The sequence below is a fragment of the Polyergus mexicanus genome, unplaced genomic scaffold (assembly GCF_030449975.1).
Source record: "Polyergus mexicanus isolate NDT 795.1 unplaced genomic scaffold, iyPolMexi1.0 SCAF_16, whole genome shotgun sequence".
Taxonomy (NCBI): Eukaryota; Metazoa; Arthropoda; class Insecta; order Hymenoptera; family Formicidae; genus Polyergus; species Polyergus mexicanus.
The window spans coordinates 4,881,132-4,933,093 of NW_027223336.1; the positions used below are offsets into that span (position 1 = coordinate 4,881,132).

At 42.4% G+C, this 51,962-nt stretch overlaps 3 protein-coding genes across 3 annotated transcripts; 1 reads left to right on the forward strand and 2 right to left on the reverse strand.

Moving 5' to 3' along the window:
* Positions 1 to 31,475: 31,475 nt before the first annotated feature.
* Positions 31,476 to 32,885, reverse strand: LOC138940345 (stromelysin-1-like). Its single transcript, XM_070309171.1, has one exon. It carries the CDS (start codon positions 32,883 to 32,885, stop codon positions 31,476 to 31,478), a length of 1,410 nt encoding a protein of 469 aa, XP_070165272.1.
* Positions 32,886 to 35,644: 2,759 nt separating this feature from the next.
* LOC138940346 (uncharacterized) lies at positions 35,645 to 36,777 on the reverse strand. Its single transcript, XM_070309173.1, has 2 exons — positions 36,157 to 36,777; positions 35,645 to 36,052 (listed from the first exon to the last, which is right to left on the reverse strand). Exons 1-2 carry the CDS (start codon positions 36,775 to 36,777, stop codon positions 35,645 to 35,647), a joined length of 1,029 nt encoding a protein of 342 aa, XP_070165274.1.
* A 2,221-nt stretch (positions 36,778 to 38,998) lies between these two features.
* LOC138940347 (tropomyosin-like) lies at positions 38,999 to 39,802 on the forward strand. Its single transcript, XM_070309174.1, has one exon. It carries the CDS (start codon positions 38,999 to 39,001, stop codon positions 39,800 to 39,802), a length of 804 nt encoding a protein of 267 aa, XP_070165275.1.
* Positions 39,803 to 51,962: the final 12,160 nt, after the last annotated feature.

The window sequence follows — 51,962 nt, forward strand, 5'->3', positions numbered from 1 at the left end:
ATCACGCCTATCGTGTTCTTGTCAGTAGCGACCTGTATTATAGTTTCGCTACGTGGTTTCAGCGTCATTTTTAGATAGGGGTAGAGCTTTAAGATATGCTGTCCTACCTTTAATTGTTTTGTTTTATAATTGCAAGTGGCTTGATGCTTTCGTAGGAAATCAACTCCTAGTATTCCGTCATATTCTATCGGAAAATAATCCTTAACAACGTACATAGTGTGGTTAATTCGGCGCTCTCTCAGAGTTATTGTCGCCTTAAATTTCCCAAGTGTACATATCTTATGTCCCGTTACGCCGGTGAGCGTTATTTTTTCTTCTTCTATTAACGTTTCGCCTTTTAAATGTTTCACTTTAATTAATGATATTGCGGCTCCTGTATCGAATAGTAAATTTATTTTTTCGCGTTTCGCTTCTCGCATTGGTAATGTGACGAGGTCCAATCCTGTCTGTATATGCGGCGTATTTTTGAAGTGTGATACTTGATATTCCATTGCAGGTCGGTGCGATTTTCTTTCGTTCCTTTCCTCCTCATCGCTATTTTGCGTGGAGTTAAATTTCTTTTTTCCTTGCTCGCTATTCTTGCGGTTTTTATTTTCCGGTCGCGAATTATATTGTTTGATTCGGCTCGATTGATCTCTATTGGGTCGTCCGTGTAATAACCAACATTCCTCGCGATCATGTCCGGATTTCTTGCAATAGTGGCAATATTTATTGACCGTGTTTACGCGGGGTTGTCTATCGGGTTTCGGCAATGAGAATCGATTTGTATATCGGCTAGTTCGACAATCTCGGCCGTAATGCCCAATTTTTCCGCATTTTTGACATTGCACGTTTATTTTATTTTCTTGTTTATAGGTCGGTGTGAAATTTATTTTGCTTCGCGTACCGGTCGCGGGTGGTCCTTTAACCTTTTCTTCCGCGCTGGCCGCTGCTATTGCTTCTTGCAACGTAGCATATCCTCGCGATCGAACAATTGTTTTAATTTCGTCCTGCAATCCTATCTGGAAATTCTCTAAGGCTTGTTGTTGTATTATTTCCATTATTGCGCGTTTATTATCTACTGTATGATGTCGTCCTTCCATCATTGATTCGTATAGCTCCATGGCTAATTTGTCTGCTCTCAGTCCGTAAGTTCGTGCGCTTTCTCCGTTTTTCTGTTTTAGCGTATTGAATTCGATTTGTAGATGTGTCGTACTCTTTTTACTTGCATAGCAGACCTCTAATTCATTTTTTAATTGTGCGAAGTCTCGAATTTTTCGCGTTTGGAAATCTAGCATCGCTCTGCCTTTTAATTTCGTGCATAATACTGCTCCTAATAGCGTTACTTCATCTAACGGGTCGATGTGTTCTACTGCATATGTAGTCGCGCTAAAAAATTCTTGTAATTTATTGGGTGATCCGTCGAATTCCGGAATCATTCCACGAGCCTCTTTTAATGATAAAAATCCGCGTCCTCTTCGATGTCGTACATCCTCGGGTGTGAACTCGTATACGGTCTCGGTTCTTTCTCTCGGCGGAGTTCTATGCCCGTTGTTTTGTCGGGGTTGCGGTCCTCTAATTTTCAAATCGTATATCTCGGCATGCATACTTCTAATTTCTCGTCTAATTTCCTCTCTCATTTCCCGCAATATTTCCCTAAAGTCGTCGGCTGCTTCGTCCGTTTTTTTCTGCGGTTTGTGTTGAGCTTGCGCGTTTGATTGTGTCGCGTTTCTAATTGCTTCTTCTTGTAATCGCTTAATTCCCTCATCGATATCTTCCGATGTGATGGGTTGCGATGCGGAAGCGTTTGAGTTATACATGTCTCGAATGCGATAGATTTCGTCGGGATCGAAGATACTTGAATCGTATGATGTTAGTGAGAATTCGCGGCGGTGTGTTAGTCTACTAGACGCGCTTATTGATAATTCGACCTCAACATCTAGTTCTATATTGTTCGCTATTAAACTGTTATCTAATTTGCCAAATGGAAATTCGCGTTCGATTACAACGTTTGCTTCGAGTTCTGGTTCGGACAAATTCTCGCTTGAATTTAATGCGCTTAGATTTCTTCGTACGTTATCGCGTATATCCCGGAGTGCTTCTACTGCTACTCTTATAGGGTTTACTGCGCTATTTCTAATGGCTCTATTCGCTGGTTCGCTAAATAGCCACGATTTATTCGCTACGCTTTCCTGTGGTGCGTTTCGGTTTTCCGACATTCACGCGTTTACAAATTTTGATTTCTCGACTTACAATAATACGATGAGCAGCATTCTCTCGTTCGATGTCGGCCGTCGGGCGTTGATCGTCGCGTGCCGTTGAGATAGGTCGGTGCGCCTTCTCAGGTTGCGCTTCTCGTTGTCGCCTCAATATACCGGGTGTCTCGAAGTTCCTGCTAGACTTCCTTTTCCCTCGGTTGTAGGTGTCGACTGTCTGACGGAGTTATCCTCGCTGTCTCTCGTTCTGTCGATTCCACGGAATTTTCTGCTTCGTGGTTATGGACCTTTACCGGTGTTGATCTTGTTAGAGCTGGCGTATCCCACCCGCTGCCACCAATTAATGTTGTGCCTCTAGCCGCTAAGGAAGAGGTCTTTTGGGATTTGTACGCCCAAAGGATTAGGATCTACGCTCGAAATAAGACACTCCCGGACGTTAGGTATAATTTAGTATATTTTGCAAGATTTAATACACTTTCACTTATTCGCGATTATAATAGTCGGGCGCGATACGTACGGTACTTCGATAATATTGAGCGAGCGAGTAGTCTGCGAGTCGTCTCTCGCGAGTCGTCTCTTTTTCTTCCGCTCGCGAGGTGCATCTCGCGCTTATTATATCTCTTAATTAATTAGGTCGTTGATTGGGGAGGAGTGTGGTGTCCCTGACCGGAGCATGTCTCGTGCTCCGCTTGTCAGTCTGTCTCGTCAGCTGCTTACTCAGCTTCCGAGAACTTGACCGTGACTTCCTTCTCTTTAGTCACGTATCTTACTTTTATTTTATTAATATCCTTTTATTTTTTACTTTGCTCTTTCTTAATTATCTTTCCTTGATCTCTTTTCTAATTTTAATGCTTTGCTTTACTCAGCTCTTTCTTACACTTTTCTGTTTAACTTTATTGTTTTATTCTTTAATATATTAAGAAATTGGTCGGGTTACGACAATATATAATCTATAAATTTAAGTTTTATATATAATGTATCGAGTCAATTATATAATCTATAAATTTAAGTATAATGTGTGTATCGAGTCAATTATATAATCTATAAATTTAATTATATATTTTAAGCTTTATATATAATGTATCGAGTCAATTATATAATCTATAAATTTAATCATGAATGTATTAGTTATACTGTCACAAAATATACGCTATACGAACGAACCGCGATTTTTCTTTATCGCGGTCGCGTATCCTTCCTCGCGATAATAGCCTATTTTAAAACGCTTATACCGATGTTCGTCAGAAAGTGTTAGACTATTCGCGAAGCAGTATTAATAAAAGCGTATAAAAATGCCATCGTCAATTGAATTAGTTTTAGATCGACAACCTTATAACGCGTTGTGGTAGGGACGTGATTTAGCGATGGGATTATTGAAAGTTCTCTTAAATTTGGTAGTTTTTCAAAGAATGAGTAATATTTATTTTATATTAAAATTATGTTTTATATTATGATTCAATTTAATCTATAGTACGAATATACGAAAGATATCCGGATTTCCGGATTCGTAAATATTAAACATCGATAATTTGTACGAGCGGTGCGGCGACACGAGCGCGAGTTCCGCGAGGACGTCTGGGAGGACAATGGCCCCGACGGTCTCCATCTAGATCTAAGACGTCTTGTCGGGTTCGAGCCTTACGAGGAAGACGCGGCGGAAAAACCGTGGAACGTGTCCTACGAGGAAGACGCGACGGAAGAACAGCGGGACGAGCCTTCGAGCAAGAGGCTGAAAAATTAATCGCGAGTATCTTTTTAAAATTCGTGATATATTAAATATTAAATATTAAATTAGTATACTAATAAAATTTCTTTTCTGTTTCAGAAGGAGCAAATATTTTATTATACATATTACATATTTTATTATACATATTTTATTATACATATTACATATTTTATTATACATATTTTATTATACATATTTTATTATACATATTTTATTATACATATTTTATTATACATATTTTATTATACATATTTTATTATACATATTTTATTATACATATTGTATTATACATATTTTATATTAAACGTATTTTTCTAAAATGGCTTTATCTCTACATATTAAACGAACGCTATTTTTATCGCGAACGCGCATTCTTCCGCGATGAGAGAGTGCCGACGTTTACTACGAGAGGCGCGAAAGAAAGATAGCGCCGACGCTTACTACGAGAAGCGCGAGCGAGAGGATGCTAGAGAAGGAAAGAGAAGCATAAAGAATCGACGCTTCGTTTAACGTATAGCGTTTATTCATAAGAATCATATCTTACAAATGCGCGCGCATGCGATACACGAAATATGTATTAAGTATAGATAAAAATCATATTTCATTAACGCGTAAAATTACTACACGTCGAACGGTTACGACTCGGGCTCGTAACCCGCCAATCGTACACTCGCCCGAGATTCACCCTCGTCGACCGTCGTCGGTTCGACCTCGTCCTCCATCGGCGGCGATTCGGGCTCCTCGTCGATCGGCGATACTCGCCTAACCTCGGGAACGGCGAAGTCGCGCTCGCTCTCGCGAAGCAGGCCGATTAACTCGGGGATGGCGAAGTCGCGCTCGCGCTCGTGAAGCCGACCGATTAAGTCGAACCGTTCGGGGGTCGGGGGTTCGCGCGACGTCGCGTCGGCGAGCGTCGCGCAACGCGCTATGAACGCTTTGCGCCTGTGCGAGCATAGTCCTCGTCCTAGTTATTAAATTGTAGAGCGATTCTCGCGCCGTTCTTATACAGCTCTCTATTTCTTGTCTAAAATACAAAAGTAAAAAAGTTATTAAAAGAGTTATTAAAAGGTTATTAAAACATTATAATTTATTATAAAAAATATTATAAAAAATCCCGATCGAATACTTACATTAAACGCGCGATATCTATATCTCCATCCAACTGAAAGGTGAGTCTAAACGAATCCGGACTATTCTCGATACCTTGCGCCTCCATGCGCAGATCCGTGGCGAGGTCTCCCAGAACGTAGGACTTTACCGCGATTAAATCTCCGTTTACATTAATATAATCGGCCGCGTTAATTATCTGTTCGATTCGTTCCATATCGAACAGTTCGCGACCGATTTTAACTCTCGCTACTGCGCATTCCGCCGTTTCGCGCTTCGTCGTTTCGTCGCTTCGCTATCTCGCGAGCGAGAATACTTTGACGCTTCTCGAAACGATCTCGCGTTTATAAGAATCGACGCGCGGATGCCGCGGTACGATTTATCGCGCCGCGTCTTCCTTCCGCGACCGCTCCTCTAATCGCTCGACTCGAGCGGAGACGAACAAGTAATAAAGATAGATTATAAAGGAAAATAACAAAAATAGATTTTAGAGGAAAATAATAAAAAATAACGTTATAAGAGGAACTCGAACGTCCGCTAGATAACGCGCATCCCGGATACTCAGCGAACGTTTATCGTCGCCGGAAGGGGTACGTTTCTCTAATCGCTCGTCGAGTGTCCTTCTTAGGGGTCAAACGAATAATAAAAATAGAAATAACAAAAAGCGAAACCGCGAGAGGAACTCGAGCGTCCGTTAGATAACGCGCATCCCGGATACTCAGCGAACGTTTATCGTCGCCGGAAGGGGTACGTTTCTCTAATCGCTCGTCGAGTGTCCTTTTTAGGGGTCAAACGAATAATAAAAATAGAAATAACAAAAAGCGAAACCGCGAGAGTAACTCGAGCGTCCGCTAGATAACGCGCATTCCGAACGCTCGACGTCGAAAGAGGCGCGTTTCTCTAATCGAGGCGGGTCGCGACTCTCCCTCGAACGAATCGTCGACGCATTTCCCCCTCCCCCACCCGCATCAAATTCGTCGACGATAAAAATAGGCGTCTCGCGGAACGCGCGAATCAATTGCGCCCGGCGTCTCGATAGTTTCCCGCGTCTTTTCTCGCTCCGCGCGATGACTAACGCGAAGACGGCTCTTCTCGTTCTAGCGACGACGCTCGTCGCCGCGACGGCCGCCGCGCCCTTCGACTCGAAGAAGATCGAGGCGCTCTGTTTCCTACGCGCGTACGGTTTTCTGAAGGACGACGGGAGATCGCTGTCGTCCGATAACGCGACGTCTCTGCGTCGCGCGCTGTCGCTGTTTCAAGAATACTATCAATTGTCGGGAAACGGTGCGTTAGACGCCGTTACGCTTCACCTTATGCGCAAACTGCGATGCGGTCTCGCGGACATTCCCGATCGCGCGTATATCCCTGTTGTGCCTCCGGAGAGGCACGGTAGTTGGGATCGTTTGCCGGAAGGAATTTAGGAATTCGGGCTCCGCCCGAGAACTTCACTGTCTTTATTTGCTTAGAAATGGCACCTTTGCATTTAAATAAATATATTAATATCTATTTTATTCGTGACTTGGCTTGATTACAATGTTCCCGCACTTTCGCTCGCATCGCGTATCGCGATAACGGATATCTTGAAGTGCGCGTGTCTAGAGTCGAGTTTCAGTCTCGAGACTCGCTTCTCGCTTCTTCGTGTATATTTCTGTAGACTGCGTAGCTATTTAATAGTATAATAATTATTGATACTCGTTTTGACACTCGCGGCTGTTAGAAATATTGCTCGCGTAAAGGAATAAAGATTGCCCGTTTGGTAATTATTGTCACTACTATTAATTAATGATCAAGATTGTCCGCGTAATATTAATGATAAAGACTGCCCGCCGTTCGTTAGCGGTGGGCCTTTTTCCCTTGGCTTTCCGGGAGGGGGTCGTTTAGCGACAAGGCTGTGTGTCGTGTCGCTTGATTTTGGCAATATCCGGATGCAAGCTAAGAAGTTCTAAGTAGGACTTCTTTGCTTGCACTTTCGCAATTTCTTTATTCCTTTTTATATCGCCTTTAAGTAGGTCTTCTACGTTGCATTTTCGCAATGTCCTTCTTCCGCTTGCCCTAATTTCCGCGTTTTCGCAATGAAATGATTGCACGATCGCTCGGGCTTAGCGCGTGGTTTGCGTTGTCAGCGCTTTGTTCGGTCAATGCTCGTAACGTGATCTGTATTCGCGTTACACGTTGAGCAATCATATAAAATAATATGTATTTAGAATAATATATTTAATAATTCGTGTATAGCCTGTTCGGGCTATAACATCCCTCCCCCGTAAGAAAAAGAAAAACGGAGGTGTAAAAGTGACGTTTTTCGCAAAACAAAATTTCTTCTTATTCTAATATACAATATTTTTCCCGTATATAATATGAATATAATCGTTTCTTATTTTAATTTTCTATAAATTGTTTCAATTTATTTGTATGCATGCGCATCGCTTTTCTTTCTTTCTTAATTGTATAATTCACGTCCGAATTTTTCTCGATTATTACGTACGGTCCGGTCCATAGGGATTCAAGTTTCTTAGATCGTCCGCGTCGGAGCGTCTCGTTGTGTACTAATACCTTGTCGCCGACTTTAAATTTTATTTCTCTAGTACCTTTGTCGTACTGTTTTTTGGCTTTAATTTTTTCTTCTTTAATATGCTCTTTTGCGAGCTGACTCGTTGCCCTTAATCTTTCTTTCAATTCTTGCGCGTAATCGTCGTAATTGTATGTCGGTTTAGGCAGTTTCGTCAGTGACGTAGGTAGATCCGCTTGGTGCCCGTACACTAATTCGAAGGATGTATGCCCCGTAGCTATATGTGGTGTCGTGTTATACGTAAACATTGCGAACGGTATCCATTCGTCCCAGTCTGTCTGGTCTTCGTTTATGTAGTGTCTTAAATATTCAGCTAATGTTCGATGCGATCGTTCTAACGCGCAATTACTTTCTGGGTGATAGGCAGTTGTCTGTATTTTATTTAATTTTAGTAATTTACATGTATTTTTAAATATTTCGCTGAGAAAATTTGTGCCTTGATCCGTTAAAATTTTTTCCGGTATTCCGTGTTCAAGTACAATTTTAGTAACAAATTCTTTGCTGACCGTGTTCGCTTCTTGGTTTGGAATCGGTATCGCTTTGCTGAATTTCGTTAAATTGTCTTGGAATGTTAAGAGATATTTATCTCCGTTTGTTGTAACTGTTAACGATCCTACAATATCTAACGCGCATTTTTCGAAAGGTTTAGTAGGCGTATCCGTGATTATTAACGGTACTTTATTTTTTCGCGATAATTTATTTTTCTGGCACAATTCGCATTTTGCGATGTATTTTTTACATCTTTTGTTATTCCTGGCCAATTATAATTTAGGCGGATTCTTATTATCGTGCGTTCAACTCCTTGATGTCCTCCTGTGGGTGCATCATGATATTCATATAATATCTGTTTCTTGTCTTCCTCTGTGTATATTTTTTCTTCGTCGGAGTTTGTTTCTTCTTCTATTGCGAGGATTTCTCGTTCTTCCTCTTCTGTTTTATGCGCTTCTCTTGTTACATTGCGGCTCAGTGCATCGGCGTTCGCGTTCGCTCATCCGGCCTTATGAATGATTTCATAATCATATTCTTCGAGTTTTGATCTCCATCGGATTAATCTTGATCCGGGATCATTCACATTAAATAACCAGATTAATGGTTTGTGGTCGGTTACGATCTTAAATTTCGTACCGTATATGTATGGCCTAAAATGTTTTACAGCCCATACAATTGCTAGTAATTCTTTCTCGGTTGTATTGTAATTCTGCTCCGCTCGCGATAAAACTCTGCTGGCGTAAGCAATTGGTCGGTCATTACCACTTTTCCTTGTGACAATACTGCTCCGATTGCATAGTCGGAAGCATCGGTGGTCACTATGAATTCTTGATTGAAACCTGGATACGTTAGCACTGGCGCAGTCATTAATTTTTCTTTTAATATTTCAAAAGCATTTTGCTGTTTTATTGTCCACTCGAATTTTTCCGTTTTCTTTGTTAATTTCGTTAGTGGCTTGGCTATTTTTGAAAAATCTTTTATGAATTTTCTGTAGTATCCGGCTAGTCCTATGAAAGATTATATATCTTTTACTTTCTTCGGCGTCGGAAATTCTTTTATTGTTGTTAACTTTGACGGGTCCGGAGATATTCCATTCTCCGAAATAATGTGACCTAAATAAATTACTTCTTTGCGCAAAAACTCGCATTTATCTGGTTGCAATTTTAGATTATTTTCTCGGAGTCTCTGTAGTACTTCCTTGAATCTTCTATTGTGGTCCTCTAGGTTCGATCCGTATGACGATGTCGTCTAAATATAAACTAGACATTTAAGTCCTTGCATTCCTGTTAGAATTGAATTCATCAGTCTCTGGAATGTTGCTGGCGCATTTTTCAATTCAAACGGCATTCTATTAAATTCATAGTGTCCGTAGGGCGTTGAAAAAGCTGTCTTTTGTTTATCTTGCTCAGCCATCGGTATCTGGTGATATCCTGACGCTAAGTCTAGTGTAGTAAAAAATTTAGCGTTTCCTAGCTGGTCCAGTATATCGGTGATATTGGGTAGTGGAAATGAATCGCCTATTGTTAAATTGTTTAGCTTCCGAAAATCTAATACTACTCGGAGCTTAGGTTTTCCGGATGCGTCGGCTTTTTTTAGTACCACCAATAAGGGTGCGTTCCATTGACTCGCGCTTGTTCGGATTATGCCATTTTTTAGAATTTCTTGCACTTGTTTATTTACTTCCGTCTAGTGCTTCTCGGGAAGACGATACGGTCTCGTGTTCACCGGCGAGGTGTCGGCGCGCGTATTTATCTCGTACTCTACCGTCGCGGTGCACGTCAGTGGTTCTCCGTCCAACTGAAATGTATCGTAATATTCTTCGCATATCCGTAGGAGTGCCTGTTTTTCTTCCGTATTTAAATGTTGCGTGCGTAGTAATTGTCAGATTTGTCCGTGTCTCGAGTTAGTATACTTAAAATTTTTTCTTGTTTCCACCGTATGTATTTTAGATTCGATCTCGCATTCTATGTCTTCGAGGGTGACGTTTGGCGTCTGTATCTCGACTTCCATATCGGTTGTATTTATATAAGACAATTATCCTTTTATAGATCGTTCGCTGATAATAACAGACACAATATGTTTCTCTGTAAACAAAGTTGAAATTTATTCGCGATTTACAACTATTTACAATATTTACACTCTTACCTGTAAACAAAGAAACGACAATTAAAGCCTATTATTATCCCTTCTTTATTTACGCTAGCTTAATCTTTAGTCTTGTACACTATATCGGTTGATTACTGCAGAATTTTATCTTTCTCTCCCGATTCTTCCTCGTGTACATGTGCTCGATTCGTTTAGTCTATCTTTTCCTCTCATCACTGTCTTCTTGTCTGTCGGTAATTAATTAATGTGATTCTCGTACTGCTCGTTCCATCTAGCGGGGTCCGTTCAAATGGTGCGCGGAGCACGAGGAGTGTGACCAGTTTAAATTGAAGAAAATATGTTTTCTTTACATTTATAATATTAACGGGACACGTGTAATCTTTAGGTTATACGCAGTTTCCAAGGTAGATTCCTGGAGCTGTTTTCTCGGCTTGTACTATTCCTATTCGATTTTGATTTGTTGTCGCTTTTACGATGGTCTCGCTGCGCGGTTTTAGAATCGTTTTGTTAAGCGAATGGAACTTTAGTACGGCGTTTCCTATTTTTAATTGATTATAATCGCAGGACACTGAATGTTGTCGAAGGAAATCAATTCCGAGTATTCCTTTATATTCGATCGGAATGTCGTCCTTTACCACTTAAAATGCATGTTTTACCTTATGGTTTTCTATCTTGATTGTGGCGTACATTTTTCTGATGGTGTGTATTTTCTGTCCGGTTATGCCTGTGAGCGCGATTTTATCTTCATGTATCAATGCGTCGTCCTTTAAATGTTTCAATTTTATTAGTGAGATGGTTGATCCTGAATCGTACATCTGTATTTTTTCGTTTTTCGCTTGTCGCATTGGTAATGTTATTAGCAATAAGTCCGTCTTTTTCTTTGCGCGTGGCATATCTTTAATATGCGTAACGCGATATTCAGATGCAGATCGCGGTTGTCTCTTTCTCGCTTCCTCTTGCTCGTCTTCGCTGCTGCTACTTGCGCTATCGGCGTTTCTTTTTTGTTGTCGCGATTTCTTTCGATCGCGTATATTTTCGTCGCGCGTTTTTTGCTGCTTTCCGACTTTTAGTTTATTTGTACTATTTTTCGGTTTCCCTTTTAGACTCCAGCATTCGTCGCGGCTGTGTCCTGTTCTTTTGCAATGCGAGCAGTATTTACTTATCGCGTTTATTCGCGAGGGTTTTTCCGGCTTCGGGAGCGCGTATCGGCTGCTACGGCAATCGCGTCCGAAATGTCCGTTTTTTCCGCATTTAAAGCATTGCGGTGTCGGATTTCGACTATTTCGCGAGTAACTTAATTTGGTTTTATTTTTATTAACAAAACCACTTGTTCTCGCTGTTCCCGGTCTGAGTTTTTCCTCGGCGCTCGCGCCCGTTATCGCTTCTTGGAGCGTCGTATATCGTTGCGCGCGTACGAGCACTTGTAATTCGTCGTGTAATCCGATTTGGAAATTTATTAACGCCTGCTCTTGGATTGTTTGTTGAATCGTGCGTTTTGAGATTGCGGAATGCTCCTTTCCTTCGATCATCGAATCATATAATTTTATCGCTAGTAAATCAACACGTTGTCCGAAAGCGTGCGCAGTTTCATTCGGCTTTTGTTTTAAGGAATTGAACTCGATTTGTAAGTGCGTAGTACTTTGTTTAGACTGGCAAAAAGTTTCGAGTTGTTGTTTTAATTCGGCGAACGTCTGAATATTTCGTGCCTCGAAATCCTGCATGGCTTTTCCTTTCAGTTTTGTAAATAATATTGCTCGGATTAATGATTCTTCATCCGCGGGATGTATGTCTTGAACGGCGTACGTGCATACATTTAAAAATTCTAATAACTTATGTCGCGATGTTCCGTCAAATTCGGGAATCATTGCTCTTGCTTCTTTTAACGGTAAGTAATTCGGAGCGGTGCTTCGTCGACTTCTGAGGTCGCGTGCGGTTCGTCCGTATGTTCCATTAAACGCGTCGTTACCGTCTTCTGAGCGGTTATATCCGTGACGTGGTAATTCCATAATCGCGTCTTCTACTCGCGTTACTCGCCTTTAATGATTTTACTTTCGTGCGTATTTCATTTAATATTTCGAGAAGGTGCGCGTCGCCTCTTCCTTCGCGGTTTCTCTCGTGCGGTGTGTGATCAGCCTCCACTATATTTCGGTCCATTTGGTGAATGGATCGTCGCATTCTTTCTATTTCCTCGTCTACCGCGCTTTGTGGCGGGTTCGCGGGAGTGTTTTCTTGCGGATTTCGCGATTCGGCCATATTACTTTCTTGTTGGCTATAAATTTCTTCTGGATCGAATAGATCGCTCTCGTAGGAAGTTAATGAAAATTCGCGCCGTAGGGATACTCTACTTGGAGTTCTACTAATATACGGTCGCGTAGGTCTAGTCTCGTGTTGAGTGTCGTCAGTGGGGTCAGTCGTATTACGCGGGAGTAGGCTTTCGTCAAAATTGTTAAACGGAAATTCGCGTTCTGTGACTACGTTATCCGGTAACTCGGTCTCGTTTTCGCTCGAGTATTATTTTTCTAAGTTTCTTCGCGTTTCATCAAAATTTTCTCGCGGTGTTAAACTTACGCTTATCGCTCGTAGGGCTGGTTCGTTCAGTAACCACGATCGGTTCGCTATCGGTTTCGGTATATTAAAACCTTCCGACATTCACGCAGTTATATTTATTAAGTTTTTCGGACTTACAATAGTATAACGGCTCGCATGATCGCTCGCTGTGTCAGTAGGTTGCTGACGCTGCAGTTCTTCGCTCGGCGGCTGATACGGCTGACGATGCTCGTCGTACGGCGGTTGTTGTCCGGCGTCGGTGTGTTGTCTGTAGAGTTATCGTAGGTCGCGATGCTTGGCGGCTCACGTTTCTGCTACAGCTGTTGTGGTGATGTTCGTTCTGTTGTCCGTGCGGTGTCTTCCGTTGATTGTGGTTTCCGTCAGCTTACGTTTTACGTGCGCTGGCGTGCCTGTCCTGTTTACACTCTGGATGCTTTGCAGGTCTTAGGGAAAGCTTAGCTGCTGCTTCCGTCCGTCAACTTTAATTGAATTGATTGTTGGCTTGCCCGCTTTTTAACACAACCGTGTCTTTTGCAGGTCTTGCGTGAGTTCTGGCGATGCCCCGGCAGATCTCACCGCTGCCACCAAATAATGTTGTGCCTCCGCAGAGGCACGGTAGTTGGGATCGTTTGCCGGAAGGAATTTAGGAATGCGGGCTCCGCCCGAGAACTTCACTGTCTTTATTTGATTAGAAATGACACCTTTGCATGTAAATAAATATATTAATATCTATTTTATTCGTGACTTGGCTTGATTACAATGTTCCCGCACTTTCGCTCGCGTCGCGTATCGCGATAACGGATATCTTGAAGTGCGCGTGTGTAGAGTCGAATTTCGGTCTCGAGACTCGCTTTTCGCTTCTTCGTGTATATTTCTACCGACTGCGTGGCTATTTAATATTATAATAATTATTGATACTCGTTTTGACACTCGCGGCTGTTAGAGATATTGCTCGCGTAAAGGAATAAAGATTGCCCATTTGGTAGTTATTGTGACTACTATTAATTAATGATCAAGATTGTCCACGTAATATTAATGGTAAAGACTGCCCGCCGTTCGTTAGCGGTGGGCCTTTTTATTAACTCCCCTTGGCTTCCCGGGAGGGGGTCGTTTAGCGACAAGGCTGTGTGTCGTGTCGCTTGATTTTGGCAATATCCTGATGCAAGCTAAGAAGTTCTAAGTAGGACTTCTTTGCTTGCACTTTCGCAATTTCTTTATTCCTTTTTATTTCGCCTTTAAGTAGGTCTTCTACGTTGCATTTTCGCTATGTCCTTCTTCCGCTTATCCTGATTTCCGCGTTTTCGCAATGAAATGATTGCACGGTCGCTCGGGCTTAGCGCGTGGCTCGCGTTGTCAGCGCTTTGTTCGGTCAACGCTCGTAACGTGATCTGTATTCGCGTTACACGTTGAGCAATTATATAAAATAATATGTATTTAGAATAATATATTTAATAATTCGTGTATAGCCTGTTTGGGCTATAACAGCCCGATCGCGCGAAAATGACCGAAAACGCGTCTTACATAGAATTTTCAGGTGGCTAGCGAAGAAATCTCGCGAACGGTCGAAGCGGCGTTCGCGTTATGGGCAGCGAATTCGTCGCTAACCTTCGCGCGCGACCCGCTACGCCCCGATATACTGATATCGTATCGAACGGGCGCGCACACTTACGCGAATCGTCAAAATGTCGGCATTTGCCCGGCGACCTTCGACGGTCCGGGAGGAGCCCTAGCTCACGCGTTCTTTCCCTCTGGAGCGACCGATTTCACGTCGACGATTCGGAACCGTGGCACGTGTATCTAAACAAGAATCCTCCCGATCACGCATTGGGTCTACAGCACAGCATGCGCAATGACTCTATAATGTTCCCGTATATACCCGACATCGAGAATCAATTTCCAGTTAAGCTGAGCATAGAAGACATTCTCGCTATACAGAATCTGTACGGATCTCACGACGATAGAAACTATCCGACGGCGACTCCCGCGACCACCGCAGCGCCCGCGACGACGAGCGTCGCGCCGACCGACCCAGCGCGCGCGGATCTCTGCGCATTGCGGCGCGTGGACGCTGCGCTGATAATGAATCACCGATTGTATATAGCTAATCGCCGCAATGTATGGTCGGTCGACATGACCGAGAAACGCTACGGTAGACCCATGACGCTCATGGATGACGCGACGTTTCTACCGGCGAATTTCGCGCGCCTATCCGCCGCGTATCGAAGACCCTCGGGCGATCTCGCGCTATTCGCGGACGATTCGATCTACCTCGCTGAATATCTCAGCCTTAAGCTAAAATCGGGTTGGCCGAGATATCTCCACGATATCGGACTTCCCCGAAACGTTAAAATCAACGCAGCGATAAATACGAATACGGGACGAACCTACGCTATCTACGACGATGATAAGGTTGCGGAAATCGACGAGTGTCACATGATAATCATTAAACACGCCCCGTTAAAAGATATATTTCCCGGAATTTTGTCCGCGATAACGTCGGCCTTCCGATACATCGATGGTAATCTATATTTCTTCGCCAAACGTCAGTTCTACGCCTTCAACGAATTCACGAATATCGTAACCTCGGCGGGTCCTTTCGATCTACACGTGCTCGGCATCGAGTGCCCTACGGATGGACTGCTAAGGTAATTGCGCGATCTCCTTATTCGCGTCTATCGTCTCGGCGACGCGACCGAGAGAGAGAAGATCGACGATGAGAACGACTAGAGCGACTCTACCGTCATTTTTTAAAAATAGCATATATAAGTGAAAGCGCGCGAAAGGGGAAGAAGCGATCTCTACTCGAGTATATAAAGACCGTCTATCCGTTAAGCGCCTCATTATTGACGGAAAACGCCGAAGCTAACGCGCGAGAAAGAACAAACGAGAAAGAACGAGCGACGATGTACGCGACAATGGGGGGGGCAACCGCAGCAGCAACACTCATTCGACGATCGATCGAGGCTAACCGAGCGAGACCGAGAAGATAGCGCGGAATACGCTAAAAAAGCTAAAAAGGACAATGGGTAAGACTATCAAACGTTTATTCGAATTAATAATTCACTAGCGCCGTTTCTCTCATCGCTCGCATCTATTTTTAGACGAGATCGCGATCGGACGCCAAGACGCGACACAGACGTCTCGGTCGCGCGACCGCTCAGAATCTTAGGAAGACGCTATCCATTGACCAAAACAGCGTATAAACATCTGGAAGTCAGCGTTAACATCAACCGACCCTCTTTCGTCGAAATCGTCCTCGGAGATTGTCACGGCAAGGAGATCTCGCTAACGCCGGATACTGGAAGGAACTGCTCGATCTACGATCCACGCTTCTGTCGCACTTTCGCTCCGACGAGCGCGACGAGGCGCGCCCTCCGGCGCCGATATACATCGGACAGTTGACGCTACGATTCGGCAAACTCAACAATCTCCGAATACTCCGTCTCGAAACGCCCAAGGTTCGTCTGGCCGTTTCAAAAAGCACCGTCGTAACTATATTAAATCTGGAAATTTGCGTCAACTGCATCGTTGCATCTTTAAGCGATTTAACCACGCGTGTGGACAACAAGCTGACTCGTTTCCTCGACATCGCAGCAGGCGCTCGCGATACGGCGCTTATTCCCGCGATGATACGCGAGAGCGATAACTTCGACCGCAACGATCTAATCGATTGCGAGCTGCAGGCTCTGCTCTTCGGGGAATCGTGATACGCTTACCCGCGTACTCGTATTATCGTATTATCGTATTATTAATATATTAGAAATATTGTAAAAGAAAAACAATAAAAACACTTCTCCTCTTTCGCTAGAACGACAATGTCTCTTTATTCCACGACCTTTCGAAGATCTGCCGTCTCGCTAGAGCGATAAGCGCGCTCGTATCGCCGCTAACGCGCGCCGCGAGAAGAGGAGAGCGATGAGGGACGCCCCTCTATTCGCTCGACCGCCCTCCGACGATCCCCCGTCCCCCTCGACGCCGGGCGCCCGGCGTCCGCTCGCGGATCGCGCGCTAGAAGCGTCGCGCGCGTCCCTAAAGAATCGCGATAGCGGATCGCGCGCTAGAAGCGGCGTGCGTCCCTGAAGAACGAGTCGCGTCAAGGTCGAATCGGGCAGGAACCGCGACCTCCCGATCGACCCGAGCGCCATCTCTCGAGCACTCTCGGCGACTCGTACCCCGCTTCCCCCCTCGCCCAACGTACCCCCCCGCCCCTCCGACCCGAGCTTCCCCCCCGCGGGCGCCGGCAAACTGCTCGGACACATATCTCTGTCTCTCTCTCTCTCTCCAACGGTACCTCTCTCTCGCACTCATCGCAAAAGTGAGCTAGAAGCAATCTTACTATCCTACTTAGAAAAAAAAAGAAAATTGTTTTTAAGAAAATTATTCACAATGTATTTTTTTAAACAATTATTTGTTTTTTTTTGGCACTAATTAATTTGTCTTATTATTCTGTACATAGAAGTATTAATACGGTAAAATTATCGAAAACTGAATATTTTACGAAATATTTTATTTTTTATATCAAAATATGTCAGATTAAAATATAAAATAACTCAAAAAGTACTTAATGAAAAAATACTTTATTATAGTGTTTTGGAAAGCTCTCGATGTCAGCTACAAGAATACTAAATAAAAAATGGGGGTTTCCATTTAAGATTTTAAAGTTGACCTTCACATGACCTTACGCTTGCTCGCTCGTTCGGTAGTTGCTCTCCTGGTCCGCTCTCTGCCGTAGGTCGGCCCCTGGTGATCGAGGCGGCAGCGGTCGTGAAGGCGAACCTGTCGGAGTGCTGTCTGCCAGTTTTCAGCCGCTCTAGGCCGATGTCAAAAGAGTCGTGCTCACGTATCTAATGCTTGCGCTCTCGAAAGCGTGAGCAGACCAGCAGACTGCCTGCCTTGTCGTTTCGCTACCTTATATACCGTTGTTGATGGTATTCTAATAGTGAGATTTCGGTCTTCTCAAGTCGCCGCCTTGCGGTTAGGTATTTGATTACCTGAGCTGTTGTGCACGTGCTTATCGCGTGTTCTTCTTCCTGCGCGTGGCACGTGATTAGCGCGTGGTCCTTCGTCCTGCGCGCGACTCGTGCTTAGCGCGTGGTCCTTGTGCGCGCGGCACGTGATTAGAGCGTGGACCTTTATGTCTCGTGAGTATTTCGCGCGCCTTATAAGGCATGCGCTTATACTCGGTCGTGGATTATCCGCCACAATATATATATATATATATATATATATATATATATATATATATATATATATTGTGGCGGATAATCCACCACCGAGGAGCATGATATATATCATGCTCCTCATATTCGTTTACACGTTCATTCACGCTGCTCTCTCTCTCCCATCCCCTCCCGCCCCCCTTTTTCTTCCTCTTTCCCTCTTTCCCTGCCTCCCTCCCTCTGTTGTGCTTCCAGAGAAGCACGGTAGTTGGGATTGTTTGCCGGAAGTAATTTAGAAATTCGGGCTCTGCCCGAGAACTGTATTGGCTTTATTTAAATAATTCTGACACCCCTTTGAATTTAAATAAATATATAAATATCTGTTAGTAGTATATCTAGGCCGATTCTAACTCAGGTCCTCTGAGGGGGGGTGAGGGACGAGAGGAAACCGGCGCGGGGGGGGGTATGACGTCACTGGGGATATGACGTTACTAGGGATATGACGTCACGGGGGGGGTTATGACGTCACGCGGGGGATCGCGGCAGAACGGTAGGCGCGGGGGCCGCGGCGGAACGGTTGGCGCGGGGTCCGCGGTGAAGAGGAAACGCGAAGGTACGATGCCGCGAGTAGGTGTGACAGAGATAGCGCTAGGCGTCCGCAATGCGTAAGAGAGGGATAGCGCGAGGCGGTGCGAGACAGAGAGCATACGCGAGGCGGTGCGAGAAGGATAGCGCGAGGCGATCACAGACACGAGGGAGAAGGATAGCGTCCGCATTGGTGTTGGAAAAGGATGACGTTCGCGGGAGAAAGAGATAAAGAGAGAGAGATAGCGCGAGGCATGCATGCATGCGTAGGAAAAGGAAAGAAGAAAGCACATAAATAATCGACATATTTATTTAATATAATAATAATATTTATTCAATGTATTTATTTAATAATTGTGTGTATAATACAATGTGTGTGTGTGTGTGTTAAAATAATAATAATAATAATAAAAATAATAATAATAATAATAATAATAAAAATAATAAAATAAAAATATAAAAATAATAAAATAAAATTATAATAATAGAAATATAAAAATATAAAATATGTATAATAGGGCGGCGCTCCTTCTGAAACAGAAAAACTGTGAATAGGTGCGAGAGGGATAGCGTGAGGAGTTCGTATGAGCGTGGGAGAGGGATAACGTTCGCATGGATGTGGCAAAAGGATAGCGTTCGTAAGATGGTGGGTATGAGGGAAATAGTGCGAGGCGACCGCATGCACGCATGTGGGAGAAGGACAGCGCAAGGCGTTCGCATGGATGTGGGTAAAGGATAGCACGATACGCCCCATGTGAGCGTAAAAAAAGGATAGTGGACGAATATGAGAGAGAGAAAGAGAGAAAGAGAGATAGCGCGGGGCATGCATGAGTAGGAAGAGGAAAAGAGAAGGCGCTGAAATAATCCGATATATTTTAAAATATAATTTTATTTAAAAAAATGTGTATATTTATATATATATATACAAATGCGTGCGCGTGTGTGCGCTCGCGTGTATGTATGTGTGTGTGTGAGTGTGTGTTTAAAAAAATAATAAAAAGTAATTAAAATGATAATAAAAATAAAAATACAAAAATATAAAAATATAAAAAATATATATATATGACGATATTCCTGATGAAACAAAAAAATTAAAGTCTTATTAATAAATCTATTTGTTAATATTATAAAATTTTTAAAAATGGATACTTACATTATCCCCCTGGAGCCGCAAGCTCTTCCTCCCAATCCTCCTCCCATTCTTCCTCCTCCTCCTCCTCCTAATTTTCATTCACCTCCTCCAACATTTCTTCTTCCGGCTCCCAATTCTCCTCTTTTTTATATGATTCGAGGCCGAAAAAAGGTCGCAAAAAAATGTCCTCGAACTGCGATGGGTGCACACATGCACACTCGCTAGCTTCGCGAGTATCGCCCCACAAATTGGCGTGCGCCCACCGCATTTCTCCGCGGATCCATCGCATGTACTGCCGATGGATAATGTCAATTTGTACGAACTGAAATATATTATTGATTAACAAATATCACACATAATGTCGCACACACATGTCAAAACACTGAACACTACTTACCAGATTAAGGCGAAACATTTTCATTCACTCTTCCGGAAGATATAACCTAACCCAAACCTATTTCTTATTTAAAACAAAAATTTGGTGTGGATTACGTCGTATAACTTAAATCAAATTTTGGTGTCCAAATGAACGGTGTCCAAACGAACGGTGGGCAAATAACGATGTCCAAACGAACGGTGTCCAAATGAACGGTGCGCGTCTTTCTGTGTCCAAACGAACGGTGTTCAAATGAACAGTGTCCAAGTGAGCGGTGTCCAAGTAAACGATGCGTATTTTCTTACGTGTCCAGAAGCTACTGTATCCAAATGCGCTGTGTCCAATTGAACCGTGTGCACAATCTCGTGTCCATTTGTAACGTGTCCATTTGCACCGTGTCCAATTGTACTGTGTCCAAGTGAAGGCCACTCGACGCTGCTATCTAACATCACGAACTGAAATTTAATACTCGCCTACTGGGATAAGAAAGAAGAAAAGGAAGAATAAAAGAGAACAAAAATATATTTTAGCAATAGTTTTTTCTAAATAATATTTGCATGAATCTTTAATAATTCGTCCACCAATTGAATATTTTAAATTTGTAGAGCACAATTTTTTTAAAATGTTTTTTATAGCGCTCAGTATTAGTAACATCCACACGCGGGAGAACTGCGACACAACCGGTAAGCGAGGGGTCTGCAGAAGGGGAGGGGAACCGTAGTGAAATCGGTAAGCGAAGGGTCCGCGAGATTGTGTGAGAAGGATATCATTCATAAATCGGTGCGACAAGGATAGCGTTCGTAAGACGGTGGGTAATTAATACGTCCGCGCGATATTAGCAACTTTCTCAAACTATCTAATAACATTTTCTTCTTCTTTTCCTGAAAAAAGTGGGAATAAATTTCTGGATACATTTATACTTTGCCAAATGTTGAAAAAGCCGTTGCCGTTTCTCAATGTTTTATGCATATCATATGCATTTTGACAGAGCATGTTTGCAGTTGACAATAGAAACAGAGAATAGAAAAAGGATAGCGCGAAGTACGGGTATGGGAGAAGGATAGCGCGATGTATCGCGTTCGTATAGGAGAAGGATAGCGCGAGGTATGGCATTCATGAGTTGGAAAAGATAGGCAGCAATCGTAGCAGCATAGGAGACCGCGGAAAGGGTGAGCGGATGAAGGAAGGACTTATGAAATAAATAATATATCTAACAATAATAATAATAAATACAATTTTTATCCATTTATTGTGTGTGTCTGTGTGTGTGTGTGTGTGCGCGCGCGCGTTCGTGCGTGCGTGCGTGCGTGTTTGTGTAAAGTAAAAGATAATCTCTGTCGTTACTGAATATGTCGTCACAGAAGTTTAATCATGATAAATTATCAAAAACGGCATTTGCTAAATATAATGCAAACGGTTTTGTGACGAAAAATTATTGTATCATACGATATCGAACGTGAATTCTTGGAATAATAAATTTTATTTTGATAACGACGATAAGGAAATTACGATCCCTCAGTATTTAATATTCTTGAGTGAAATATTAAATTATATAATTGAAAGAAATACACTAAATTTTTCTGATTTAATAAATTTTCTTAAATTAAATTAACCATACCTGACTTTTCTTCGATAAAATTTTATAATATTCTTCAAAAGAAAATATTTACAGGTAAGAGAATCTATGAATCTATGTAAAGTAAGAAACAATGTATTGAACGGCTTTGAACGGCTATCGAACGGTTATCGAACGGTTATTGAACGACTATCGAACGGCTATCGAACGATTATCGAACGGTTATTGAACGACTATCGAACGGCTTTGAACGGCTTTTGAACGGCTTTGAACAACTATCGAACGGCTTTGAACGACTATTGAACAGCTATCAAACGGCTTTGAACGACTATCGAACGACTTTGAACAGCTATGGAACGGCCATTGAACGGCTTTGAACGGCTATCGAATGACTATTGAACGGCTTTGAACGGCTATCAAACGGCCATTGAACGGCTATCGAACAACTATTGAACGACAAAACAATTATTTATACACCATTCAAATATTTAAAGTCTATGTCCATGTACTGAAATGTAACATCTATATTTTAATTAACTAGCTGACGCCGCTATCTAACGTCACGTACAGAAATTTAATACTCGCGTACTGGGATAAGAAAGAGGAAAAGGGAAGAATAAAAGAGAATGAAATATATTTAATAGTTTATTCTAAATAATGTTTGGATGAATCTTTATGATGATTCGTCCACAGAAGAAAGATATATAAAGAATATACGTGGAGAAATTATCTCATTATTGCAAATTATGTCTCGATCAAATATGTCGCAAAAGACCTCTGAAAAACAGCTGCTCGTGGAAGAATTGCATGCTCCAGCGAGAAAAAATTTCCCACGTAGACGTTTTATAGTACGCGGATCCGACGATCTGTGGCAGGCGAACGTGGTCGAGATGCGTCCATATGCATTATTTAACAAAGGCTACAACTACATACTCACAGTTATCGATGTGTTGAGCAAGTATGCGTGGGCTGTACCGCTCAAGAGTAAGAGTGGAAACGAGACGGCTGATGCTATCGCAAAGATAATTCGAGACGATGGAAGATGTCCGAAAAATTTTCAAACCGACAGAGGAAAAGAATTTTACAACGCAAATGTACAGAAACTCGTGAAGAAACACAGCATTAATCATTATTCAACGTACTCTATCATGAAAGCCTCGGTCGTGGAACAATTCAACCGAACGTTAAAAAGCAATATGTGGAAAATGTTTACGTTTAATGGAAATTACAAGTGGATCGACGCGTTGTCCCGGCTCGTTAGAGAGTACAATGCGCGAAAACATCGCACTATCGGCATGAGACCTATCGATGTTACCCCCGCGATCGCCAATAAACTTTTAAATACGGTATACAGCAATGTAAAGATTGCGGCATCGGCAAGATTCAAAGTAAGCGATCCGGTACGCGTGAGTAAATTCAAGACCATTTTTGACAAAGGTTATACGCCAAATTGGTCGACCGAAGTGTTTAAGATCGTTAAAGTGCAGAAAACTAATTCCGTGACCTATGTACTCAAAGATTCGCGCGGAAATCCCGTCGCCGGCAGATTTTACGAATACGAGTTACAACGCGTTGCTAATCCCGACATACATCTCGTGGAAAAGGTAATACGCAAAAAGGGCGACGAGGTTTATGTGAAATGGCTGGGATTTGATGCAACGCACAATTCTTGGATACATAAAAATAATATATTATAAATATATTAACAATAATACATAATATTCAAGATATTTTACAAATATAAACAAAATTGTAAACTTTATAAAATATACATATATAATTTTAATTTACAATAAATATACGTAATTTTTTATTTACAATAAATATACATGATTTTTATTTACAACGATATTTTGTAATGTCCCCACGGTAGCGTGTCGGTGGTTTCGGGTACGATATACCGCTTGTCGTCGTACGGACTTAGAGCAATTTTTGTCTCGCGAATAGTGTATACTTCGTGTAATTTAGATCTTATACAAGACTGCTGACCAGTGATGCCAGAAACAGGTCCCGCGGCTCACGGCTCAGCAATGGAGGGGATAACGCACACAAGCGCGAACCGCATACATGTGCGCTCTGCGGTTCGGCTAGCTTCGGAGAGTAGAAAAGAATAGACATATGTTTTCCGTCTTCTTCTCACTTTCTACCGAGCTGGCAACGAAGGCAATGTTGATCGCTTGGCTTATTACATACGACAGCGTTAAATGCTTTTCCGAGTCGTGAACTTTTTATTATGTATACAGGGTGTCCCATTTTAATCTCTTCAGGCAAATATCTCAAAAACCAAGCTCGGAAGAGAAAAATGTTTCAGACAAAAGTTGTTTGATTTCGAGGGGGCCATAAGATGGTGACAATGATTTGACCTTGGAAAATCATTTGAAGGTCATGTTAAAGTCAACTTTAAAATCTTAAACCGAAATCCCTATTTTTTATTTATTCTTGTAGCTGACATCGAAAGCTTTCCAAAACATTATAATAAAGTATTTTTTTATTAAGTACTTTTTGAGTTATTTTATATAAAAAATAAAATATCTCGTAACATATTTAGTTTTTGATAATCTCACTGTAATACTTCTATGTACAGAATAATGAGACAAATCAATTAGTATAAAAAAAATTGTTTTTAAGAAAATTATGTATAATGTATTTTTTTAAACAATTATTTGTTTTTTTGGCACTAATTAATTTGTGTTATTATTCTGAACATAGAAGTATTACGATAAAATGATCGAAAACTGAATATTTTACGAAATATTTTATTTTTTATATCAAAATATGTCAGAATAAAATATAAAATAACTCAAAAAGTACTTAATGAAAAAATACTTTATTATAGTGTTTTGGAAAGCTCTCGATGTCAGCTACAAGAATACTAAATAAAAAATAGGGGTTTCCATTTAAGATTTTAAAGTTGACCTTCACATGACTTTCACATGATTTTCCAAGGTCAAACCAATGGTACCATCTTATGGCCCCCTCGAAACCAAACAACTTTTGTCTGAAACATTTTTCAGAAATGAATTTCAGAAATTCATTTTGTGTTCTTCCAATGACCTGGCGTATATAACGATATCGTCGAGGTAGACGAAAAGTTCATTTCCCATAATCCTGTGAGCACGTTATCCATTAAACGTTGGAAAGTCGCAGGTGCGTTTTTAAGTCCGAAAGGCATTCGTTGGTATTCGTAATGTCCATATGGAGTAGAGAAAGCTGTTTTCGCTTGATCTTCAGCAGCCATGGGTATCTGATGAAATCCTTGGGCGAGATTAAAAATAGAAAAATATTTCGCGCTTCCCAACTGGTCTAATATTTCCGAAATATTAGGCAGTGGGTATGCATCTCCGATCGTTTTTTCATTCAGTTTCCTGAAGTCAATTACCATTCGCCACTTTTTCTGTCCGTCGGCCGCGGACTTCTTCGGAACGATCCATAAGGGAGCGTTGTATGGTGAAGTTGATGGTACAATAATTTCATCAGTTAACAATTTAGTTACTTGCCTATCTATTTCCTCCTTATGGATAGGTGGATACCTGTACTGTTTTACATGTATAGATATATTGTCTGTAGTAGGTATAAAATGTTGGACAAAGGTAGTGAACTTAAGATTTTCTCCTGGGAGATGAAAACAGTCAGCATGCTCTCTGAGTATATTTTTTACTTGTTCTGCTTCCTCTTCATTTAAATGCTCTGTATTTATGAGAGCTTGAAGCCGTTGTACGCGGCTAGAGATTACATCTGAATTTTCAGAAGGGACCCTTGGGTCTGGAGATATAATAAATGTGTCAGTTGTTAAAGACGTGTTTGAAGATTTCCCTGTATTGGTGAGCTCCTCATGGCTTATAGATTTAGAAAAGGTTGAAGATTTCCCATAGTTGGTGAGCTCTCCTTGGCTCTTGGAGTTAGAAGGCGAAGATTTCCCATAGTCGGAGAGCCCTTCGTTGCTCATAGGAGACTCTGTCAGATTCCCGGTAGCGAGAAGTTGATCGTTGGTTGAAGCACAAAACTCCTCGGAGTTCAAAGAAGAAAGTGAAGATTTCCCAGTGTTGGTGAGCTCTCCTTGGCTCTTAGATTTAGTAGATGAAGATTTCCCATTGTTGGCGAGCTCTTCATTGCTCATAAAATCAGGAGTACCCTGATGGTATTCTTCAGAATCACCTAGTATGATATAATCTTCCAAGGGCATTGGGTACACCTCGATCGTGTAATTATACTCTGTCAAATTATAGGCTTTGATTTGCCCTTTCCCTCGGGAATTTTTGACGAGAGCTTCCCCCAAAAATAAGCCTTTTACTGGCTCATTACGAGGAACGTATCCTTCCCTCTTCTCTGGATTTGTGATATTGAAAGTGATATCAACCACCGATCGCGCGAGTATTGTAATATCTTTGTTTTTGAAGAAAGGGACTTGAATATCTTCGAATGCCAAGCATCCTCGTTTATAATCGACAATGGCATTATTATATTTTAAGAAATTAGTACCTATTATGCCATCTGCGGGTATGCCAAAATCGTCCTTAACGATGTAGAATTTAATTTTCTTCCCCATAATATTTCGATAGTGGTTGAGCCCAGTGTTTTTATCGGTTTCTTCGCGATACCTTTTAATTGGAGTGTATCTTTATTATTTATATGGACGTTCTTTAATATTCCCAGTTTTATTAAATTCACGGAAGATCCCGAGTCTACCATGAAGAAACAGTACCTTTTAAATTTTTCAGAAGTAATTGCTACTTTAGGTTGGTACGTTTCTTGGCCCAGATTCGCTATCCCTATACTAACTTCTTTACTTTCAAAGTTGTTAGTTGATTCGACGGCCGGCGCTGGGTCGTTATAAAATTTTGATGAATTTTCTAAAGAGGACGAGCCCTGATTCTCATTTCTTATGTTCAGGTCTGGCTCGTCGAGGGTTTTGGTTGTATTGTGATGGAGCGCGCGGTTGCTTGGGCCGGTTCCCTGGTCGCGCTTACCGTCGGGCGGCCCTCCGCGTTTCCCGATGGTTGAACTGCGTTTCTGAATGCTAGTTTCCGACATTCGGAAACTCTATGCCCTGGGGCCTTGCAGTAATTGCATACGGTTGGTGAATTTGGTCCGGGTTGTCCGGATATTAAAGGTCTAATTCAACCCAATAAACAAGACGGTATATTATACGTTTAAATTAAGTATTTACGAGGTATCTAAATATAATAGATTCAACTTATATCAATTCCGTATAATTTTAGTTGTGATGTCCGGTTAATATACGTTGTCATAAACTACATTTATTCGTATTTTTAATGCTTATTCTCCAACCAATTAAAATCGTATTTGATAAACGGATAAATTATGTTTTACGAATACATAATTTTTACGAATAACGAGTATATATATATATAAACGTATTGCAATGACTGTTTAAAATACGTTGTCTTTATTATCCTTTCAAGCAATTTTTATTTTTAAATGAATATATTATATACGATTATATAGCTACAACACAATAATAATAAATAATAAGATTTTAGTGCAAAGAAGATAATATATATCACTTGAATATAAAATAAAATAGTAACAAATAAAAATCGTAATTTATTTTCTTTTATTTTTTTAGAATATGCGTTACATAATTAATAAAAAGATTAGTATTTATAATAATAAAACAGAATATATTTATTTATTATATAATAGAGTTATTTCAAGTTATTGTTAGTAATCATAATAATAAGAAAATTAGTTTCCTGCTCTTCAGTTTTTCCTTGCGTTTGCATTGTACATGTGACGACTTTTGGCCAACTTTAGCCACGATTGTATGGCATCTTTAATGCACTGATTAAAAGAATTGTTTTTCTTAAATTGTATTTGAGCAGCATATGTAAAAAATAAAAATTTGTATATACTAAAAATATGTATTTTAAATAGTAATAAACAAAGATTACATTAAAAAACAAATTTTGATCAACTTTGTATTTCTCAACAAATAATGGGTGTTTCTTGTAGGGCTTTTCTTACACTAAACAAAAATATGCTTTTCAAAAAATTCCATAATCCTTCAATTTTCATGAACTCCGCTTTGAATTTTTTTATGTAATAACACAAATTCGTAATATATGTAATAATTATAAGAAATTTAAATATTTTTTTATAATATATAAAAATTATTGTAAAATGTCAAAAAACTAGTATTGCAATTTTGTAAAAAGTTATTGTGACAGAAGAAAGAAAGAATATAGCAATTGATTTATAAAAGATAAATAGTTTGTAACAGTGTTATTATATGAACTTGTTTCAATGTCCAATCTGATGTCCAATTGAAAAGATTGTATTATATATACCTGTGATAACTTCACGTAATTTTGTGGTTTTGAAACTTCTTTTCTTCTGCCCTTTCCAGTTGTAGGTCATCGCTAATTCGTTTGTGATTACGAATTTTAGCATATTCATTACGCTGGCTCTTTGGTCAGTTCCGCCAATCGTGGAAAGACGTCCTTTCTATGAAAAATCATGATTGCCACATTAGTCAAGTTTAAATGTTTTCAAATTACAGAAGTAGATGTGATTATCAACACGGTAGTGTCTCGCGCCAAGTCACATAAAGCAAAGATCGCGTGCAGCAACGGCGAGACGCATCGTGTATCTATACGCGACTCAGTCAATTGAGAGTATCTGAGATTATCATAATTTTAAACCGTACCAGATAGGTGTAAGCAGGGACGGGTATTTCATGATCCCCAGCATCTACTGTTTTTTTAAATAGCAGTTCTTTCAATTTTTTGAAATCATCATCGCTTTTCAGCGGTAACTCCGGCAATCCGTCCGGTTTCGATGTTGGATTTAAAAATGTCGACATAGTTTGTAATAATCGACTTATACAGGCATTGTTCTGCTCAGATAAAATCGTTATCTTTTCCATTCGCTCTACCACATATTTTTGAAATTGTTGTTGAGACATTGTCCTTGCACCTACTTCCAGTCTTGACGATGTATGCTGTTAAATTCAACGTCAATGTTTTGTGTATTCTTTGATGACGAACCTATAAAATAATATCAGATCGTAATTTAGAATAAATATTTTATCTGTAATGAAATATATATTTTATATATACCTAACTCTATCTACATAATCGAAAGTGATATCCTTTACTATTGGTTTTATTGTTTCTACAGAAAAATAAAAAAGAAAGATAAAGACTTAATTATTATGATTTCTATTATACAATATCAATTTCTACATTTATTAAAATAATGATATTCTGATACGTTTTTTATAAAAAAATATTGCTAGCCTACGCAAGTTATTCGTAAAATTGATTGGATTTATTATAAATGTATGCGTTATAAGACCATTATCATGATAATTTTCATCATTCTCAGCACTAGAAATATCACTGTCGTCAGTGTATAACATATATGCATCATCCATGTTATTCGAGTTTAATTCTGTGAGCATTAATGTGGAAGGGGATTCATTAGTGGCATTTACTGTATCTACATCGGTAATACCTTCATTATTTCCAATTGCATATATGTATAGCGTATAGGTGATAAATTTTGCGTATTTGTAGAAGTAAAATTAGAGTCATTTGCTTGTGTACACGAGGACAATAATATGTTTTGTACTGCATTATTTATCCTTCGACGTAACTGTCGATTACTCAGAAGCTTTGTATTCTCACACATTTTTTAAATGATTTATGTAACGATTGAAAACATTGAACAACAATAATATAATATTGAATATAAAATTTGATATTTTTTTTATATAACATTCACATGTCTATTGTAACGTAAACAATTCTTAAAATACCTGTAACAAAATACATAAAATGTAAATATTTTCTATATATTTCTTATATAAAATGTTAAAAATATCTATACATAAATCTGATTAACACATAATAATAAATATATGTATAATAACATATAAATGAATTTTTTAAATACACGGTGTATTTGAGAAAACAGAAATATAAAAATATAAAATTTATCCGAGATATACTGAGAGAGTCTGTTCTATTTGTTTAAATTTGAAATTTCCTGTGTAATTGATTGAATTGTTAATATTAAATTAATTAAATAATAAGTTGAAAATTAGCCACAATGAAAAGCGCTATGAGTAGGATAGTAAGGCCGGTTTTGGCTCAGTTTGTTGTGAGTGTGAGAGTGTGAGAGTGTGAGAGAGAGGGTACCGTTGGGGAGGAAGAGAGAGAGATAGTTTTGGAGCAGTTTGTAGGCGCCCGAGGGATGGAGATCGGGCTGGGCGGGTGTATGGGGGGGTAAGTAGGGTGAGAGGGGAAGCGCGGCCGGGGGGAGCGGTGGGTACGAGTCGCCGAGAGCGCTCGAGAGATGGCGTTCGGGGGGTGGCGGTTCCTCCCGATTCGACCTTGACGCGACTCGTTCTTTAGAGGGGCGCGCCGCTTCTAGCGCGCGATCCGCTGTCGCCATTCTTTAGGGGCGCGCGCCGCTTCTAGCGCGCGATCCGCTGTCGCGATTCTTTAGGGACGCGCGCGACGCTTCTAGCGCGCGATCCGCGAGCGGACGGCGGGCGCTCGGCGTCGAGGGGGCGGGGGATCGTCGGTGGGCGGTCGAGCGGACGGAGGGGCGTCCCTCGTCGCTCTCCTCTTCTCGAGGCGCGCGTTAGCGGCGATACGAGCGCGCTTGCCGCTTTAGCGAGATGGCGAATCTTCGAAAGGTCGTGAAATAAAGAGACATCGTCGTTCTAACGAAAGAGGAGAAGTGTCTTTATTGTTTTCTTTTACAATATTTTTAATATATTAATAATACGATAATACGAGTAAGCGTATCATGATTCCCCGAAGAGCAGAGCCTGCAGCTCGCAATCGATTAGATCGTTGCGGTCGAAGTTATCGCTCTCGCATATCATCGCGGGAATAAGCGCTTTATCGCGAGCGCCTGCCGCGATGTCGAGGAAACGAGTCAGCTTGTTGTCCACGCGCACGGTTAAACCGCTTAAAGATGCAACGATGCGGTTGACGCAAAGTTCCAGATTTAATATAGTTACGACAATGTTCTTCAATACGGCTAGACGAATTTTAGGCGATTCGAGACGAAGTATTCGGAGATTGTTGAGTTTGCCGAATCGTAGCGTCAACTGTCCGATGTGTATCGGCGTCGGGCGCGCCTCGTCGCGCTCGTCGGAGCGAAAGTGCGACAGAAGCGTGGGTCGTAGATCGAGCAGTTCCGTCCACGTATCCGGCGCTAGCGAGATCTCTTTGCCGTGACAATCTCCAAGGACGATTTCGACGAAAGAGGGTCGGCTGACGTTAATGCTGATTTCCAGATGTTTATATGCGGTTTTGGTCAATGGATAGCGTCTTCCTAAGATTCTGAGCGGTCGCGCGACCGAGACGTCTGTGTCGCGTCTTGGCGTCCGATCGCGATCTCGTCTAAAAATAGATGCGAGCGATGAGAGAAACGGTGCTAGCGAATTATTAGTTCAAATAAATGTTTGATAGTCTTACCCCATTGTCCATTTTAGCTTTTTTAGCGTATTCCGCGCTATCTTCGCGGTCTCGCTCGGTTATCCTCGATCGATCGTCGAATGAGTGTTGCTGCTGCGTTTGTCCCACCATTGTCGCGTACATCGTCTTGTTTGTTTTTTCTCGTTCTTTCTCGTTTGTTCTTTCTCGCGCGTTAGCTTCGGTGTTCTCCGTCAATAATGAAGCGCTTAACGGATGGACGGTCTTTATGTACTCGCGTAGAGATCGCTTCTTCCCCTTTCGCGCGTTTTCTCTTATATATTCTATTTTTAAAAATAAAGGTAGGGTCGCTCTAGTCGTTCTCATCGTCAATCCTCTCTCTCTCGGTCGCGTCGCCGAGGCGATAAACGCGACTAAGGAGATCGCGCAATTGCCTTAACAGTCCATCCGTAGGACACTCGATGCCGAGCGCGCGTAGATCGAAAGGACCCGCCGAGGTTACGAATGCGAATTTGTGAATTCGTTGAAGGCGTAGAACTGACGTTTGGCGAAGAAATATAGATTACCATCGATGTATCGGAAAGCCGACGTTATCGCGGACGGAATTCCGGGAAATATATATTTTAATGGAGCGTGTCTAACGACTATCATGTGACACTCGTCGATTTCCGCGACTTTATCATCGTCGTATATAGCATAGGTTCGTCCCGTGTGCGTATTTATCGCTGCGTTGATTTTAATGTTTCGGGGAAGTCCGATATCGTGGAGATATCTCGGCCAACCCGATTTTAGTTTAAGACTGGGATATTCCGCGAGGTAGATCGAATCGTTCGCGAATAGCGCGAGATCGCCCGAGGGTCTTCGATACGCGGCGGATAGACGCGTGAAATTCGCCGGTAGAAACGTCGCGTAATCCGTGAGCGTCATGGGTCTACCGTAACGTTTCTCGGTCATGTCAACCGACCATACGTTGCGGCGATTAGCTATATATAATCGATGATTCATTATCAGCGCGGCGTCCACGCGCCGCAATGCGCAAAGATCCGCGCGCGCTGGGTCGGTCGACGCGACGTTCGTCGTCGCGGGCGCCGCGGTGGTCGCGGGAGTCGCCGTCGGATAATTTCCATCATCGTGAGATCCGTACAGATTCTGTATAGCGAGAATGTCTTCTATGCTCAGCTTAACTGGAAATTGATTCTCGATGTCGGGTATATACGGGAACATTATAGAGTCATTGCGCATGCTGTGCTGTAGACCCAATGCGTGGCCGATCTCGTGCGTTAGCGTTTGTAGCAGGTGATGCGTGTCGGGAGGATTCTTGTTTAGATACACGTGCCACGGTTCGGAATCGTCGACGTGTATCTCCGATGTGAAGTCGGTCGTTCCAGAGGGAAAGAACGCGTGAGCTAGGGCTCCTCCCGGACCGTCGAAGGCCGCCGGGCAAATACCGACGTTCCGACGATTCGCGTAAGTGTGCGCGCCCGTTCGATACGATATCAATATATCGGGACGTAACGGGTCGCGCGTGAAAGTTAGCGACGAGTTCGCCGCCCATAACGCGAACGCCGTTTCGGCCGTTCGCGAGATTTCTTCGCTAGCCACCTGAAAATTCCACGCGAGATGCGTCTTCGGCCATTTTCGCGCGATCGGGCTATACGCGCGATCGGGAATGTCCGCGAGACCGGATCGCGGTTTGCGCATAAGGTGAAGCGTAACGGCGTCTAACGCGCCGTTTCCCGATAATTGATAGTATTCTTGAAACAGCGATAGCGCGCGACGCAGAGACGTCGCGTTATCGGACGACAGCGATCCTCCATCGTCATTTAGAAAACCGTACGCGCGCAGGAAACGGAGCGCCTCGATCCTCTCCGAGTCGAAGGGCGCGGCGACCGTCGCGGCGACGAGCATCGTCGCTAGGGCGAGAAGAGAGCCGTCTTCGCGTTAGTCATCGCGCGAAGCGTGGAAGACGCGGTAAACTATCGAGAGACGTCGAGCGCGATTGATTCGCGCGTTCCGCGAGACGTCTATTTTTATCGTCGACGAATAACGTGGGTGGGGGAGAGGGAAACGCGCTTCTTTCGACATCGAGCGTTCGGAATGCGCGTTATCTAGCGGACGCTCGAGTTCCTCTTTTGTTATTTCTATTTTTATTATTCGTTTGTCCTCTAAGAAGGACACTCGATGAGCGATTAAAGATATCCCTTCCAACGATGCGCGTTATCTAACGGATGTTTTTTGTTATTTCTATTTTATTATTCGTTTGTCCTCTAAGAAGGACACTCGATGAGCGAGTAGAGATACCCCCTTCCGGCGACGGAGCGGTCGCAGAAGGAAGATGCGGCGCGATCGATAAATCGTACCGCGACATCCGCGCGTCGATTTTTATAAAACGCGAGATCGTTTCGAGAAGCGTCAAAGTATTCTCGCTCGCGAGATAACGAAGCGCGAAACGGTGGAGCGCGAAGTGGCGAGAGTTAAAATCGGTCGCGAACTGTTCGATATGGAACGAATCGAACAGATAATTAACGCGGCCGATTATATTAATGTAAACGGAGATTTAATCGCGATAAAGTCCTATGTTCTGGGAGACCTCGCCACGGATTTGCGCGCGGAGGCGCAAGGTGTTATCGAGAGTAGTACGGATTCGTTTAGACTCGCCTTTCAGTTGAACGAAGACGTAGATATTGCGCGTTTAATGTAAGTATTCGATCGGAATTATAATAAATTATAATGTTTTAATAACGTTTTACTTTTACTAACTTTTACTTTTACTAACTTTTACTTTTGTATTTTAGACAAGAAATAGAGGGCTGTATAAGAACGGCGCGAGAATCGCTCTACGATTTAATAACTAGAACGAGGACTATGTTCGCACAAGCGCAAAGCGTTCATAGCGCATTGCGCGACGCTCGCCGACGCGACGTCGCGCGAGCTACCGAACGGTTTAACTTAATCAGTCGGCTTCACGAGCGCGAGCGCGACTTCGCCATCTCCGAGTTAATCGGTCCGCTTCGCGAGAGCGAGCGCGACTTCGCCGTTCCCGAGGTTAGGCGAGTCGTCGCATCGCCGATCGACAAGGAGTCCGAATCGCGACCGATCGGCGAGGAGCCCGAATCGCGGTTGATGGAGGACGAGGCCGAACCGGCAACGATCAACGAGGGTGAATCGCGGGCGGGTGTACGATTGGCGAACTACGAGCCCGAATCGCAACCGTTCGACACGGAGTAATTTTACGCGTTAATGAAGCGCATTTGTAAGATATGATTTTTACGAATAAACGCTATACGTTAAGCGAAGCGTCGATTCTTTACACTTCTCTTTCCTTCTCCCGCATCCTCTCGTTCTCGCGCTTCTCGTAGTAATCATCTGTGTCCACATTAAGTTTGTATTTTGGTGACAAAACTTACTGACATAACCTGACAGCAAATTGACGGCAAGAACCGAGCAAAGCTTGATATAACTTGACGTCAAATTGATGGCAAAAATCGAGCAAAATCTGCGCAAGACAATCTGACAACAGAGTGTCAGCAAAAATCAAACAAATTCTGCAGGTTTTGGCCATTCATATAAAATAGTATATTTAAATAGATTTAAAGTCTCTATAATTAAGTTTGTTACGCGACCGCGATAAAGGACGCGACCGCGATAAAGAAAAAACGCGGTTCGTTCGTATAACGTGTATTTTGCGTATTTTGCAACAGTATAACTAATACATTCATGATTAAATTTATAGATTATATAATTGACTCGATACATTATATATAAATTTTAAAATATAATTAATTTGATATATTATATATAAATTTTAAAATATAATTAATTTGATACATTATATATAAAACTTAAATTTATAGATTAAATATACAATAATATAATATACAATAATGTAATATACAATAATGTAATATACAATAATGTAATATAATTTATAATATAATTTATAATATAAAATCAATCGCGCATATCGCGCATATCGCGCAAACGATCGCGCCGCTCGAACCACCAATCGTGCAGTTTGCACGCGTTCTCTAACGCGCAATTTTTCGCGTGATATCCGCAGCGAAAGGCTCGCGAAGCGTTCAGAGTCTCCAGACGTTCGATGTCTTCGTAATCGATAGTCTCGACGGAGACGGCTATGTCGCGATCGTCGGCGACGTTTCCTAAAATCTCGATTAGCCACTTCTTCTTCTCGTGACCTTTGACATAGATCTGCACCGTCGAATCGGGGCTAGATCCTCGACATACGGCGTCTCGAACGAGTCTTTTCATCGATCCGTAATTCGTGTGTCCATCGTTCCACTTTAGCTGGTGATGATTTGATATCAGCCAACACGCTCGCGATTTTTCCGCTCTCGTGAGCAGATCCCACGACATCGGTGGGCGAAAGATGTGATGCGTCAATTCCACGCCATTTCTTAACACGGCTATTTCTTTCGCGACGAATTTTTCGTTAACTACGAAATCTTGAAGATCGACGAAGATCGGCGCGTCCATCGTGGTTGTTAGCGATACTTGAAGTGTTTCCTTTTAGATTTTTTTCTAAGCGCTTTATTCTTTCTCCGTACTTTTTCGAGTATCGTCGCGCTTACACGATTCTGCGCACAACGTTAGTGAGCGGATTGTACTCTACCACTCGATCGTGAATGATAAGACAGTAGGCTGTGGTGTTAGAGGGGATGTTCTCCTTGCAGTCGAACTCTATGCGAACGTCCACAGTGGCGCTCTTGATCGTTCTGTCGAAAACAGTCGATGACTACGAGCGGGCCGTGAGTTAAAAATTTATTTAAATTTAAGAGCGCTTCGTCGTTGTCGCATCCGTAGTACGTTTTTCGAAATTTCGAATACATATCGTATAACACGGCGACTTTATGCTTATCGAAATCTAGATTCATGTCATCGTAAGGATAAAAATCGGAATTAAGATACAGTTTGACATTAGTTAGTTTGCAATCGTCGAATAAAGAAGGCTCCTCGGACAGAACGTTCTTCTTTCCAGATTGTAGCGCGAAGATAACGTATCGCGGTTTCTCGAGTTGCGTCGCCGCTTTGACAGTCCACGAATGTTTGGTCGTGCTCTGTAAAAGCGGAAACTCGTAGAGATCCCACGAACGAAAAGCGACGTTTAGGTATCGTCCGCTATCGTGCGCAATAATCTTAATTTGTTAACATCATTCAATACTATATGAGGCATTCGCCATTGTATCTTTAACAAAACGATTTTAGGTTCTTGCGTTTCGCGCGATATGACGCAATTGTTATCGTTGCGCGCTCGTATTAGAATAAGTTCGTGTCGCGCGTTGATCACAACGCGCTTGTAATCTTCGCAAAAACCTAATAGCACGTTGAGAGGTACGCAAAAGTTAAAATCCCCGATCGACGAATGAGTTGTCGCTAATAAATCCCATTCAGCGTTTTTTAATATTTTGCTTCTCTCGACCGTCAGCGACGCGTAATTCTTAATCGTGCTCGTTATTCCAACGTTTCTGTTTCGATCGATCTCCACGCCGTCGAGCTCGTCGCGAATCTCCTCGAACATAAACGCCGCGCAATTGTTCACTAGTCTCGTCACTGATGCGATTTCCTCTTGCGCGCTCGGCGCCTTCTTCGACTTGATTCTGCCCTCGACATAGAGAAAACTGTCGCAAGGCAACGTGTACAAATCCTGCTGTTGTATAGGAATTCGTATCTCGTCGCTATTCGCGAATGTAGTATTGGCGTAAGGGTTGTACGTGTGAGTCTCGATCTTGACGATGCGATCGTCGAAGATCGGCTCCCCACCGATACTTAGAATGTCGCACATTCCGCTTTTTACGAAGAAGCGGTCCTCGGCACGACGAAACCCAAAGAGCGCAGAAAAGCCGCGTTGGCGACGGTCAGTCTTTTTCCCTTCTTCCTTCTCTTTTCCGCGTTTAGAGGCGACGCGACAGCGATGACGGGCGCGTTTCTCGCGTTCGATCCGTTCACTACGAGCATCGCGCGCTTCTTTACCGTTTTCGCCGCACGTGTAGACGAATCGTGATCTCTTCGCCGCGAAAATCGATCAATTTTCCGTTTTGGTCGACAACACGCACTTTTATATCGGTAATGGTCCGCGCGATGATCGGAAGGTAAATGATCTGCGTTGGAATCTCCGACACTTTATATCCGGGTGGAACGTTAGGTGCGAATTCGTGTATAGTATGCGCGGATTTGTCGTTATGATACGCCCCTGTCGTGACGTTGCACTCTACTCGAATGAGGTTAATGGCCATAATATTTATCGGCTTATCGGACGCGTACCATTTATTCGGTTGTAACACGCGAGATGAGAAACCCAGGAGCGAACCAATATTATCGGGTTTTGTGGAATTTACTCGATACGCGCATTTAATTTAGCTTCTCATAGTGTTATCGTTACCGCGAAGCGTTATAGAATTTTCACTTTTATCGCCATTCTCATCATCTTCGAAATAGTCGTCGCCAACATCGTATATATAATCGTCATCGCTCGTTTCCGGTTCTTCGTTTTGCCGCTCTCGTTCCTCCTCTCTCGCTCGTCGTTTGTGACGAATTGCCGCTCTTAGATACGCGTTTATAGCGCTTAACTCTTAAGATCCTACCGGAATCGCGATAATCTCGTCATTATCGTGGAAGTAAAATTTATTATTCGCGGAATTTATATTCGGTATCGTATTATAAGTTTCGAAATTGGTTAAACCTAATTCGTAATCGTCGTCGTTTAAATCGAGAGGCAGAAAATAACTCGCCGCGAAAACGCTGCTTCGTCCGGAAAGAGTGAGAGTCAGCGACATGATCGGCGAGAGCGATCGAACTGCGCTCGATCGACGAATAACGGCCGATATTATAGTCGACGATTCCTCCAATCGATTCCTCGAAGAAATCGAAGACTCAATTGTCCGCAGATATTCTGATCGCGCGTCTGCTCGGAGCGACGATTGTATCGAATATTCGCGTCGCGCCCGAGATAACGCGCGAGTTCGCGCGGAGGACGAAGATCGCCGAAACCGTCGTAGTAAATCGCGTCGTCCCCTTTTTTCGCGTACGCCATCCAATGAGTACCCGGTCCGGATGCGTCGTCTAAATTCACAATGCCGCTCTCGTCGCGGCGCGAGACGATAAAACGAGACGCGATCGACGTCTCGCCCTCGACGACGAGCGTCGAGGAAAAATGGAAGGACGAAGCGCTAACTCCCGTTTGGAAAAAACCTAAGGCGAAACGAATACGCGCGCGACGACGATTGGACGCCGTCTCTACTCCATTAAACGAGTATTCCGTCGAGAGAGATCCATTCGCGCGAGACGAAACGTTCGAATCCGAGAGTCTCGAATCGCCCTCGACGCTCGAAATATCCCAAATTCCGCGAATTTCTCAAGATCGCGAGATATCGCACGATCGACTAGGACCGTTAGGGCGAAAATATATGGGGACTCTTCTCGGCGGAGAAGCGCCGAACGAGATCGATCACGTTTACGGAGTTTACATCGGCGAGAAAAGCGCGATGCTCGGCGATAAACGATTCGACGTAGATGCGAATGATTCTATATTTATAGATGAGATTAAATATATCGGTACTCCCGGTTTGTACGAATTAATCTTTATGAAAATTCCTAATAGTCTCATATATACAGAAAAGGATAAATTAACATACAGAAGTATATTGTTAACAACGAACGCTCATAGACGCGATCATGACGCTAAAAAGTCTGTTTTAGGAAATAAAGGATACAAATATAAATTCATTATCGCTCCGCTTATTCACGGCAGCGGCGCGAAAAAAACAGGCGCGGGTCGCGTACCGTCGACTATGCGTGTCACGAACAATAAAATCGATTACGTCCATTGGGACGATCCGAACGAATTAGTGGATCGTCTGCGATTGTTAGACGCTTCGCGTCGAGCTGGCAACAACGCTCACGAAAACGAGATTCTATCGATAATCGAGGAGCTTCGCGAGACAGGAGCGATCGTATAAATCGAACCGTCGCGTCGACGACCGTCGCAGTCGTACGCGGAATTCGCGATGTCCGTGAACAAATTTGGCTCATCTTTAAGAAACCGAGGCTACGACGCGAGAACCGGAAGACTACGTCCGGCTATCGAGTCTCTGCGAAATTACGTGCGCGATAACGCGCTGTGTCTAAGCTCTTCCATCGAATACGACGCGAGAGAGCGCAAGATAAAACGCTTGGCTCAACCTGAGGAGGATGCCGATGCGATAAGCAAAAGCTACGTCGAGGGGATCACATCGCAATTGAGAAAAAACGCGGACGAGGCGGGGCACGGCGTCATTCTATTGTTCACGAGACTCGCTCAGCTCTATAGCGCTCTGGGTAAACGAATAGACGTCGCGGAGAGTTTCGTTTCCGAGATAAAAACGCGTGATGACGCTCTGAGTAAACGAATAGACGCTGCGGAAAATTCCATTTCGAGAATAGAAACGAGCGCTAACGCTCTAGATAAACGGATCGATGTTTTGGATAAACGAATTAAAGGTTTAGGCGATCGAATCGGGGCCGCAAAAAATACTATATCGCTCAACGCGGCGGAGTCCTCGACGAGAAACGCGAGCGATCGTAAAATAATGTTCAATCAAGGTAAAGTAATACAGGAACTAACCCAAAAATCGCGCATCGCGGCGAATTCCGCGGCGAAATCCGAGGCGAAGATACGAGAATTGGAAAATTCAACGTCACGATTGAAGAGAGACGCGGACGAGCTATCGGGAAGAGTGAGGGAACTGGCGAAGATTAGCGGGAGCGGCGAGCCGCTCGAGAGGGAGATTCCACCCAACGTTATTCTCGAGAGAAAGAGAAGAGAATTATGAGCGTCGAAAAACGAAGACTAGTCGAGGAATTGCACGCGCCCGCGAGAAGAAACTTCCCGCGTCGTCGCGTCGCGGCGCGCGGGTACGATGATTTATGGCAAGCGGATGTGGTCGAGATGCGTCCTTACGCGAGACTCAACAAAGGCCACAACTACATACTCACCGTTATCGACGCGTTAAGCAAATACGCATGGGCTGTACCGCTTAAGAGCAAAAGCGCGAACGAGGTTACCCGAGCGTTATCTAAAATTGTACGAAACTCTAAGCGGTGTCCGAAAAATCTGCAGACCGATAAAGGAAAGGAATTCTACAATGCCGATGTGCGAAATTTCGCGAAGAAGCGCGGAATGAATCATTATTCGACGTACTCGGTGATGAAAGCGTCGATAGTCGAACGATTCAATCGTACGCTCAAAAATTCTATGTGGAAGTACTTCACGCTAAACGGAACGTACAAGTGGATCGACGAGTTACCTCGACTCGTCGAGGAATATAACGCGCGAAAACATCGCACTATATGTATGAAACCCGTCGACGTAACTCCAACGATCGCCGATAAACTTGTAAATACTATATACAGCAATATAAAGATCGCGGCTCCGGCGAAATTCAAAGTAGCCGATCCGGTACGCGTTAGCAAATTTAAGATGATCTTCGAGAAAGGCTTCACACCCAACTGGACTACAGAGATTTTTCGAATAACTAAGATACAACGGACTAATCCCGTAACGTATCTGTTGAAGGATTCGCGCGGCGAGCCGATCGCCGGAGGATTCTACGAGCACGAGTTGCTGCGCGTCGACGATCCCGACGTGTATCTCGTGGAAAAGGTGCTGCGTCAGTAGTGTATCTAGGCCGGTTCTAAGCCATGGTCCTCTGAGGGGGGTGAGGGGTGAGGGGAAACCGGAGGGGGGTATGACGTCACGGGGGAGGGGGGTGACGTCACGGGGGGGATGATGTCACGGGGTGGGAATGACGTCAGGGGGGTATGACGTCACGGGGTGGGAATGACATCGGGGGGGGGGGTGAAGTCATGGGGGTGAGTATGACATCACGGGGGTATGACATCACGGGGGTGGGAATGACGTCATGGGGTGGGAATGACATCACGCGGGGGTGACCGCGGCGGAACGGTAGGCGCGGGGTCCGCGGAGAGGGGGAGAGGACCGCGGCGGAACGGTAGCCGCGTGGTCCGCGGAGAGGGGAAGGGGGACCGCGGCGGAACGGTAGGTGCGGGGGCCGCGGGTAAGACGGAACGCGAAGGTACGATGCCGCGAGTAGGTGTGGCATTGGTGTTGGAAAAGGATGACGTTCGCGGGAGAAAGAGATAAAAAGAGATAGCGCGAGGCATGCATGTACCGATGAGATAGCGCGAGGCATGCATGTAGGAAAAGGAAAGAAGAAGGTGTAGAAATAATTGATACTTTAATTACAATTATAATAATAATAAGTTTATTTCATAATTGTGTGTATATTACAATGTGTGTGTGTGTATGTGTGTGTGTGTGTGTGTGTGTGTGTGTGTGTGTGTGTTAAAATAAAAATAAAAATAATAATAATAAAAATATATATATAGGCGGCGCTCCTTCTGAAACAGAAAAATATTAAATATTAAAAATTAAATTTATATTAATATAATATTTTTTTAAATAGATACTTACATTATCCTCCTGGAGCCGCAAGCTCTTCCTCCCAATCCTCCTCCCAATCCTCCTCCTTCACCTCTTCCTCTAAATTTTCTTCCTCATCTGACACCTCTTCCTCTTCCTCTTCCTCCGGCTCCCAATTCTCCTCTTCTTCATACGGCTCCAAGCCGAAAAGAGGCCGTAAATGAAAAATGTCCTCGTACTGCGTTGGGTGCACGCATGCACACTCGCGGGCTTCGCGAGTGTCACCCCACAAGCTTGCGTGCGCCCAACGCAAATTTCCTCTCATCCACCGCATGTATCGGCGGTGGATGACATCAATTTGCACGAACTGAAATATATTATTAATTAATACATATCACACATAATGTCGCATACACGTGCCAAAACACTGAACACTACTTACCAGATTAAGACGAAACATTTTTATTCGTCGTTCTTTAAGTTAAATGTCTCACTTCTGACTGTCAAACACTTTGTGACGAACATAACGGGATAGACATTGTCTCAAACATTTTATAGTAGGAGATGTATCACTTACGAAGAACGCTTACTCTCAACTCTTGATAAGAAAACAAAAGTTAGCATGTTTTCACGAGCAAATATCTAAAGCCTTTTAAATATGAATAATATATTATAATATGTAAACCACTATCGAACGGCAATCGAACGGCTATGAACGGCTATCGAACAGCTATTGAACGGCTATCGAACAACTATTGAACGGCTTTTGAACGGCTTTGAACGACTATCGAACGACCATTGAACGGCTTTTGAACGGCTTTGAACGACTATCGAACGGCTATTGAACGGCCATTGAACGGCTATCGAACGGCTTTGAACGACCATTGAACGGCTTTGAACGACTATCGGACGGTCATTGAACGGCTATCGAACGGCTTTGAACGACCATTGAACGGCTTTGAACGACTATCGGACGGTCATTGAACGGCTATCGAACGGCTTTGAACGGCTATCGAACGGCTTTGAACGGCTTTGAACGACTATCGAACGGTTTTGAACGACTATTGAACGGCTATCGAACAGCTATCGAACGGCAATCGAATGACTATAAACGACTATTGAACGGCTAACGAACGACAATTAAACGACAAAACAATTATTTATACACCATTCAAATATTTAAAGTCTATGTGCATGTACTGAAATGTAACATCCGTAGCCTGATAAGGTGGCTGACGCCGTTATCTAACGTCACGTACTGAAATTTAATACTCGCATACTGGGATATGAAAGAGGAAAAGGGAAGAATAAGAGAGAATAAAATATATTTTAACAGTAGTTTATTCTAAATAATGTTTGGGTGAATCTTTATGATGATTCGTCCACCAATTGAATATTTTAAATACATTTTGTAAAGCGCAATATTTCAAATGTTTTTCACAGTGCATAGTATTAGTAACATCTAGCTTATTTAACGAAGTGATATCTTCATAATCCGCATCCAAGGTCTCAATAATAACGTCGTTTCTCGCATCATCGTCAAGTATATCGACCAACCATTCTCGTTTTTCGCATCCTTTAACGTACACGATAGGAGATGCTCCATCTTCTTCTTCCGTCGCACCCATCACAGCTCTCGTAATCAAACGCCTAGCGAAGCTGTATGGAATGTTTCCATCCTCCCATTGAAGTCCATGGTGATGTCTGATTAGCCATGAAGCTTGACATCTCTCAGATTTTGTAAGCGCACGCCATGGTACGGAACTTGCAAAAAAGTAATGAGAGAGAACAGATCCATTTCTCAATATCGCTACTTCCTTCACGACAAAGTTTCTCCCGATAATGAATCCCTGCAGATCCACAAACGTTGGCGCGATCATGCTGATAATATTACCGTACGATTGCAAGAACGATGTACGACTGTTGCCGATCGCCAAAATCTCAATCCTTATATATTTTGACATTGGAGGGGATATTTGCTGATTTAGGTAATTTTACGAACTACGTTGGTCAATGGGCAATATTCGACAACGCGATCGTGTAAGATGAGACAATAGGCGGTAGTATTTGTCGGTATATCCTCCTTGCACTCAAACTCTAATCTCACGTCCACGGTGGAATTTTTGACAGACTCGTTTTGTCGCGAGCAATCGATAACTGCGAGAGGACCGCAATGTAGAAATTTTGAAATGTTTAATAGCACATCATCATTATCACACCCGTAATAAGATTTGCGAAAACGAGAGTACATATCGAACAAGAGGGCGAATCTATTTTTATCGAAATCTAAATTCAAATCATCGTAGGGATAAAATTCCGAGTTTAGATAGAGTTTAACGTTGGTCAATTTGCAGTCGTCGAATGTAGTATTATCTTTTGACACAGCATTTTTTCTACCAGTCTGCAGCGCAAAGATCACGTATCGCGGCTTCTCCAGCTGCGAGGCGGCTTTCACGGTCCACAAATGCTTGGTCGTATTATGCAATAGAGGAAATTCGTATAGATCCCAAGAGCGAAAACTGATATTCAAGTATCGCCCACTTTCCAACGCGCGCAGCAAGAATAGTTTATTGACCTCGCTTAATATTACATGCGGCATACGCCATTGTATCTTGAATAATTCGATATCAGCTTCAGCCGAAGCATGTCCAAATATGCAATTGTTATCGTTGCGCGAACGTATCAGAATTAATTCGTGACGAGCGTTGATCACAATTCGCTTATAATCTTCGCAAAAACCCAATAGTATGTTTAGCGGCACGCAAAAATTGAAGTAAGATTCAACAGCATTATGTGACATACCACGCAGCATTCCCCAAGATTTTACCTTTCTCGGTTGTTAGAGAGATATAGTTTTTAATCGTGGAAGTTATTCCAACGTTTCTGTTGCGGTCAATCTCCACACCGTCGAGTTCATATCGAAGTTAATCAAACATAAACGCGACACAATTGTTTCCCAATACCACTCTTCCCTCTTCAGCTATTTTACGCACCATCAACTTTCCTTCGACGTATAGAAAACTTTCACATGGTAACGTGTACAAATCTTGATGCTGTATCGGTATCCGTATCTCGTCGCTATATCCAAGCGTTGTGTTGGCGTATGGATTGTACGTATGAGTCTCAATCTTGATGATACGGTCGTCAAAGATCGGCTCATCTCCGATATTCAAGATGTCAATCATATTGTTATGTATTTCGTACGACGAATCCCAATGATTTTAAAAACTCGCGATTCAACGCGCTGAGCTTCTTTTTAGCGTAACCAGATATCTGATTATTGTCACACGATACAGCAGTCACTCGCCTTCTTGCAAAAATATTGTCCCTCGCAAAGATATTGTCTCTCGCGTGCTTCCGTTCAACACAAGCATTTCATTTGTCAAAGGCTTTATTTTTGCCGCCGCCATATATGCAATCTTACGGTAATTTCCTCTCCTCGAAAATCGAGCAAATGTCCTTCTTGATCAACAATGCGTATCGTTAAATCAGTAATGCTCCGTGCGACGATCGGTAGATAAATGATCTGTGCTGGCGTTTCCGATATTTTATATCCTGGCGGCACGCTCGGTGAAAATTCATGTATCGTGTGTACGCGCTTGTCATTGCTGTACGCGCCAGTGGTTACGCTGCATTCTATACGAATAATATTTACGCTAATAATATTTATTGGTACATCCGATTCGTGCCATTTCCGAGGCTGTAATATACGATTCGACGAGAATCCCAAGAACGATCCAACGTTGCCCGGTTTACTGAAATTTATTCTATAGACACATTTGATTTCACTTTTTAGCGTATTATGATTAGCGCGAAGCGTTATTGGATATTCATCGTGTTCTTCGTCATCAACAATATCGTTGGAATCAACTACGCGTCGATGTCGTAAAATTGCATGTCGGAGATATTCGTTTATAGCGTGTAATTCGTACGATCCCTCGGGAATCGTAATTTCCTTATCGTCGTTATCAAAATAAAATTTATTATTCCAAGAATTCACGTTCGATATCGTATGATCGATTTCAAAGTCCGTTAAACCAAGCTCGTAATTGCCATCGTCTAAATCTATAGCCGGAAAGTAACTTACAGCAAGCGCGCTACTCTTGCCGGTCAACGTAAGTGTAAGTGACATGCTGGAAAACTGTCAAACGAATACTGAGTCGCGATGGTGAATTGTCAGGCTTTAAATTTATATCGATCATCGACCGTTTGAAGAAATCCAAGACACAATTGTCCACAAATACTTTGATTATAATTTTGATAGGCCGTGTGATTGTATTCTATATTTGCAACATTTTGTCCAAAATATCGCACTAATTCTTTGGGCGGTCGCAGATTTCCAAAACTATCGAAATATACTACACGATCTCCCCTCTTTGCATACGCAACCCAATGAGTACCGGAACCATCGACGTCATCCAAATTGACGATACCGCTCTCATTTCGTCGTACACTGTTTATCGGTAAATTATTGCGCATGAAAACACCTCTAAAAAATTGTATACACATACGTCTTGCAAGCTGTTCCAATTGTACATTAGTTGTTACACCGGCAGGCATTTTTATTTTGACATTTTTTTTTCTTGGCTGCTGTTGAAAACCCTCGTCCACGCTTGTATGGAGCGAGATAAAGTCCGTGACCTTCCATGGCGCGATTATGACGCTGCATTTCTTCGAGCTGACGTTGCGTCGCCTTGCTATCGTTCACCGCCTTCGCGATTCCCGCTGCTCCGCCAGCCAACGAACCGAGAACTCCCAATAATGGTAAAATTGGTAAGATACCACCGCGCTTCGCTATAGGAAGTATTCGTTTTTTCGCAGTCTTTTTCTTCATCGATGATTTTTTTGTTTTCAGCCCCATACCGAATTTTGTCTTTGCCTTCATAGCCGTCCAAACAGCTGTAGCGGTTGCTCTTTCGCCAAAAGTCGAATCTCTCGCGGTAATACGCGTTCGCGCTTTCGTGGCTAGTATATTATCCGCAACGTGTCGTTGACCAAGATCGTTGCTTCGGGAATAAGCTATGTCGTGCTCGCGACACGCGGCATCCAATGGATTGATACCTCGATCGCCTCTAGCCAATCGTGTTTCTAAATGAGTTCCTGGTCCGCAAAACTGATAGCCTGGAATATGTAATTCGATAGGAAGTGCGTTTATCGCACGATTTAATAAACCGCTACCTCTTATAATTTTTGCTGACATTTGTCACAATTTTTTATTAACGGTGTTGGACCGTCGAAATGTGTTTGCTGCCACGACAAATTATAATGTCGCGTGCATCGACGATACTGTTGAACCTCTGAGTCAGCTTTTATATGTTCGGGAAGCTTGTCCCACAATTGTTCCACGTAGCTACTAAAGTCTCGCAGTAAAACAATCTTGGAGATAATTTGTAACTGCTCGGTGGTAAGCTCGAGAATATCGCTGTCAACCGATAGAAGAAGAAACATTTTTGAGACTGAGCGGTTTCGATTCGGTGCGCCTCTATAAATAGGGCCCCGATGACTCATTTTCCAAAATCTGATTTAAGATTCGCGAGAGCAAACATGCGGTTCGCGCGACAAGCGACGATAATCAAAGTGATAAATTTTGACGATAAAACACGAGTAATGTCCGAGAAAGAAATACGCAAGCATGGAAACATGCTGCCGACTACTATACGCGGTATCACTTGCGGTCCTTCGAATTGCGGTAAGACTAACGTGTTGATAAGTTTGATAGAAAGTCCACACGGTGTACATTTCGAGAATGTGTACGTATATTCGAAATCGCTTCAACAACCGAAATATCGATACTTGGAAAATTTGCTATTATCGATCGATGAAATTGGCTATTTTACATTCTCTAATAATAGTGACGTTATTCCACCGAGCGAGGCGCTTCCGAATTCCATTTTTATCTTTGACAACGTGGCGTGTGATAAGCAAGATACAATAAGAGAGTACTTTACAATGGGTCGACACTCGAGCGTCGACTGTTTCTGTCTTTGTCAAACGTATGCCAAGATACCCAAGCATCTTATACGGGACAATGCAAATTTACTGATTTTATTTAAACAAGATGGTACAAACTTGAAACATGTATACAACGATCATGTAAATACTGACATGTCTTACGGCGATTTTCGCGCATTTTGTCAGAAATGTTGGCAACACAAGTATGGATTTGTAGTGATTGATAAAGACAGTTTACAGACTAATGGAAGATATCGAAAAGGATTTAACGATTTTGCAATACCGTAAAGTGGTTAGTCGCTATCGATACATCGATCGAGCAACGTCTAAAAATTTTCGTCCAAGCGCAACATGACGATGACGATTGACAGTGACGATCGTGAGAAAATTGCGAGAGAGATTGTAAAAACGAGCGAATCAATCCGCAAAAAATATCGTTCTTTAAAAACCGGTCAAATGGAGGAAGACGTCGCATTGGAGAGGCACTTTAAACCAATTATCGAACCTCTAAAACAACTTGTCGAAAATACAATCAATGTGGAATCTAATGAAGCGAAAATCGAACCATCGAGTATGCTCGAAGACAAGCATCTGAAAAAAGAGTCTCGAACAAAGCGAACAAGGTCAAATATATCATTGAACGATTCGCTAATAACTTCTACTCCAAATCAATCGAAACGTAAGCGAATGAAACAATTATTGAATGTGATAACTTCTACTCCCATAAAAGATGTACAATCGAAATATTGCACGAAAGATCGTCTCCGTATGTGGAAGAAGTTTTCGAAACCACGCCTGAAACGCTTGTGACATCGGTTCAACATCTGCTACAAACGTCCGAGGGTCAAAATACATTGCGCACACATCTGGGTCCACTAGGGCAAAAATATGTTGGAGCAATTTTGAGTCAAGATAAAAATAACAGTATGGATTATGTTTACGGTGTTAAATTTTGCAACGAAGGAATGATGCTTGGTGATCAAATTTTTGATGTGGATAAAGATGACAATATAATTATCGGTGGAATAAGATGGGAACACCAGGTCTCTATGAGTTGATTTTTAAGAGAATACCCGACGGTGACGTATACAATGACGATGATAAAATTAAATACAAAAATATATTACTGGCAACAAATGCACATAGACGTGGCAATAATATGCGTAATCCAGTGTTAAGTAACAAGGGATACAAGTATAAAAATATAATAGCACCATTAATCTCTATTAAAAAAGCTGGAAGAGGTATAAACATACCGCGCGCTATGACGTTAAACGATAATAAGATCGATTACGTGTATTGGAATGATCCCAACGAGTTGGTTGATCGCTTGCGATTGCTGGAAGCTTCGCGTCAAGCCGGCAACAATGCCCACGACAATGAAATATTATCAATTATCGAGGAACTTTACGAAGCTGGCCTTATTATAAATTAATCTATGCGTCGGCGAAACGAGTCAGTCTGTCATTATTGTTTGTATCGAAATGTCGATTAATAAATTTGGATTATCGTTGGGAACACCAAACAACTCATACTATCAATGGAATGGATTACTAAGAAATTATGTGCGCGATAACGCTCTGTGTCAGACAGCCTCCGGCTTTGACGCAAGGTCGCGCAAGATACGACGCGTAGCGCAACCGGAAGATGATACTGATGCAGCAAACAAACAGTACGTGGAAATACGTGTCAAGTTTTTGGAAGACAGACAGGAAGAACTTGAGAAAAAAATAATCACGCTCGAGACGAATGTACAAGCGCTGCAAATAATGATGAGATGCAGAAAATGCTTCGGTATGCAACTCACGCGCAGACTACATCTAATTCAGCGCAGGAGAAGAAAGATATATAAAGAATATATGTGGAGGAATTATCTCATTATTGCAAATTATGCCTCGATCAAATATGTCGCAAAAGACCTCTGAAAAACAGCTGCTCGTGGAAGAATTGCATGCTCCAGCGAGAAAAAATTTCCCACGTAGACGTGTCATAGTACGCGGATACGACGATCTGTGGCAGGCGGACGTGGTCGAGATGCGTCTATATGCACGATTCAACAAAGGCTACAACTATATACTCACAGTTATCGATGTGTTGAGCAAGTATGCGTGGGCTGTACCGCTCAAGAGTAAGAGTGGAAACGAGACGGCTGATGCTATCGTAAAGATAATTCGAGACGATGGAAGATGTCCGAAAAATTTTCAAACCGACAAAGGAAAAGAATTTTACAACACAAATGTACAGAAACTCGTGAAGAAACACAGCATTAATCATTATTCAACGTACTCTATCATGAAAGCTTCGGTCGTGGAACAATTCAACCGAACGTTAAAAAGCAATATGTGGAAAATGTTTACGTTTAATGGAAATTACAAGTGGATCGACGCGTTGTCCCGGCTCGTTAGAGAGTACAATGCGCGAAAACATCGCACTATCGGCATGAGACCTATCGATGTTACCCCCGCGATCGCCAATAAACTTTTAAATACGGTATACAACAACGTAAAGATTGCGGCACCGGCAAGATTCAAAGTAAGCGATCCGGTACGCGTGAGTAAATTCAAGACCATTTTTGACAAAGGTTATACGCCAAATTGGTCGACCAAAGTGTTTAAGATCGTTAAAGTGCAGAAAACTAATCCCGTGACCTATGTACTCAAAGATTCGCGCGGAAATTCCGTCGCCGGCGGATTTTACGAATACGAGTTACAATGCGTTGCCAATCCCGACATACATCTCGTGGAAAAGGTAATACGCAAAAAGGGCGATGAGGTTTATGTGAAATGGCTGGGATTTGATGCAACACACAATTCTTGGATACATAAAAATAATATATTATAAATACGTTAACAATAATACATAATATTAAAGATATTTTCCAAATATATAAACAAAATTGTACACTTTATAAAATATACATATAATTTTAATTTACAATAAATATACAATTTTTTTTTACAATAAATATACATGATTTTTATTTACAACGGTATTTTGTAATGTCCCCACGGTAGCGTGTCGGTGGTTTCGGGTACGATATACCGCTTGTCATCGTACGGACCTAGAGCAATTTTTGTCTCGCGAATAGTGTATACTTCGTGTAATTTAGATCTTATACAAGACTGCTGACGCGTCATTTCAATCTCTTCGTTCAAACACCGCGTGTAATCGTTGAACGTTATCGTTCTCGCAACGACGTTACTCTTGACACCTTTTACCTTTTTTGTGTCTTTTTTACCATCTACTCGCAACGCGTACATTTTTGCCCTAAGCCCGACGAATTCGGTCATGACGGCACCATTATTTTCATCCTTCATTAAACCCGGTATCTTTTTATTCGCGAGCGGTATACCGTACACATTGTCCACCGCATAATCGCTGGTATCGAATCTGTCAACGTTGCGCTTTATATTCTCATATACATCTTCACACTCGATGTGATATATGAGACTGTCGGTGTCAGTGTACATGACTTTACATTTCTCTCGATACATAGGTATCATATAATCGTGGTGAAACTCGTACAAACATATCTTGGATATGTCGAGTATACACATACCCACGTAGATTGGTTTATTAAATTTCACCTCGAGATTGTGCAATTCAACGGCGATCAGATTCTCCGAAAACACGCTTCTACTATGAAAATTTGGTTTTGCGATCATTGCCTCTGCGCCATATCTTCCATCCCAATGTGTCACGAGCTTAATATTAACGTGATTGCGCACATTTTCCATCGTTTTGCCAAATACCGTATTATTCATTAATTTATATAAATTTTTTTCAAAATCATTTTTCGCGAGTGTTCGGAATTGTGTATTAAGTTCGATATAACTGCGAAGCCATGGAGATTGCGAAAACTGTAATATTCGATGTATTTTTGTAACGAAGTCCGTGTCGCGTGCATTGCTGCAGGTTGCGGTAATGTATTACGTAACGTTTTTTATCGTATAAGGTTGCGAGCAGCTTATCCTGCCGCTTACCAGGTGGTTTGTCGCGTGTCGGGCAAAACGGTAGATCAGTGTGCGCATCGTGAACACGTTGCGGATACTCGAGATCGACTTCAAGGATGTAGCCTATAGGCGAATCGAGCGCGATCGATGATGTATCAAAATCGGATACGTCGTCGACCCATCGAAAATCTGCATAGGGCAAGGGTTGGCACATTGCCCATCCGTACAAATTATTTACATCAAAGTACGTAAGATACGTTGAAGGTTTCGATGGGTCGTACGACTGCATATACTTGTTATTAGCATGTGCGTATCTGTTGGAACATTGACTCAAACCACCGCGTATTCCGCGTTCGATAAATAAAACCATGTCGATATCCATAAGCAATTCGAATGTAATATTTGTATGCTTCAACATGGCGTCCCACGTATATCCGGGAAGAGTGTAGTAATACGCGGGGTCGAGCCCATAACTTTTAATACAACTCTCGCGGAAATTTTCAAAAATGTCTGCTAATAACAAGACATCAATTTTGAGATACAAGTCGCTATATTCGCCCAGCATTCGAATGGAGAACCGCTCCCACACGTTCTCGGCGTGCGCGTAATCGCTCTCGGATATCGTGTCACCGGTCAAGGAACTGT

Excerpts from the sequence above, each read along its gene's own strand:
- LOC138940347 (XM_070309174.1), top strand. The coding sequence starts at position 38,999 with ATGTCCGTGAACAAATTTGGCTCATCTTTAAGAAACCGAGGCTACGAC.
- LOC138940345 (XM_070309171.1), bottom strand. The coding sequence starts at position 32,885 with ATGCTCGTCGCCGCGACGGTCGCCGCGCCCTTCGACTCGGAGAGGATC.
- LOC138940346 (XM_070309173.1), bottom strand. The coding sequence starts at position 36,777 with ATGTGCGACATTCTAAGTATCGGTGGGGAGCCGATCTTCGACGATCGC. Across the intron at positions 36,053-36,156 it reads AATGGCGAATGCCTCATATA|AGCACGACCAAACATTCGTG; the intron begins GTATTGAATGAT and ends CCGCTTTTACAG.